Source organism: Ziziphus jujuba, chromosome 4 (assembly GCF_031755915.1).
Source record: "Ziziphus jujuba cultivar Dongzao chromosome 4, ASM3175591v1".
NCBI classification, from domain to species: Eukaryota; Viridiplantae; Streptophyta; class Magnoliopsida; order Rosales; family Rhamnaceae; genus Ziziphus; species Ziziphus jujuba.
The window spans coordinates 10,639,695-10,700,642 of record NC_083382.1 but is presented as its reverse complement, the minus strand read 5'-3'; the positions used below and the strand labels follow the sequence as shown (position 1 = coordinate 10,700,642).

Genomic DNA, 60,948 nt, shown 5'->3' with positions numbered 1-60,948 from the left:
ATAAAATTTCTTTTTAAAAAAGATCTATTATACAAAACTCTACATACTAAAACTCTACTTTCATCAGTTATACTAAACGGATCGTTAGAAAGTAATCACTTTTCTACTAAATTATTTCCAAAATAACAAATTGGAAGATGGATTTTAAATTGGCTCACTTGTACTACTTTCCTCCCTTCTTCTACTTTAATGGGTTCAACTGGCCTTTTTTTTTTTTTGAATTTAATGAATTTGTTAGTCTTTCATTAAGGTAGAATAAATGACTTATCTATTGGCTGACTGTTGAGCAAACTAATAATAATAATAATAAATCTATATATATAGATTGAAAAAATAAATTTGAAAAACATATATGTTAGATAATGAGAAAGTTTGCATAAACTCTTTATCATATCAAATTAGAGCTTTCGTTTGGAGAAATAAGGGTTTTTTAAATTCATCAAAATCCAAAAATTGAATTTCAAATAAAAATCAAATTGAAATTTAAAATTATTTTATCTAAAGTCTACCACATCTATGAATAGGTGGAGAAAAAGAAAAGGAGATTGGAAAAAGAGAACCTATAGTCAAAGACAAAGAAAATAAATAAAAAGTAATAAAAAAATAGAGAGAGAGAGAGAGAGAGAGAGAGAGAGAGTATTATTATTATTATTATTATTATTATTATTATTTGTGTTCTTTTCTTTTCTTGGTACTTAATTTTAAATGTTCCTAAGAAAGTTAATAACCTAAGAGTATTCCCAAAGGACTCTTTAAAATAAAAATATATATTCTCTATAATAAAGAGTATTTTTTAAAATAACCAGTAAAGTTTGAAAATGCTCTCCAACAAACTCTCTATTAAGCTCTTTATTTTTATATTTTCTATAAACATTTATTGTTTTACTTGTAGCCTCTCTCTTTTATATAAATTACTTACATTTTAAATATTATTATAGTGGCATAGGAGAATGTGTTACATTTAATTAAATAAATATAATATTAAAATAAAAAATGGTTTTGGCTCTCTACATTTTTAGAGCCAAACCAACTCTTTATATTAAAAAATCAAAATAAAAAGTTCATTGAAGCTCTTTTTTATATGTTGTCTCTTTAAAATAAAAAAAAATACCACATTTAAAAATTCGTTTAGGGATGCTCTAAGAATTACCTTAGGTTTAGAGTGTTAGTGAATTTATATTTTTTATCAGTATCTTAATTTTAAAGTGTTCCTATAAAGGTCAATGATCTATGAATTATCTTAGATTTATAAATGCTGATGAATGTATGTTCCTTGTTAATATTTTAATCCTAAGGTGTTCCTATAAAGGATAATAATTTAAAAATTACCTTAAGTTTATAGGTTATGGTGGATTTATGAGTTTTATCAATGTCTTAATCCAAGAATGTTCCTGTAAAGGTCAATAACTTAAGAATTACTTTAGGCTTACATAGGTGCTGATGAATTTATTTATTTTCAAAACTATATATTTTTCCATGTCAATATCTTAATTTTAAAGCGTTCCTATAAAATTCAATGATTTAGGAATTATCTTAAGCCTAGATGAATCTTGCTAGGGTACAAAAATAAACTAAATCCAACCTCCAAAAAAATATTCAATTTTTTTTCTAAATTACCAAATAATTGTTAAGACCCTCAAAATATTAATCTTCAAGTATGAAATTATGTGTTCTGGCATCTCACATTCGCGCATAAAAGGAAAAATGCTTTTCACCCAAAAAATAAATAAATAAATAAAATAAAAAGAAAAATGGCAACCAGGAAGGAAAATAATTTAAAAAAAGAAGAAGATATATATATATATATAAACATTCGGACAAAAAGTTAACCGAATAAAAAGGATTGGTAAAAAGAAAAAAAAAATAAAGAGGTTTCTTCTATTTTCTCTATGCTAGCTTGCCCTGAGGTTTCTTCTATTTTCTCTATGCTAGCTTACCAGGGCAAAGCCATGTAAGAGTGATTCTAACCTTAGGTTAGTCGATCCACTTGCAAACCTTTCCAATCAGGACGACCGCATAGTGTTTGCTTTGTTTACGTCCTTAAGCTCTCGACTGCCTTCTCCTCTGGTGGCTTCCCAGATAGGGGGAATGGAAACTGCGGGGGCTACAGAAAATGACCCCGAAGGCTTTCCTCTCCTCGAACTCACGGCTGATCCTGCTGAGGCCATAAGGAAGTCCAGCTTGACACTGGTAGACAAGATCATATCTGACAAAGAAGTCCAAAGACCCACCGTTCAGATGATCACCAGAAGAATTTGGTTCACACAAGACCCAGTTTGGGTAGACCAAGCTAGTCATAATACCTTTCTCTTCTCCTTCAAGCGAGTGGCCGATAGAGATTGAGTATGGAACCGGAGACCCTGGACCATCAATGGCGCCCACCTCGCCCTGAAAGAATGGAACCCCCAAATGTTGGTGCGGGATTTTCAGTTCACTTCTTCTACGTTTTGGGTTCAAATACATGGGTTACCCTTACAATTCTTGAACAAGACAAATGCTCTTAAAATAGGGGGTTTATTCAAAGATGTTTTCTGTTGTGGTTGTATCTCTAAGAAAAGCCTATTGGGTATGCAGTTCTTGAGGATCCAGGTCGAAGTAGACCTCATTAAGCCATTACTCACTGATTTTTTTCAGAAATTTGGTGAACACAAATCTTGGATCCAAATCTGCTATGAGAAATTAGGTGATTTTTGCTACCATTGTAGCTTCTTAGGCCACCTATAGAAATCCTACAAGACTTAGAACTCTACCTCCAGGGAGGACAGCATCTTCGGCGTGTGGCTTAGGGCTGAGGCCGGCTTTTCCACCGTGGTTAGTGCAGGTCGCTATCTGTGTAGAATCGAAAACCCAAGACACGATTATTTTGATAGTTTCTCAAAGGATGACCTAGTATTGGAAGAGAGATGGATGGCCACCACACCCCATGCAGAAGAACTCCGGGATGACGAATAACCCCTTAGGTGGTTAGCAGCGATCCAATTCGTCGCCTTTCTGGCACCGAAAGCAGAGGAGTCTCAAAGGGTTTCACACGCGAAAGGGGATGCAACGGCTTGTGCAAATCGCAAGGATGGCTCGAATTGGTTCCCTAGGGTTAGGGTTCTAGTGGAGGCTGAGTCAGAGTTGTCAGTTCCAGACCGCCGACTTTTTTTAAACCCTAACTTACCACAATAGGCACACGCCATTCCTGTTTCAGAGGCTTTAGCTGTCAAAAGAAACATTGGAACCTCAGAGGGAAAGATAGCAGATCTCGGAGCATGAGAAGAGAGGAGAGGAGTCTATAGCTCCTTTTTGATTTGGAGCGAACCGCACAATTGTTACTAAGGAGAAGAGACTTGTGGGCTTCAAACGAAAAGCTAGACAAACTAGGCCACAAGGCATCTCAAAATGGCCTCTAATTTCCTTTCCCCATTCTTCCCTGACTTCAACCTAGGCCCAAGAGACCCTTGAAAATTGGGCATGCGTGAAAAGATCTGAATGGATCACAAGAGATGGAACTGAGCCTTTAGTAAGCCACTCCGAAACATCCCAAGCTCTAGAAGGCATAACTAGTGAGTTTCAACCTTTATGGGTAGCTTCTTTGATGGATAGTCCGATGAGTTTGTAGATTAGCACATCCATTGCCAAACAGAGCTCAGAGGCAGATCAACCTTTTTTTGACCCAAGTGATTCTACACCCATCGCTGAGGAGGCGGGTCTTACCATTCCCCCCCCCCCCCAAATGAAGCTCTTATCTTGGAACTGTAGAGGCTTGGGAAGACCCTTTGCAGTTTGCAGCTTGAGAGGCTTAATACGGAAGTCTTCCCCCCAGGGACTGTTTCTCATAGAGATGAAGGTTAATTCTATACAAATGAAGAAAATCTCATGTTCCCTAAACTTTTCAAATAGCCATATTGTGGAAGGCCCTAATGGGCGTGGAGGTTTAGCTTTATTTTGGCAGGATGACTATTGCTAGGATATTATTTATAGTTCTGAGTGGTGTATTGGAGTTGAGGTCAAAAGCATTCAGGGCCAACTATGGAACCTCTAGTGTTGCTACTGTCCAGCAGAGCGATCGCTGAGAGGTGGGTTTTGGAAGATTTTGACGGACTGCGTTCTCTCCAATCATAACGTCTGGGCCTGTATAGGTGATTTCAATGACATTGCAACCCCTAGGATGAGAAACGAGGAGGTAGACGAGTTACCAGGAAGTCAAACTTCTTCCTGTGGACGTTCATGCAGGAGGCGGGGGCTTTAGACTTGGGTTTCACTGGTCGTCCTTTCACTTGGTGCAATCGACAAGGAGGCTTAGCGAACATCCGTGAAAGACTCGATAGGGTGATGGTTAGTGCTGATTGGCGCATCCTTTTTGCGCAAGCTAGGGTCCTTCATCTCAGTGCCAACCATTTCGACCACTCCCCTATATTACTGCTCTCCTGCTTAGACCACCATTCCACCCCAAGGCCATTCAGATTCTTAGAAGCTTAGACGAGGGACCCGGGTTGTGAAGAGGTCATCTCTCTGGCCTGGACAGTAGCTGATAGAAACACAAGAAGGGTCTCTCTAACCGCAAAACTCCAAGCCACTGCACAAGCCCTGAAGAAATGGAATAGAGAAAGTTTTGGTTTTTGTCAAGCTAAAATCAAGCTCCTGGAGGATCAACTTTCTGCTTGCAAGGTTTTGAGCCTTCTGACTCTAATCTAGCTTGTGAAAACTCTTTGCAGCTTGAATTAAATGAATGGCTCTACTGGTTGGAGCTCACCTAGTGACAGAAGTCGAGAGAACTTTGGTTACAAGCTGGCGCTCGGAACTCAAAATTCTTTCATGCGTCAACCTTGGCCAATTGGAGGAAAATCTTCATAGCGGCAATGCAAGATGATTTGGGAGGGTGGTTATTTAATCGACAAGATATTGGCAACTTCCTTATAACCAAATTCACCAATCTTTACAGAGATGAGGGGGTAACGAGCTCTCCTCCGCTGGCGGACTTTTTCCAAACTATTGTCACCAGGTTCAAAAACTTTTCTATTTCGGCCCTCCCGACTAAACTTAAGATAATGGAGACTCTCAAAAGTATGAACCCCCATAAAGCGCCAAGGGCTGAAGGGATGCCTGGTCTATTTTTCGAACACTATTGGAATATTGTCGGGGGCGATGTGGTGAAGACAATTCAAGATATCTTTCTATCTGATCGAGTCTTGGCAGCTTTAAATAGAACTACGGTGGTGCTTATTCCCAAAACACTGGCAGCGTTCCTCTTCAATCATCTCCGGCTTATCAGCCTTTGCAATACCATTTACAAGATCTTTGCTAAACTTTTGGCTTCTTGGCTTTGGTCGCTTTTACCGAAGCTTATTTCCCTTAACCAAACGGCTTGTACATCTGGATGTTGGATTGGAGAGAACACCTTATTAGTCAACGAGGTCATTCATTACTTGAGGCGCAAGAAAGGGATTATTGGCTATGTTGGGATTAAGTTTGATCTCCATAAAGCTTATGATAGGGTCAACTAGGGAGTTCTTAATGAGATCTTTGTTCATCTTGGTTTCTCGGCCAGCGCTATCACTCTTTTTAATCAGTGCTATGAGATTGACCGTGCCTCCATTCTCCTCAACGACAGCATTTGCGGCTCGATAAAATGGGAATGTGGCCTCAGGCAGGGTGATTCGATCTCTCCCTATCTTTTTATTATTTTTACAGAACTCCTATCTAGAATGTTTCACAAGCTGGAGAGTGAAGGCAAGATCCATGGAGTCCAACTTGGCAGATCAGGTCCACCCATTTCCCACCTCTTCTTCGCCGATGACCTAGTGGTTTTTTGTAGAGCCAAGAGCAACGAAGTCAGAGAAATAGCCAATTGCATGGCCAGGTTCTGCAGGTGGACGGGACAGCAGGTGAAAATCCCAAAATCGGGTTATTTATTCTCTCGCAATGTGCATGGGAATCTAAAGGCGACCCTCAAAGGTATCCTCAATTTTAAAGGACTTCCTAGTGACTCAAAATATTTAGGCAACCCTTTATTCACTAGCCGCAAAAGGACCAAGGATTTTGAAGATTTGCGATACCGGGTGAAGTCACGACTACATAGCTGGAAAGCTAACCTACTCTCTCAATCAGGAAGACTGGTTTTAGTGAAGTATGTGATCACTAGCATCCCCATCTCCACTATGTTCTCCTGCAAGCTTCCTAAACTTTGGTGTAGGGAGATTGATAAGCTAGCTAGACAATTCCTTTAGAAGGGCAACAATGAAGTCAAGGGTGGCCACACACCAGTATCCTGGTTTAGAGTGTGCAGACCTAAATATCAGGGAGGGCTGGGTATTGGTAGATTGGAAGATGTCAATGTTGCTTTACTTTGTAAACTTGGCTGGCTTCTAGAGACCAATGAGAACCTAGTCTGGGTGCGTGCCTTAAAAGCTAAGTATTTTCCTTCTAGTAATTTTATGCAGGCAATGGGTAAATCTTCCGATTCCTGGCAATGGAAAGGCCTTCTCAGCATACGTTCAGTTCTAGCTAAGGGTATTTGTTATAGAGTTGGAAGTGACAGTCGTATTAACTTATGGCAGGATCCATGGATCCCCAATAACCCTTCTTTCAAGCCTCTGCCTAACCCAGATTTGCCGGGTATCCAACATGGAATGGTCAATTCATTGATCTTGTTTAATGGTACTTGGAACCAACAGTTGCTGGAACGACTTTTTGATAGCGAAACTACCGCGAATATCCTAAAAATTTTTTGGATAGATCATTCCATGGATGACAAGTTAGTCTGAACTGGGACGCATTCTGGTAAATTCCAAGTCAAATCGGTGTATAAGTTCATTACCCCGACCACTGAGGACACCTCGAGTTGGTGGCCTAAGCTATGGACCAGCTGCTTGCATGACCGATTAAAATTCTTCATGCGGAAGTTAGCTTCTAAGGGCTTCCCAACGCGCTCTAAACTTCACTTCCGCCACTGGGGGGTTGACAACCTCAAGTGTCCTCATGGGTACGAGTCCCCTGAAGATGGAAGTCCACTTATTCTTCTCTTGTACAACTGCTAAGGCTCTCTGGTTGGCCTCACCTTGGAATATTAAGTGGGATAACTACCATTTTGACAGTCTGGAGGCCTATTTTACTCCCCTTCTTAGTCCAGCTGGTATGTTGCCTGTTCATCCTGATGATAGCAGTTTTTTTCTCCTGTTCTCTGCCCTTCTTATTGACTCTCTCTGGAAGATTCGAAATAGCATTATTTTTTAAGGAAGAAGACTTCTGCTTGAAGAGGAAGTTCAATTTCTATACAATAGGTTTGCAGAACACAAGCAGATTCTGGCTTTTAATCCCACCACTAGACATAATCTTGCTCCACGGGTAAACCCCTTGGCCTCTTGGAGAAGGCCTGCCCCTGAATTTATTAAAATAAATTGCGATGCTTCAGTTAAGATTGGTCATGCCATCATTGGAGTGGTGATGAGGAACCACGAGGGCAAAGTCATTCAAGCTGAGTCTCTTAAGCTTTTAATTAACCTTCCTGAAGCAGCTGAAGCAGTAGCAATCCTCACAGCAGTCCAATTAGCCATCGACAATGGCTTCGGTAATGTTTATTGTGAGAGTGACGCTCAAACTCTCATTCACAGTCTAAATGACCCCCTCAACGCATCCTATCACTGGTCTATCTTTGGGGTTATCACCAAAATCCTAGACCTTAGGTCTGCTTTCCACTCCATCACGTTTGCTTGGGTCCCAAGGAATTGTAACAAATTAGCTCATTTACTGTCTAGGTGGAGTTATTCAAATTGCCATTTAGGGGGACCCTCCCTTTTGTTTTTCTCAAATTCTTTTGATGAGGTTGTTCGTCAGGATAGCAACGTAACAGTCCAGTCCACTTGCATGCGATATTGTCCGCTTTGGGCCCAGCCCGCACGGTTTTGTCAAAACGCTTCATAATGGTTAGGGGGAATCCTCTTCCAACCCCTACCTACCAGTCCCACTGGCACGGGCCTCCCAGGCCCAATCATGATATTGTCCGCTTTGGAAGTTAGGTGGTGAGCCCAATCCTACCCCTCACGATTTTACTTTTCCTCATGGGAACGCGTCGTAAGGGAAATGTATCCACACTCTCTTTTAAGGCATGCTTCGTTCCCCTTTCCAACCGATGTGGGATCTCACAATCCTTACGAGTAAAAAGTGCGCTAACATTTCTACTTCCCACTTTCACTTGTCGGCAGCTTACGTACCTTGACCTTGATTCCAATTCGGCAACTTCCTTTATCGTGCCAATCCACCAATAATACGAATACCATATAAATTCTATATATAATTAATTTATATAATTGTGCACAATAATTGAATAATAACTATAGCAATAATTAAAATAAATCAAAACCACAATTTCTTTAAATTCCCAAATATTTTCTTTTGGCACCAAAACATATATTAAAAACATTATAAATTGGCAATACAATTCTAGATAGAAATTCTCATAATATCGAACACGTAAACATATTTTTGAAATATTCAATTATGAAATATTCCAACAATTTAATTTAATAATTAATAATTTCAATTTCAATTTCATAAAATTCTTTAAATCAAAATATTTCGTAATATATAAATATTTTGATTCAGTCAATTGGGCATCAAATTTCCACATATAAATCTACTAAATATTTGACACATAAAATATAAATTTCAAATATTCAATTCACATAAAATATTTGCAAATTTAATTTCCGAAATTAATTTGAAGGTGGGTCACTCACTGAGACAAGTTGGTCGAGTTGTTCATAAAGCGTATTATGAGTCTGCACAAAGCATCGATCGCCATGATGTCTAATTGAGATTTGAGCTTTACTTCAAGACTAGGATGAAGGTTAACAAATACACTTGGAGTGAGACTTAATTACTGCATCGTCTTCCACCACAGGCCAATGGACAAGCGAAGTGTAGAATTGATACTTCGGAAGTTATGCTGAGACCGTGCAATATGTAATGTCGAATGAAGTGGGAATAAGCAATTGTTGCTGATAAGGTCCATTGTAATATTAACTACCAAGCGAGTATTGAAATGTCTTCGTTCGAAGCTCTATATAGGGGACAACGCCGAACCCCACTATATTGGAGTGAAGTAGGTGAGAAGAAGCACCATACGACGACCAACCTAAATTGGATGCAAACACCTACGGACAACTATGAATAAGGAAAAGGCCATCCAAGAGAGTTTGAAAGCCGCTCAAGATCGACAAATGAGTTAAGCCGACGTGCATGGAAAAGATCTTGAATTCGAAGTCCAAGATTGAGTTTCTTGAAATTATCTCCATAGGAGAGAGTCGTATGCTTTGGTTGACAGAGAGAGCTAAGTTCTCGTTATCTTGATTTCTACGAGGTTAGCGAAAGAATTAGTGTTGTAACGTACGAGTTAGGGTGTGTAACGTATTTCACGCATCGAAGCTACGAAAAGACATCGAAGACCTGTCATGTAAGGAGTGACCAGTGCAGATTTTAAATCATGAAGAATGCTTATGGGTCAATAAGACTATTTTCTTAAGTCAAAAGTCTCATGGTGAATTAATCTAGTCGAGGAAGCGACGTGGAAGCTCGAGGCACAAATCCGTAATCAATATTCTTATGCGTTTTTGTGATGTATAAAATTTCGAGGATGAAATTTTTGTAAGGGGGGAAGATTGTAACACTCCGTCCCGAAGTACACCGAAAATTTCTTAAATTTGACCAAGGTTGACCTGGTTTGACCGTCATTGACCGAGAAGGGGTCAAATGTTGACTTTTTGCTCCTGATGGAATTTCACATTGACTGAGGTACCGTTAAAAAGTACATGTTGTCACGAGTTCATAGACTAATAGCACGTCGAAAACGGAGCTACGGTTTGAAAGTTATGAGCAAAACAAGTTGAGATCCAAACTGTCCAAGGGGTGCCGGAGTTGACTTTTTGTTTATATAAAGTTGATCTTTAACTCATGCATAGTTGTGAAGTACTCATCGATACGAGTTCATAGACTAACGGTACACTGTGTGACTTAATAAAGGATGCCATGTGTCACACCGGTGTGATGCCACATGTTAACTATGGTTAAATACCATATTATTTTATTATTATTCTATACAATAATATTATTTTAATATTATTTAATTATTTTATTTATTTTATTTCTTTTTCTTTTTTCTTTTTTCTTTTTTTTTTCCTTCCCCCACGTGGGGAAAACACCCCAGCCCCCCTAGAAGCTTTCTTCTTCTTCTTTCTTTTACTTTTCTTTTCCTCCTCTCAGGTCCTTGCCGTTTCTCAAATTCCGGCCACCGGACGGCGGCACGCGCTGGCCAGGGAAGGAGCCCATTCCCCAGCGACGCCACCCTCCAAATTTCCCGGCCAGATGCCACCGGATGCGCCTAGATCGGGCCGGTGAAGTCTGTGGCAGTGGGTTGAGTTTTCCGGCGATTCTTGCCGTTTCCGGCCAACCTAGTCCGATCTCCACCCTGTTTCCCCTATTTTGGGTCCTTTGAGTTCAAATATGGTCTCCAATTATTTAAATTCGAAGTGGTTCGCGAGTTATGAGGAGGTGAAGTTTGGCCGGTACTTCCCGAGCAAATTCTGACCGCCACCGATGGAATTGGGGTCAATGGAGGCCGGTAATGCGATCTTCGTTCCATAAGCTTCGTTTTGGTATTACTCGTAAATTTTAGTTAACGTTTGTGTTAAACCCTCCGGGTACCGGGTATTATTTATCCGAATAATTTATTTGAGTTGTGTAATATTGTTGTTCTAGGAGCACATGTGCGTCGTGGAATTGATCCCATGGAGGATCTTGAGTTAATTGCGTGTTCGAGGTGAGTGATCCACCTTCAAAATTATTTTGGGATGTTAAAATATATATGTTTTGTGTTAATTGGTTATTTGAAAAATATGTTTGATGTGTTGAATATTTAGTAAATTTATACTTGGAATTTTGATGCCAAAATTGAATGGAATTAAATATTTGTACATTATAAAATATTTTGGTTTTAAGGAATTTGAGATTTTGGTAATTATTATCAAATTTCATTGTTGGAATATTTCGTAATGGAATATTTGAAAAATATGTTTATGTGCTCAATATTATGAGAATTTCTATCTAGAATTGTATTGCCAATTTATAATGTTTTTAATATATGTTTTGCTGCCAAAATAATATATTTGGGAATTTAAAGAAATTGTGGTTTTGATTTATTTTAATTATTGCTATGGTTATTATTCAATTATTGTGCACAATTATATGAATTAATTATATATGGAATTTATATGGTATTCATATTATTGATTTAAATTGATTTTTGAGAATTTGAGAAAAATATGGATTTAAATTATTATATTTAAAAATATTTATACATTGAAATATTAATGATTTGACCTTTTGCCAATGAAAAATTTGTATATTCAAATTGATGGATTTGAAATTGGTAGAATTTATGCGATGAATTTATGACGATGATTTATAAAGGAATTGTGGAAAATTTACGGGTTTAATTGGATGGAATAAACCCGATAATATTTATGGAATTTTGAGATTTTGAAAAATATTGATTTATGATCTACAAGTTTTTAGATGCACCATACATGTACTGGTGTTCTTTATGCATGGATATGATTAACGCGCAGGTGGATGTAGTGAGCGCTCAAGTAGGTGTGAGTAGTGCACAGGTGATTATGGGGTTGTCCTGTGATTGTCATCGGATGAGGGTAGGCTGCCCCTCCATGGCTGGGACGCCTGTTAGCAGCGGCACGGTGGGATGCCACGTGATCGTATGCTGGTTTTTCTCTTTAACCACCTGTCTGGCGGTACCTTGGGACGCTGGATACCATTGACGCCACTGGTATATAGCGGGTGCATCAAGTGATTTTCGGAACATGGATTTCAAAATAAATATTTTGAAATTGTGTTTAAATTAAGAATATATTTAATGTTATTTTTATTATTTGTTTCAAATGGACGTTTTAATTTGATTTAAATTTTCCTTTGCTGAATTATTCAATAAATTGATTTATTTTAATTATTTAATTATTTCATGAATTGTTTTAATGTGAGTTTTATTAATATTTCGGTATTAATTGTTATGACATGCATTAATTGTTTAGTAATTGTTATGAGTTATTTTTATTTCAATTTATTTCATTATAAATTTGGATTATTTAAATTTTTATTAAATAAATTATTCCTTGATTTTTGGGGCATAAAATATTGGGTTTTGTGAAAATATTGTAAAAAGGAAAACTTTTTCAACGGAGTGAATGGTGAGGGTTTTGAGAGAAAATATTATTTCCGATTAATTATTATCTATTTATTTATTTATTCTTAATTAATCAAGTGTACTATATTTATTATTACTATTATAATTGTATAGTAGATTGGGTTACTCACTGAGATGATTAGCATCTCATATTTCTAAATTCCGTTCCCCTAGGTACAAGAATTGGGAGATGTTGATCGTTCGGGGCAAGCTCGACGTCTCAGTTCATTGCCGAAAGTCCAAGAAGCATTTTCTCCATTTTTCCTCTCCATCTTGTATTATTTCATCTGTCATTGTATTAAAGTCATATTTATTTGTGTAACGCTCTGTATATGGATTAGACAGATATTTGTTTAATTGCTTGTTGATTCCCTGTTGTTATTTAGGAGTGCTGCATATCTGTAGAAATATATTGTAGAAATATGGGAGGAATAAGGTGGTGTATATAGAAGTGTGTTTTTAGTGCAGAAAATTTGTGGTAAGTCCAACCCTTAGGGGAGGTTCTGTCGGATTTTTCATTGGAAGGTCCGGTAGGTTTCTTTGGAATTAGAGCTTATCTAGGGTTCCGATGAAGAATTTTGGACGGGTCCTGACAAGCAGCCTGGCTGCTACTACCTGACTGTTCGATTTTGATGTATTTTTGCCTCTCTTTTGGTTAATATAACATCCCTCTCAGCCAAAAAAAAAAAAAAAAAAAGATTGGTTAAAAATTGGAAACTAGCGAAGAAGAAGCATTCGGACTTTTATTTCCCTTTTAGTCTACTTTAGCTCCATTATGTAAATGGTTTTCTTTTCCTTCTCCAGGGAATGTTTTCTCCACATTGAAATTAATTATTGCTTAATTAATTTAGGGTAATTGGAGATTAAATGCCCAAAATATCTATTGGATGTCACTGTATAATAAATTTTAAAGAAACACTAATTTAAATTTAAAATTTCAAGTTTAATAATCCAGTTAAATAAATGGATTCTTAAACTACATTAAAAGAAGACCATAGACTTTTGTTAATTAAGAAAAGCCTAAAAGTTAAAGGAACTTTAAAATTGAACTCTATTTCTCTTCTAAATTGATTTATACTGGAAAATCAGCTCAAATTAAATAGTTTACAAATAAAAACGCATAAAAGACTTTATGATATTTAACTTAATCAAATAAGTTGTGGGGTTTTATTAAAAGGACAAAAAATAAATAGAGTCCAAAAAGCCTATAACCTTAGGCCCAAATTAAACAGATTCCAAAAGCCCAGAAGCCGAAATAAAATGGATTTTTTCAACCCAATCAAATTTAGAAGTGATTCTTTTTAATCCAATTAAAATCCAATTTGAAAGGGATTCTTTTTAATCCAATTAAATTTTAATTGAACCTAACTAATTTGGCTTGTAGTTCAAAATGCCACTAATTTGGCTTGTAGTTTAAAATTCTAATTATATAAGTGACCCAAACAAATACTAAATTATTAGTGATGAGTTAATAATCCACTTAGTTTAATGGATCACAATCTAAAAGTTCAATTAAACTTTATAGATTATTAAAAAATGGATTTAATAAATGGATTGTTTTAATTAAATTAAAATGTGTAATAAATTAAATAGACTTTTTTAATTTACCAAGAATAGGATTTTTACCAATCAAAATCCAAGGTTGCCAATTAAATCAATTTTAATATGCAATTAAATCAAATGTCAAATATCTAATCAATTTTAGAAGACTATTAATTATTAATTATATTATAATAGTCTAATAAAATTAAAAGGATTATTAAATAACAATTCAAAAAGAGCTTTTAAAATAATTGTCATATCAAATAAATATCTATTAAAATTCAACAAATAAAAGTAAAATTGTTTTCAAATGATAAACTATGAAATTATTTTTTGGCATACAACTCAATATAAAACAAAAGTTGTCAGATAATAAATTCAGCAAACTAAAAATTATTTACTATCTCCATTAAATTAAGAATGATCAAATAAATGCTATGAAATGTTTGTGAATAATTAAGATTTTGAAGGGTGCCAATCTAGTGAATGTTTCTTTGTTGTTGTAATGCATAACTTTTTTAATCTAAAATATAATAAATTATTTCTTCATTTTTTTTAAATAAAATAACTGAAGCAAATATTTTTGGGTTATAAAATTAATCAAATTTTTAAGTTTTCAAAATTTTTTAAACTACAATATATTTAATTCCGCAAATGATACATGGAGAGTCAAATTCAATACTAGATGCAGTTTAAAATTCAATTCTCATATTAGATCAAAATTTATTCCAAATAATCAACAAAAATATTTTTAAGAACTATAAGTGATTTGATCCTTTTAAAAAGAGTACCTAGGCCGTTTAGTATTTCCATCTGAATGTAGCTGCAAAAATATTTTCTAAACTATTTTTCTAATGTATAATTGAAATCAAAAAGTGTTTCTGGGATTATATTAAATATTATACAATCTTGAATAGATTGAACTATAATTTTGGTAAACTCTAATACCCTTAGTAAAGCATAGATGAAACATTAACTTGTGGATATTAAAATTTTTGAATCACTGAACTCATGGTCATACTCCCTCGTTGTCATTCTAAGCCTATTCACATTCACCTTTTACTTTTTGGGTAATACATTCAACTTCTATTTGGGAAGACTTAGAGAAATCTATTGTACAATTTGATCATAACTCATTAATAATCAAACACTTTGTTACATTTATTTTAATAGGATTTTACATATTTTATATTTCAAATATTCATCATGCATGATAATTCATTGTTAGTTAATGAAATGAGTTGCAAATTCGCTTTTCGTTATTCCCTCACTCCTAATCAAATTAGTAGAGAAATCAGAATGCCCATTGCAACTTTTATATGTAGATTCACAACTTTGTATACAATAGGAGTTACTAATAATATTGCTTTTTCTTATTAGGAATTTAATTAAGAAAATCGTTAGCTAATGAAAACGATAAGTAAATTTGATAAAGTCTTCAATACATTATTATTTTTTTTTTTTTATAAAAATATATGAGATAATCAGTCGATTGGACCGCATCAGAAAACAAAACCCTTTCAAAAATTACAAACCTGATTTTATTTTATTTTCATTTGCAATTTGGTTAGCTTTTGAAGTCTGACTTTAATTTTTCATTTTTAGGAAACAAATGATCCTACCAATGGGACCCAATTTAAAAGTGATCGGAGGGCAGACATCAAAGTTTGTATTTAGTAATGCACAAAAGGCCCAACCGCAGCAGATCAAAACCAGAAATATCTTTCTAGTCACTCGCTCACTATTCCTTAAACCCTTTGGCCTCTGAGTCCCATACGATTTCTTACTAGTCCGCCTCTCTCTCTCTCTCTCTCTCCTCCAAAACCCTCATTGTTTTTTTTCTAAAACCCTAACACCCCAAAAAAAAATTGGGGTTTCTGAGAAATTGGAGTTCCAAGATGATGAGCATCGCTCTGCGGAGATCGCATTCTGTGGTTCCAAGGCAAGCTCTAGCTGCCATCGACACCCTCTTACGCCACCACCACCAGTTCTCAAGCTTCACTGCTTCATCCACCGACCATGAAGTGCTTCGAAGCGCTTGCCATGGTGTTGGTGATATTAGGTCCTTCTCCATCTTCAGGGCACCGCAGCCGGATATTCCATATGGGTTTCAAACGAGGGAATTCCATGCGAAATCTGGGACGTTGAATTATCGAGCATCGGCGGTATTGCAGGCTGAATTCGCTATGCACGAGTACTCTTCGTATGAGGAGCCTGCCAAAGGGAGTGGTGACGATGAAAACCTTGAGATCGCGAGGCTTGGGATTTCGGAAGAGATTGTCTCAGCTTTGGCTAAGAGGGGGATTACTAAACTGTTTCCAATACAGGTAAAAGTGTCTAATTTCTGGTTCAAGATCCTTTTATTTTTTTTTGGTTGCTGGGAAAAAAAAAGTTAATAAATTCATTTTTTTAAGGTATATTTTATATTTGGTTATGAATATATAACTCTGTTTATTGGGTTTCATTTTGTATAGAGAGCTGTGCTGGAACCGGCAATGCAGGGGCGTGATATGATTGGTAGAGCTAGAACTGGAACTGGGAAGACTCTTGCTTTTGGAATTCCCGTTTTGGATAAGATTATTCGGTTTAATGCAAAACACGGGTTTGTCTTCAAATCCCACTTCATTATTATTATTAAAATATTATGATCATTTCGCTGCTCCCTTGTCCTTGAAAAATGGATAATTAATTTGATTTTTCTTTTAATTATGTTCATTTATTCAGGCGTGGAAGGAACCCATTGGCCTTGGTTTTGGCTCCAACTAGAGAACTTGCACGGCAAGTTGAGAAGGAATTCTATGAATCTGCTCCAAGCTTGGATACAATTTGTGTTTATGGGGGTACACCCATATCTCGCCAGATGAGGCAGCTTGACTATGGTGTAGATGTAGCTGTTGGCACGCCTGGTCGGATTATTGATCTTCTCAACAGGGGTGCTCTAAATTTATCAGAAGTTCAGTTTGTTGTTATTGATGAAGCTGATCAGATGCTTCAAGTGGGGTTTCAGGAGGATGTGGAGAGAATCTTAGAGAAATTGCCACAAAAACGTCAGAGCATGATGTTCTCTGCAACAATGCCTTCCTGGATTAGAAAGCTAACACAAAATTATTTAAAAGATCCTTTAAGTATCGATCTTGTGAGTATTCAGTTTCATCTTAACCTGTTTTTTATTTATTCACTCTGTTGCACCAGATTATTGCACTAGAAGTCTAGAAATTTCATTTGAGTCAAGATTGTATTATGTTATGAACCGACAATGACATTGTGGAAGTACTAGCTTAGAAGATCTCCAATGGGGTGCTAAAAGGGGTGCCAATGCAAACATAATAAGATTGGCATTTTAGCTTTGTATCTCCAATGGAGAGTGCCAAATTTATGAATGCTATATTTGGCGTTGCAAATGGCCTTGTTATAAGTCATGCCATATTAAAAAAGTGTACTTAAATACTGACATTTGCTATTTAGCATTTCCATTTTGGTGCTGAGTCAAAATTTGGCATTGGCATCAATACCGCTAATGCTAAAATGTGAATGCCAAATATTGAGAATGACATTAATTATAGCATCTGTGATTAGAGATGCTCTATTTGTTCATCATTTCAAAATGAATTCAATACTTGGTGCACTGAAATTTTAAGTTTCTGGTCTATTTTGTGTTTGGACACCTGCAATAAGTTGTCAAAGACTCGAAGTTGAAAGAGTAGTGGTTTTGAAAGAATATGTAACTGCAGGAGGTAGTAAATTTTCTGCTGTGGTGGCATGTGAACATTTAAGTGTAATGAGAGGAAAAAGTTATATGTGGTGGTATTTTTGTTCTAATTTTGTTCTTTTTGCTTTGCTTCTTCACCCCCAACCCCCAGCACAACCCCCCCCCACGCGGGGGCATTTATATGAAGAAATATAGATGTTAATAAACAATATCAACTCATATATTCTTATGGTTGCAAGCTTATCAACAGCTATTGTGTGTTCTAGGTTGGAGATTCTGACCAGAAATTGGCAGATGGCATTTCTTTGTATTCGATTGCGACAGAGATGTATGGAAAAGCATCAATTGTTGGACCACTAATAACAGTAATTTTCCAGAACTCTATTTATAGTCGATGTCAAGCATAGTGATTTATTTAGTTTAGTTTTTCATTAACCTTTTTGTTTTTTCTCTTTGCATATGTTTTGAGAAATTCTGGAATTATTCCTGGTCTTTTCCTTTTTCAACATTGAGATATTTCTCACTGTAAAACATGTGCTTGCTAGGAACATGCAAAAGGAGGCAAATGCATTGTATTCACTCAAACAAAACGGGATGCTGATAGATTGGCATATGCCATGGCAAGAAACTTTAGATGTGAGGCTTTGCATGGTGATATCTCTCAAGCTCAGAGAGAAAGAACACTTGCAGGCTTCCGAGATGGGAATTTCAATATATTAGTTGCAACTGATGTTGCTTCTCGTGGACTTGACATACCAAATGTTGATCTTGTAAGATTTATCCAACCATTCTTCTTGTTGGTTTGTTGTGACTCATAAATATTTGTTTTTGTCACTCATGTTGATGTTTCTCTCGCTCTAATTCTGTAGGTAATACATTATGAGCTTCCAAACAATTCCGAAATATTTGTTCATCGTTCTGGCCGAACAGGTCGTGCTGGGAAAAAAGGAAGTGCCATTCTTATCTACACACAGGACCAATCCAGAGCTGTTAGGGTTATTGAGCGAGATGTAGGATGCAGATTTACAGAGGTAATCTAAATTGTTTCCATTTGCTTAATCCTGTAATTGTTTATTTGAAGCTGTTCTTAGTTTATGACCTGTCCAGCCTAGATACACCTAGAGTAGATAGATTGAGTGCTTAATGTTGTGTCGAAAATTAAAGCTTAAGAGTGATATGCAAGTTCTTCTTAAAATACTTGGGTCAATATTCTCGTGTGCAGTGAAATGCAAAAAGGTGTTTCATTCGGAAATTCCATTCCCTTTATGATAAAGATTGCAAGGTGTTGCGTGTGTAATGTGGGACTATTTCACTAGACCAGATTAATTGAAGAATTATACTTGGTTGGCACTAGATTTACATGCTTAATGATAATGATTGGAGGATTAATGAATATAGAGGCATTATTATGTGTACCGGTTTGTGGATGCTTTTTATTACCCCTTTTATGAAAAATTGTCTTTCTGGAATTTAATTGTACTTAAGCTATGGGCTGGAATGTTAGGTTACATTTGTAGGCCAGGTTCAAATTGTATTGTCTCCATCACTTTATAAATGTACTTGTGAATGTTGAACAAATGGACGTGTTATGTATACATGGTATTGTTTATAATCCTTGTGGCTAGTGATGTAGGAAAGCAATGCATCTGCATCATCACATACCATACTAAGCTATTTAACATGCCTGCAAGCATGTGGAATTTGTTTGAGTGCACCTATTTGTTTATTTGCTTTTTCTCCAAAGAAATCTTGTGAGACTTATTCTGCTTATTTCACTTCTGCATCATCAGATACCATAAGTGAGCCATCTAACATGCCTGCATGCGTATAGAGTTTGTTTAAGTGCACCTGTTCTTTTATTTGCTTTTTCTCCAAAAAAAATCCTATGAGACTGATCACTGGATTACTTGCTTGTTATCAGCTTCCTCGTATTGCTGTTGAAGGTGGAGACAGAGACATGTTTGGTGATATAGGTGGTGGTGGACGATTTGGCTCATCTGGAGGCATGAGGGATCGTCGAGATAGTTTTGGCCGTTTTGGTGGTCCAGGGGGTGGAGGGTTTGGTCGTCCTGGATTTGGCCGTTCCAATGGTTATGGTGGACCTAGCACAAACTGTGGTGGAAACGTTGGTGGTTCTGGATTTAGTCGTTCTGGTGGTTTTGGGGAGTTTGGGGGTTCAGGGCGTTCAAGCCAAAGCAGCGGTGGTGGTTTTGGAGATTTTGGGGGTTCAGGTCGTTCAAGCCAAAGCGGTGGTGGTTTTGGCGATTCTCGATCCAGTCGTTTTGGTAGCTTTGGCAGCTTTGGTGATGACAAAGACAAAAACAGTGGAAGAAAACCTTTTTGATTTTATTGAATTGTAAGTCTATTTTCCCATTGTACAAGAAGAAAGAGGTTAACATCATGTATTCTTGTTTCTTTTGCTCCCCTTAATTCTTCTTGATGGTTAGTTGGTGTCCGTTAAGTTTCTCCTCCAAGTCACCCATATAAAAAACTTCATATTAGATCCTTTTTTTCTATTATTATTATTATTATTTTCATTTGGTATTCTGCATGTCAAGTTTATGGTTTCAATATTGACGTACGCTGTCTTGGAACGGCAGGCAACTAAAAAGCAACTAAAAAGCACGAGACAGTTTGCTTTGATACTTAGGAATTATGGAGGGCTGTGGCGCCGAGGGATTTTGAACCTGCCAAAAGTCATAACATTTCTAGTTAATTCTAGATGTAAAAGTCTTTTGAGAAATCTTTATGTTGATATTAAATTTATAATATATAATTTGTTCCTGTGTAACCTATCAATTTTAGATATTGAGAAGAAGGTTCTCACATGTAATACAGTTTTTAGTAATTTGTTTTTTTGGCCTCTTTTTGGTTTTATGTTACTGATTCCTCTCCCATTTGTTTGCTGACCCTCTCGATACTTCATGGACTGTGGGTATGGTGGGTGATGTTTTGATTGAAGTATGAGCAAGTTTTAGGAAATCAATTTTGCATTGTATGTAACTTTCTAACGAGCTGGGGATTGCCGATGAAGTTTTTTGGAATCAGTTGCAGAGTTCGTTTAACGTTTATTTGTTAAAATGAGTATTGGGTTGAGAGCCTTGTCTTTGTGTTAATTATGTCATTTTATTTCTTCGAAATTGAATTACGGTATAGATAATTTAGTGATGAATGTAGTTCTTGGGCTAGGTTTAGGATTTATTCTATTGGCCATCTTCGCAGCTTGTGGCCATGAGCAAATCATGTGGTATTATTGCATTTGAAGATTTAATTTTATGACGAATATAATACAGAATACTATCAAAGCTTTAAAGTTGTCTCATTTCAATGGTTTTAGCATGTTCCCAAATTATGCTAGTCTTAAAGATGAAAAACCACTAAATTATGAAACTCAATTAAACTAAAGGAAGAGAGAGATTTGCCCTAAAGGCACAAAATAATTTGAGGTCCAAAACAAATATACATACCCAAACATTTACGGCCATGATGCCGAAACTATATTTTTATCAATATTTATACGTAACCTGTTTTCAGTATTTTAATTATTGTACTCGGTTTTTTATAAATAGATTTCGCTTTCTTATTTGCTAGGATTGTTGACATAGCATTAGAAAACGAAGACAGATAACATATACGTTCATTTTCTTAGGTATAAATAAGAAGGCTGTAAACAAAAAGCTTAATTGTAATAAAAGTTAAGATACATATATATATATATATATATATATATATATATTCAGAATCTTAACTATAAGTTACATATATTTTGACGATATTCAGATTCTTTATCAAGAATTTGACCACAACATTGAGACTGCTGGTATGCGCGTATCTAGAAGACTAGAATTGTTATGCAAACAAAACCTTCAACGTTAATTAAAATGACCTTTCCTTTTCTTCCATATTCCCAATTGCTTCTAATTTAGAATTTAAAACCACTTTTTTATTTTTTTCTTATTTTTTTAATTTTTTAAAATTTTTTATAGCATTTTCAGCGTTGAAAGAGAGAAGAAAAGTCATACTGCCATAGGAAAATAGTACCTCTCAGTGGCTAAAAGAATCTATGTGATTGCAAGTTGTATCTATTCGTACTTAAAGCTTTTTAGCTCAATTATTAATGTTTATTTATATGATATTGGAAGGGGAATCCATTTGTTAATATATATATATATATATTTAAATAAATATATTATATAAATAAATATATTATATATTATGTCATTTTACATTTGGTGAAAAGGAAGATTTTCTAAGTTATTTCAATTGTTAAGTAATTTGGGGAAAAAATATGTTGATGATTTTCAAAGTAACAAAAAGAAAGTCAAATACTGAATGTGAGTGGGTGCGTGGAGATAGAGTTTTTAATTTTTTAAATAAAAATAATAATTGAACAAATTTTGTTTAATTTAATTGACCAAAAAACAAAAAAAAAATCCAATTTAATTGATTTTACTTAAATCCGCAAACAATATTAAATATTCTGTTAATTAAAATGTTAAAAATTGTCTGTTCCAATCATCAACGTTAAACACAGGATTAAATCTTAAATGATAGTCTAGGATTTAACATCACAATTGAAGCCAAAACAGTCTAAAAAGTCCACTTCGAACAGGCATCGAGACAAGCATGTCATTTCTATAGGAAGGGAAAACGAATCTTGTTGTAAGAGAAATTACTATAAAGAATTCTTATTAAGCTATGGAGAGAGTAATACAATGCCTTTTTCTTTTTTCCCCTATGCAAAATCATCAGGAACAAGTAATAGAAACGAACATTTTTTTTTTCTTTTTTTTTTCCCATTTAAATAACCTGCAAAACTGCCAAAAGGTTAAAAAAAACAAAAAAAATGTAAGAAAATGTATAGAGTCTATGAGATTCTGTTGTGCTTATGCATTGAAGAGCTTCCTGAAAGGTCCATCCTTCCGATCTTTCGCAGCTTCGGTGAGAGCAAGGAACCTCTTGAAACCTGTGGTGGCTGCGCCTCGGCCAAGTGCAGCTGCTCTTGCTAATACATCCTCTCGAGAAGCTATGAGTCCAACTGAAGCAAGATTGGGCAGATTGGCCATCACAGGAGCAGCAGGAGCAGTAGGTGCAGCTGGGACTGGTGGTGCGATAGAAGGTTGTGTAATCCCCGGCCCATGCTTGTTGAAGTCATCTAGTATAGTTTGCTGATCAGCTTTTTTAAGACCCTGCAACACGTTCACTAATTATTGAATTTGGTCCAATGCAAAGCTTAGACAAATTTTTCGTTGAGGCAAAATTCTTTCATCTAGACCCTGTTAGAATGTTGCTGAAAATGGCTTGCCTATGTTACAAACTGGGGACCTAGCGGCTGCTGAACAGGCCTCACCGAATCAAAGATATTCTAAACCAGTCTGTCTAATCAAATATGTAACTAATTTAATTGACTACCTAATATACATAAAAAGAATACCAAATTAAAATTTATATTACACCAGAAACAAAGGAGCACAACGATAAAGTAAACGACTTAAAAAATTACCAATCAAACCTACAGCATGCAGATGCAGCATCACAAATGAATGACTTCATAGGATACTGATCAATTGAGAATATGCATTAAATCAAGAATTATATATCTGCACTCATGAAACTAGGGCAGACTTCCCCACTTAGAATCAACAAATGCAGGAAAATAAAAAACTAATGCTTTGCTGAAGGAAATAATTTAAGTTCCTCATCACCAACAGTATCTGGAGCAGCAAAGCTAACCTACTTTCTGTTTATTTAGCTGTTTTTAAGTTCGTTGTGGTGGGCGGAGATAAAGGCTCAAGTAAAGTAGAGTTATTAGACTATGATGTGGAGCCTGTTGGGAAAGACAAATAGTAGTGGATTTAAAATGTTGGATCCCAAGACCTAAAAGGCCTTAAACTTTTGGGTCAAGTTGTGTTTAATATGTATTTTAAGGTAATATCTTGACAAACAATGCATGAGAAACAAAAATGCAACCATAGACAACCTTTAGCTCCAGAATTCGCTGAAATTCCATTGGCGTTCCCTCTGGTAGTAGTGCACGATATGTATCAGCTACAGAATCAATTGGGGACAGTATAACCTGTAGAAATGAAAAAAAGAGAAGAAAAGAGAATAAAAAGTAGAAAGAAACTTTCTTCATAAGAGAATACTATAAGCTGCCATAAACTGTACAAGAATTGAATACCAACCTTCAAAAGTGCTTCGGCTTTGCTCATCTCACGGCTTACATATTTTGAATAACTAGCAGCACCTGACGTCTATTTCAGAAGAACAAATAGGAATTGGATAATAAGTTTAATTTGTTGTAAAAAGGGCATGCTAAAATATGACAAGGAAACTTCTGCATTGTGAGTGTCCATTAACTTACATCGAACTAGGATTTCCCCAAACAAACTATTACCTAAAACGCATAAATGCACTTCATCAATCATAGCAGTGCATCTACAGCTATTGCAGCTAAACCAAATGACGAGGTTTAAACTAATACTATGCCAACAAAGTCAGTGATTACTTTCCAAATTCATAAACCTTCATTTGTAAATAAGTATCACTGCAAAAAAAGCTATGTCTTAAATCAATAATATATGCCAAAAGAAGTAATTAAATCTACCAATTGGTACGATTCATTAATCCACAAGAGCAAAGAGAACTTCAACTATTAAAACAATGTTCTAGCTGCCAATATCATAACTGTGCCTGCCGAGAAGCTGGCTTATTTTTTTTCCATGGAATACAGATCAACACTTTCCATTGAGATGATCTCACAAAACATCTTTTAGGTTAAGTAAGGTTTATAAAATTCTAATGTCGATCAATCTGATATGATAAAAAGCAAAATTGAGAAAAAGAGTGAAAGACAAAAATTAGTCCGGAGCAAGCACAAATTTCTATCATCACGTCCTAGCTTGCTAAAAAGCACTGGGATCTGATGATTTAAGAAAGAGGAACTACGGAAACTATATACAAAACATGGCTCAAGTGCCACCGTGACAATCCTGACACTTATAAAAAACTTTTGCATAGAGTTCCATAATAACCATACTAATTAGTATAAATATATCTTGCTCACCTGTCGACCGAGGGAAGGAATATCTAAAAGAATTGTCTTTACAGCTTGAGTATCCAATAACATCTGAAACAGCATCAAGACATTTATTATATGTAAAATATAATAATCAATCTGCGATATTACTTAAACAATGAACTAAAATTTATCAAAGCATTATCAATATTAAAAAGTAACAAACTATATAAATCATAATGTTTTGACCATTAGATAGTAGCAACATGCTCAGCAACATATTAACTACGATGCTTCATTATTTTTACAACTTTGAAGCATTTCAAGACAAGAAAATGGACCAGTATACTTGTACATTTAGCAAAAACAAATTCAAACTAAAAGTAATGGAAAAAGAAGGAACAAAAGGTCATTAATAAATAGCCGTACTTGTTGGGCTCCAGTTTCAGATATTTGCTTGCATTTGAAGATGTTGGTATAGAAGCGTGGACCAAGTGATGATGCAAGCTGCATAACACAACAGAAATAATTAGCACAGCGAGCTAACTTCTAATTTGAAGGCAGATTTGTTGTGAGAATATACAATATATACTTACTTTGGCATAAAGTTCAGAATTTATACTGGTTCAAAGTTTTAACCAGACAAAATGTCATTGCAGAGTTAAATCCTCAGTTCTGGAATAGCAATACCCCCTGCCCCTCTTTGTATATATTATGTTGGTTCAGAATTTTTTATGGATTTTCTATGAAGATTGTTTCTTATAAAAGGAAAAAAAAAAGTTTTAACCAGACAAAATGTCAATGCAGGGTTGGATCCTCAATTCTGATATGCAAACCCCCCTCCCCGCGGCTCCTCTTATGCATAAATTTAGGCATGTACTTTTTTATTTAAATTCTCAATTGATGTTTGGACGATGCACACATGTATATCTCACCTTGTCAAGAAAGAATTGGAAGTAAACTGGTGAAAGAAGTCTTCCAAGTACAGGAATACTGCTATTAAGAATCATATTTATGCCATTGACATACCTGCAAAAAGTGGATGTGATTATTTGCAAAAAGTGTGAAAAGCACAACCAAAGTTCAATAATGCTACTAGGATAACTTACTCTGATTGGTCACCAACACTTTCAAGTGTACCCCATGGAACACGTGTCATTGCAGCCATTTCAACATCAAATTTCGTTTCAAGACCATGCACTAGGGTTACTAATGCTTTTGTTATTACAGCTGAAAATTCATCCTGCACAAATGCTTGACCACTGTAGAAATTGACAAAAGAAATACCACAGCATAATTTTATTTATAAATATTTAGCTAATACCTGCACTTCTGACATATCCACCCCATCTACTAAATGAGAATCAATTATTTTCGATACACTTTCGGCCAGCTCACCAGACTGTCAAAAGTTAAAATCCAAAATTGATAAGGCTGTTGATAAGTTTAGATATTTGCATTAAGACACTTCGTGGAGAGTTTAAACTACTGTTAGACATCATTAACCACAACACTCAACAGTTCTTTAAAGAAAGCCTATGCTGATGTACTTAAAAGGCATGACTAAGGAAATGATCTAGTACAACATATTCTGAAAAGCAAATAATTAACATCTGCCAGTTTCTTCATGACATGTCCAAGTTATTTGAATTTTCCGTCTTGTTTTATGTCTACTTCATACTACACTCTCAGGTCAAGACCAGACTGTCAAAAGTTAAAATCCAAAATTGATAAAGCTGTTGATCAGTTTAGATATGTGCATTAAGAAATGTTTATGTGATTACAAATAGCAACTAGCAAACACTTTGTGGAGAGTTTAAACTACTGTTACACATCATTAACCACACCACTCAACAGTTCTTTAAAGAATGCCTATGCTGATGTACTTAAAAAGCATGACTAAGGAAACGATATAGTACAGCATATTCTGAAAAGCATATAATTATCATCTGCCAGTTTCATCATGCCATGTCCAAGTTATTTGAATTTTCTGTCTTGCTTTATGTCTACTTCATACTGCACTCTCATGTCAAGACCATACTTCAATGTTATAGAATCAAAGGTAAGCACTAAGACCTATAAGTTCAAAAGGCAAATTGGATAATCATGAACTCATGAAAGTAATCATAAACCTACATATCCTAAATATTGTACCCCCGTCTTATCCTAGCATTATACATATATTTCTGATATTTCTCCAATATTAATATTTATAAGATGCTTGCATGATAGCTGGAAGAAAATAAGTTTCATCCTTATCAGCATCTTCAGAAATTTTTGACGTATTATCAGCATTTCATTGTCATTATAAAAAAATTCAAACCTTGCATTTGTGTGTGCATTACATACAGCATCCAAGTTAACATTTAATAGCCAAACGTAGTTGCCATGCATCCAGAACACTTACTGTCTTATGGCAATATTCGGCGGAATTCACAATATAACATATCACTCTTTCATCTCTATCCGAAGTCTGCTCAAAATTGTCCAAGAGATATAATAGGAAAATTAGCTCATGTTTAAAATGAAAAGCAGCAGAACAACCATAAAATCAAAATGGGTCTGTTTGATACCTTTATCTGCCCATCCATACCCGTTGCTGCTGCAACAATTCCTGTCCCACCCTTAGGTAGTCTTGCAAACAGCTTTGTAGCATATGCTTTGAGAATTCTTTGAAACACCTGATGGTACAAAGTTGAAAAAACTTCTATTCTTTATAAACTATATTATATATATATATATAAATGTACCAACTTATGTTTGACTTGCCATCTCAGGGAGCTATTAATTTATTCATTGCTCCAGATCTTAAGAATTATTTATATATCCATTAGTATTATCTTGGTGAAGATAACAGCAACAAGCACACATGTGCATACGTCCACACATGCATATTATATGATGGCTGTGGTAATCCTTATAGTGCATGCCAAAAGGTTACAAAATGAAAGACTTTAGGAACGCACCTTGAACAGATTAAATAACGTTTGATTCTTTGTCAAAGCACTGCATCGCTTTAAACTTCTCTTGATAATGAGAAACAACTGTAAACAGAAAATTGGCAACAAGAAAGTGCATTGAATGTTAAATCTGGACATTTAACATGAATTTCTATGAATGCATCTGATGGACATTTTGTACAACAAAAGAAGATAATAACAATAAAATTATGTTAAAAAAGGATGGATATAAAACATAATGACTGGAAGAAGAAAGAATGTCTCGTTGCTTACCTGCATGCTGCTAGATAAAACATTGTTTTGACTTCCCTCATCGATATCCCATGTTTCCTCCTGTTATAAACAAAGTTTTTAGAAAGAAAAAGGTTCAAGAAAATTATTGAAAAAAATATATTTAAAAAAAGAAAAAAAAGAAAAAAAAAAGAATTATGAACCTATTCAACCTGTACAAGCTTCTCCAAATTCTCCATCAGTGTTTTCTCTTCTAGTTCTATGTATACTGTCAAGTGTGGTTCAAAGCAAGATGAAATAATTCCACGAAAGTTGAACTGCCAAATCAAACAGTACAAGTATTTCTTAGGACTAATCTTTGTTTTTGTTAGCTAAAGTCCTGAAAAAAGATCAAAGCTATAGTTCCAAGCAAAAATATAAGGAAACAACATGAATATACCATCAAACATGATAAAGCATTAAATCAAATTTCCCGAAACAATTTGGTGATTTTAAATAATCTGTCCAAAAGAAGATATTGTTTCACAATTTTTTGTCCCTGTTTGCAGTTACAAGCACCGCACAATGAAACAAAAATCCTTTAAACTTCCACACTTGATACAAAAGATACATGAACTCAGTAGCACTTTGCTCATTAGGTATATCAGTTGATTCCAGAAGAAAAAGGAAACGGTCATAATTTATGACAGTTTTCGTACTGTAACATGAAAACAACACTACAATGCATGGCATTGACCTCAAGTGGTTTTAATTGAATAAGCCTAATACAGTTACAACTCAAATTATATTCCATAAAGATATACCATTAGCTTCAATTTGTCAAAGAAATACAAAACGTCAAGTGATTAGGTCACAGCCATCATACAAGCATCTGAGTCAAATGTGGAACAAAAATATAGAGATAGAAATATGCAAGGATACAACATAAGAGTATATGAATAGTACCCCAGCTCCAGGCACTGACAACTCTTTATTCCCATCTTTTTCCTGTCAACACAAAATCAAAAGGAACAACAGGTGACTTGATAACATACAATTAGATTATTACTCTGAACAAAAGCATCATCCAAACTAGAAATTTTCAATATGCATACCTCAGGGCCACTTCCCTGATGTACAGCAAGCTTTTTTTCATACTTTTTTCGAATATCTGAAACACTTTGACCGGTATTTTCCCCTCTACCAATTTCTTCAATATCATTTCCAATCTCTCTCCCCTGAGTACCTCCGCCAAATTTCTCTGCCAATTCATCCTCAAATTCTAGAGTTCGTTGCAGTGCCTACAAACAATACATAGCACACTAAGATTGGTAGAACAAGAAAACTGGCAGACCATGTGAAATTTAATATCATTTAGCCGGACTTATGAAGTCCAGGTAAAAGATGTAACAAAAATGGGTACGCTCATCAAATTGAACAAATTTGAAGGCACTATAATCTACACCAAACTCACTACTCTGCACATAAAAATAACTAATAATAGTGTAAAAACAATATATATATATATATATATATATATATATATGGATATGGCTTACCAACAATAGTGTTCCAACATCTGGTTTTTCTTTCATATAAATAAGGATATCCTCTAGTTGTTTCCTGAGAAAAACAAAGCCTCATTAGACACATTCTAAAGTTAAGCAAAACATATTGCTTGAAAGACCTCCACTATCCAGAGGACAGTGCAGGGAGGTGTGCAATAATAGAATCCTATGTTCCAAAGGATGGACTCTTCAACAAAAACTGAAAAGTTAAAGAATTTGATTTGGCAACACACACACACACACACACGCACACGCACACGCACACGCACGCACGCACGCACAATTAGATTATACCTTGTCTTCTTGCAGAATTGAATACAGAGCCGATAAGGCACATGCCACGAAGCAGGAAAGATTTTCCAAATTTCTTCATTTGTTCTTATTCGACGCTTGATCCATGCATATCTTCGTTCAGTTTTATCCAACTTAGCAAGTTCTTCAATAGGAAAACAGTGAGAAATTCAAAATCAAGGAAATTTAAGTACAGAAACTTCAAACACTAAATTTGTATAAAATATGAGAGCTCAGACAGACCAGCTCCTTCAAAGATCTGTTCGTAGGAAGTAAGTTCTCTGCTGCAAAAATTGTTTACCAACTCTTCTCTCACAGATGGCTCCAAAGCGTCAACAACTAAGCAAGCATCGGATAATTGCTGCAGTAGATTAGTTTCTTCAGTCTCCTTTCCAGTACCTAAGCTGATAAAAAATAATAAAGAAGAAATACTTAGGAAGAAAATTCAAAGCTCTCTTTTGTTTATTAAGGAAAGGAAACATATGTTTATTAAAGTATAATGAAATTGCTAATTAAGAGGATGATAAATCCTAAGAAACAGAAAACTACAAATAGAACCCTATTCTATAACTGGAAAACATTCACACAACTCAAGTTTAACATGTAAAATGGTAAACCATAGAACTCCTTACCATTCAAAGTCTTACAGCTATGATTAGGCATAGATAAGGTATATGATATTTGCATCTTCCCCATTGATTAAGAACACAAGCAAGATGCATGAACAACTTACATTCAAGAAAGCACATAAAAGAACAGAATACAAATTAGCATCTCAACATCAAAACTGATGGACAACTGCACTGAAAATTCTACGACAGATGTCACAGAACCTGATGATCCAAGATCAAGGCTCTCTCACATAAGTGGAAACAGCGCATTAATGTTGGTAATGCAAAACATATTAGGGGTGTTAAAGAGCATGTAAAATAATCAAGCACATAACAACTCTAGCTGGAGCAATATGGGGCATTGTAAGAGAGCATCACTTAAAAAATTTATGAACCCAAGGAATAAGACAACTGCATCCACTATCCAATTTACACCAGCTACATCACAGTAACATACACCTAGTTGCTCTACAGAGCTTCAATTGTATGACCAAGAACTCCTCATCCAACACAATAAGCACTAAGCAAGTATAGGTAATAATATGCCCATCCATGTTCAGATGGCTTACAAGCAACATGGGCAAATCTTTTTCTACCCACTAAATCTTTGACAAAATTGAGCAACCAGATATGATTTGTCTAATTTTTAATAAATTATTACCAACTAATTATTAAACAGTACAAGAAAAAGACAGCTAAGTTTGTTAGGAATTCTTGACATAATAACATTTCGCCTTTTTTTTTTTTTTTCCCGGTAATCTTAAACGTATTAAGAAATTATTAAGGTTGTAATATGGTACATACAAAGTAAGCAAATATACAAAGTCTTAAAGTCTAGCACATTGGAGAAAAAGACAATGGTAACACACGAGAAAGGGCCAAAAACCTTTAAATTGTCATCCTAGGCTTATATGCAGTAGTGTCCACTACTACGCAGGCTTTACTATTTCCCTTCTTTTACATGCTCCATAAACCAAACATAACCCACAGATCCATATCTAGATAGCATAGTGCATAAGAAACAGTAAGAACAGAGAAAGACTCTACTATTTCCCTCCTTTTACATGATCCACATAAACCAAACAGCACAAATCCATATCAAGATAGCACAGTGAATAAGAATGAACAAATAATCTTACATTATAAACAAATATAAGAGATACTTGAAAAACGTTTTAAATATAGAACTCATGAACTTTGCAGACATACCTTGAGAAATCAGAGAATACATGTGACTTAAGAATCTGTTTGATATTCTTAAATTTCTCTCTGAGCTCTGTGATTTTTGGAATATCCCTATAAGCTTCAAAATGATTGCATAATTGGTTCACAGCCTGAAATGCATCATGAACCAACAGTTAGAAACATATAGCAATTTTCACAAATCATTATAAATCTGTATTACAAAAAGTCAATGCCTATATGAGTGCATGCATGTGCATGTGTATATAGAATGTATATGTATTCATGAATGGATAGATTAGGTATTTATTCAGTAGATATCTACAAAATGAGTCTTTTTTTTTTTTTTTTTTTTTTTCATTTTCTATAGAAGAAAAACAAAAGACAGAATACATGAAGAGCTGAGGACAAACAAACCTACAGTAAATATGGACTATATTAACTGCAAAACCAGATAACTACAAGTGATTTATCATAAAAATAAAGAGAAGGACTACCTCTAACTGTGCCGCTGCCTCCTTGTACTGCCGTTTTGAAGACATTACTTGAAGCTGCTCAACAGCAGAGACTACAGTAGAATGAAAAAAGGGTAATAAAGTTTTTAGTAGAATTTTCAAAAGGCATGCATATCCAGTCTTTTAATTAGTTTCAAACAATTAAGTTGAAAGTACATCAGAAAGTGAGATCTTTTTAAACAGTTGCAGTCAAAAGTTTCAATGATATAATCCGTAGATTACAGTTTAAAGTTCAGTTTTAGAACTGATTATAAGGCCTGAAGCCAACGTTCCCGACTAAAATTCTGACTTTTGCTCTATCATATTATTGTTCACACAAGAGCCAATTATAAAGACTAAATAGATAAATAATGGCCAATAAGGTAGGACAGAACATAGAATTCAAAGTAACATAACGTGATAAGTGACGCATGCCTAGCCAGATCTTGAATATTTATGAAAACATGTGATGCTTGGTCTCCAAAGCACATGCTTCATATCACCTCAGTGATGACACCCATAATGAAGACTTGTGACTTAACTCAAAGCATCATCTGTACTCTTTGTGAGTACAGCAGAAGACATATGACTTAAAATACATACTAAACCAAGTACCTGCATCACTGTAGTTTCAACAATGAGCCCCATGACCTAACATTCTTTATTTTTTGAGATAAACTTGAGAAATTAGAAATCACTTATTAATCTATTGTACTTTAGTTAGTCTTCACAACACGTTTACAAGTAGAATGAATATAGTTAAGACGTACGTCCTTTCTCATTTCTAAAGCATTTTTTCTTCATTTCACTAATAAATAATCTCTTTATGGTTCTTCAAGGCCAACTTTATTGTTTCCTCTTGGTATAACATACAAATGGGAGTGACAAAGCCTTTCTATATGTATTTTATTTCATGACTCTTATATATAGTATGGTGATGGACTATCACTGAGCTTCTAGTATGGTGGCTCAAACATACCATAATCGCATACAGAACTTTGCACATCAAAAACACTAAAAGAATAAATTATTTCTTTACCCGATACACTTGATTAAAGATTATATACGTTTTTGTTATCTTACAACTCTTACTTCCTCAGAAACAGTTTCTAAAACTTGATTATATCTGGAATCTTCAATATAAAATGATCAACTACCATAAACTAAGGAAAAGAAATATTCATTAACCATAACAGGAGAAAAATATACCTAGCATGTTAAGACGATGAAGAGCAGTAATTGTTGTTGTTATATGCTTTTTGGCAAAGTCCAACTTCTTTATGTCACGGCATATTTCTTGAACCATTGTCTCACTTTGCTCCGCTTTTCTTTTTATTTCCAGGATCTTGTACATGAGTTCCTGCTTTACCGAAAATCAAATGAATAAACAAATGTTAAGATTAAAAAGAGGGTGAAAAATCCCAAGATGAGACCAGAACCATATGCAGAATAGGCTCTCAGATGTTTATAAGTAAAAAAGCAGACCTCAACAGCCCGTGTAGCAGCAGCAAGGTCCTCCTTGGCTTTAGTTCCTGAATTACTCTGGAATTCACAATAGCCAATCCCATCAAAGACAATATAAGTCATCGGAACTAAGCATATGTAACTGCAGTTATAATTTCCATCCCTTCACCCCCTCCACAGTTTGCTAATAATTTAACAGATCTTTGGCAATGCAAGTAGATGGCATAAAGAAAGGCAAAGATAAAGAAAGGCAAAGATCATGACCTGTTGACGAACAGCCGCTAAAATTCCAGCATCCACACGCCGAATCTCATTGTGTATCTTTTGCATAAGGGGCTCAACACCAGATAAAGATGCCTCTGAAATGTTCAACAACATATTTCACAACATACATATTATATCAGTAATCATCTAACAAGATGTTTGTTCAACTTAACTCAATCAACTCCAATGGCTTCTGATCAATTCTAAAATTGCAATTTTACCATTTTCATCACTTTCTTAGCCACTTCAACTAATTATTCATATTGTGAAATGCATATAACATATACATGTATATATATATATATATATAGAGAGAGAGAGAGAGAGAGAGAGAGAGAGGGAGAGAGAGACCTGTGGGGAACATCTGGTTGATGTACTCCAAAGCGCTAGACTTGTCCATTGCTCTTAATTAACTTAGAGAATCACTGAAATTCTGTTTGGGCAAAAAATGGCAGGTGAATACTCAGCGCTTAGAAAGAAAACAAAAAATAATTAATTCAGAACTCCAAAAAAAAAAAAATAATAATTAATTCAGAACTCCAAAAAAAAAAAAAAAAAAAGATACCAAATTGAAAAATCGAACAAAAATTCGAAAATGCAATCAAACTTTAATCCAACAAATTCCTAAATCTTCAAATTCAACTTCGTGGTTGTAGTAATCTAAGCTGAATCAAATTACGAGATCTCTTATAATAAGCACCGATTTTTGTATATCCGCTCAAACGAGAAATTCATAGTACGAATCGAAATGAGATCTAACAAAACTTGAGAGCTTACCAGTCACTGACACGACCCAAAGTCGTGGAAGAGTTTTTTTCTTTCTTCGTCTCCCCTCGCAGCTTGATCCAGTTAGGCTGATAAACGGGTCAAACGACAAAAAAAACCCAAGTCCGAAACCCCTAAATATGAACCGGGTTTCGGAAAACATATTTTCATTGCTTTTTAAAGCAGTTTTCAGTTACTTTATTTTCTATATTTTTATTTAAAGAAACCAATTTTCAGAGAATAAAAAAATGTTTTTTAAAAAAATATTTTTTACCCTGCACTTTATTTCAACTTTAACTTAAAATTTTAATTAATAAAATTTATTCTCATTCAAAAAAAAAAAAAAGGCAATTATATTTAATTAGAACTATTTAAGTAGAATCAACAAATTATATATTATAATATTAATTTAAAATATATTGTTTTATTTTTTATTTTTAATATTAAAAAATTTAAATTTTATTCATTTTACTTTTTGTTCTAATTTAATTTTGTGTCACATAGCACTTTGGTAGGTGATCCACCGAATCAAATCATTTCTATGTGTAATATATAAATTTTTTATTTTTTGATTTTGAAAGCTAAAAACAGTGCAAAAACGTAGGGAACCAGACAATCGGAGCAGTGTACCGTACTATACACAGAAAACAGTCAACCTCGATTAATAAATTAGATTAATTAAATAAATTAATTAGTGAAGAAAAAGTAGTGGAAAGAAGAAAGAAAAAAGGAAAAAAAAAAAAAATGCAAAGGCAAAAAAGCGAATCCTGAAGCACAAAGATCAAGTTGGCGGGTAAATTATATAAAACGCAAAAGAATTTAAAAAAAATTAAATAAATTAAATTCATTCCATCCAAATCCAAACTTTGAGAAAAAACCAAATTTAATGATAGCTTTGAGGCCCGACCAAGCTTTGTGGTTTCCATCATTACCACTCTTTTAACTTTTTTTTGGATTTGAATTTAATTTGATTTTGCTCTGAGATCTATGTGATTCACTGCAAGCTAAAACCTTATTTATCAGCTATACAAAGTTAGGGTTTTTCTGTTGCACTGCTTTTTTTGGTTTTTGAAAAGTTTTACGGATTTTGATGAAGAATTCTGGTTCTGAGCTTCAACCTGCTGAAGAATCCACTTCGGCTTCTACTAATCCACCTACGGTGATTTCATCATTTACTCTCTTGCTGCTGTCGATTTTGAAATTGTTTTTAACCGTTATTTATTTTTTTGCATTGATTTTGGATTTTACTTCGTCTTTTTACTTGTTGCTCTGTTTTAAGACTGTCCGATCTGCTTGGCTGCGGAAAAACGCTAGAAAATGTTCGAGAAAAGGAAAGAAAATAATTAGTTTGAAGTTTTATTTTATTTGTTTTTTGGTCTTTATAGGACTTATTTATTTATTTATTTTTGGATTTTTTCAATTAGGCCCAGTTTAGCTCAAGATGTTAGTACTTAGCTGATGCTAGAGGCGAGAAGCTTGAATAATAATAATTTATTTCCATTTACTTTTCCTAGATTTTAATGCTTGCATGCTTGGCATTAGCATTGTGTTTTCGTTGGGTTTATTATGTGGAAGAACAATAATTGAAAAAAAAAAAAAAATTGGGGAATTTGTTGTTTCGAAGTTGAAGTATAATAGTGGTTAATTCTCCAAATATCCATTCATTCTTGATGGGGAAGTTTATGGAAATGAAGCTAAATTAGTGTTTATTAGCAATTGTGATATTGAAGAACGCTTTCTTTTTCTGGTATATATGAAAGTTTTATAGATAGATATACACCGGCTTCATATACAATCTTGCCATTTTCGTGGCTAGTACAACTAATTGATGAAACTAACATTACTTTTTCGAGATTTTTTATTTGTGTTTTGATGGTTTTGTAGACATGTAATCTGAAGGAAAAAAGTGAAGGGACCTCCTTGATTCCACAGTCTAGACGGCCAAACTTGTCATCTTTGCAAATACCTGCAAGGTCTCTTGAAAATACTTTGTCCACTTTTACAAGGGTCGATATTCCTTCAGTACCAAGTCCGGCTTCTAGAGCTGGACTGCCCCCTAGACCAAATTCAGCCAAGGTCAAATCATCCATGAAAGGTCTGTTTCCGCAAAGAAGCGTTAAGGTGAAAAATTTGGCTCAGGATGCTGAGAAGACCATTCTCATTATACCAGATACACTTCCATCAGATGATTCTGTTGCGAGGCCTTCTACTTCAAGGTCTTTCTCCCTGAATAAGATTTTTTTTTCTTCATCAGCAAAAGCAACAAATTCTTTACCAGTTACACCAATGGCACGTTTGGGCCATGAGGCTATACAAGGAAGACATGTGGAGAGTGATTCTGATTTTTCTGTAAGTGTTCTTTGGTTATTTTTTTGAAAAGAGTTGTATCTTGGGAATTCATATATTTAGTTATTAGATAGTTGGTGTTGTATTTCATGGTACCATTAAAAGGGCAATTTGTTTCAGAAAACTGAAGTTAAGCAGCATATGACCCGCTCATTATCAGTTCCAGTAAATGTTAAAGCCAGAAGTTTAAGACGAATGGATTCTGGAGGCATGATCCGTGTGATTTCAGCAACTCCACGTCCTCCAATTGTTGAAGGTGCCTCACCAGATGATGTGCCAGCAGTTGAAATTGGTAAGTTTGATCATTATGTCTTAAGTGTTTTTTTCATACATCTTTATATATATCAATTTATGTTCAATGCACTTCAAAGGGGGGAAAAAAAAAATGTAATAAAAGGTTATGGGAGTTACGGTCTAAAAAGAAGTAATTGGCAAATTTTGTATTTCCAGGCTTATGCATTTGTCAATTCCTCTCCTTCCCCCAAACAGTGAGCATTATCTTTGGGTTCTAATTAAGTTGTTTATTTGCTAAGATTGGTAACTTTTGTGTACTTAAAATGCTGCTCACAGCTAGTGAAGATGATGGAGAGGATATTCCAGAGGAAGAAGCTGTTTGTAGAATTTGTTTGGTTGAGCTTGGGGAAGGTGGTGATACCCTTAAAATGGAATGCAGCTGCAAAGGAGAGCTGGCACTTGCGCACCAAGAGTGTGCAGTGAAATGGTTTAGCATTAAAGGAAACAAGACCTGCGATGTCTGCAAGCGAGATGTTCAAAATCTACCCGTAACATTGTTGAAAATACACAACCCTCAAACTGTTAGACGGCTACAAACACTCCCACAGCAGAGGGAAGCTCCTCGATACCGGTAAGTCATTTGTTCCAATAGATAACAATTTAATTAAACACCAATTCATCTCTCTCTCTCTCTCTCTCTCTCTCTCTCTCTCTCACTCTCTAAATTATCTTTTAGGATATTTATACATTCAGGTTGTAGACGTGCACACACACACACACACACATGTAAACAGGGGTTAGTATTTCCTGTTGGTTCTACCAATGTAATGCTCTGTGGGGAATTATTTTGATAGTATCAGAACCTTTCTGTTAATCTGCTTCTGTATGGACTGGCTGCTCTCAAAAAAATAACCAACTTGGGATATGTCTGTTTGTCTGTCTTTATGTGTATCTGCATGTAATACTTGCATACATTCGGGTATCACTGGGGGGTTTAAACACTTAATAAATTTCTAACACGGCAAAATATGGCATGGCTTGGTGGTTTTGCGTGTTCAGAAATTTTAAGAATGTATTCCACCTTTGGTAAAATCAAAAACTCACTCAAAGTTTAAAATCCAAACATTTTTGTTATGTTAATAGCCATGGTTTTAGGACTTTAACTTCTATTGATCTTTTATAACTATTTTGAGACTTCTTAGTGCGTTTCTTCTGTAAGCAATGAGTACAGACTGGCACTGACAAAATTCAAATTGTAAAAATGAAACTGATTCCACGTATAATCTTACAAAAGTTCCCCAAAGTTTACCTTAAATTTCACTATGAAATGTATGCTTTGCCTCTGTTTAGATTTACACTTTTTGACTATTATTTCAGAATTTCCATTGCTTTACACTTGGCAGGATCTGGCAGGATGTACCAGTTCTTGTCATGGTCAGCATGCTTGCATATTTCTGTTTTTTGGAGCAACTCCTGGTAACGATCTTTTTGCTTGTTTATGATAAAATTTTATTGTTTGCTTTATGCACTATATTACCTATAGGAGAAAGGTTATCCCCCCTTGAGTTGCAAGAGTTTCATATAATGCATTTTAATCAATTTATATTAGGTCAAACCATGACAACTATATCCATTTGCTAGGCTTTTTATAATTGGCAGTCTCTCTTTGATTGTCTTACTCAAAGCCAACAAACAAGATCTTGGAGGTTTTAATTCAATGTTTACCTTCATCGTCTGCTTTTGGAAAAATTTTAGCAGTTTGACAGTGTACATGTAGTCTCCACATACATGCTGCCATATTGTTTATGCCCTTTTACTGATAATTTATAATTTAACCAAATTATCACTGGCATTCCTGTTTTCAATTTGAACAGGTATCTGATTTGGGGCCTCGTGCACTGGCCATTTCTTTACCTTTTTCATGTGTTCTAGGTCTCCTTTCATCAATGATTGCTTCCACTATGGGTGAGTTCTATTATATTATTGTTTTCTGTTCTGTCCTGGTTAAACCCTCGTTTAATAAATTATTTGTCTTTTCTAATATGTATATTAAATGAAATTGAACTACGGTCCTATTCAATAAGTAATTTTTGATATTCTAGCTTTCTACTTGCTGATCTTATTCACTGGAAGAGAGGTCAAGCTCTCCTTTCAAATGTTTTGCATTGTGTTTCTTTAGAAAGAAGCCATTGTTATTTAATCGACTCTTTTGGGATGTTAATATACACAAAGATAGATCTAGATGATTACTGACACTTGTAAATGGAAGTACATGGACCATGTGTTTGTTAAATTAAAAAACACGACCACTACAGTAATGAGAGTTTCCATGTTAACTTTAGTGGTTAATAATCTAGGTGCCTCATGATCTTCGGTTTCAAGATCTTCTCATTTATCAAATATTACAGCTAGAAGTTAGATGAGGCATTTGATAGTAGGTTGAAATCAGGAAATTCTTGTTTCTGCTTATATCAGAACAATCAGAAAAATGTGAACCACGACATCAGGAAAGTCAGTTGCGATATCCAGCTTGAATTCTGAGAGGTGGATAGATGGAAGAGTACATTCATCTTATAGTCATGAAACTCTGCAACATTTTCATAGTAGACATTTCAATTAAGTATAAATTTTGTCATTTCAACTGCCAACTGGAGATAAGTGGGTGTAGTAGTCATTCCTTGCTTATGAGCACTTTGGGATGCCGACTATAACAAATTTTGTTGTCATCTGCTCTGGTTCAGTCATTGTACAATGTCCTAGAACATTGGTCATACTAGTGCAAAAGCAAAATAGTAAAACAAGAACAGAAAATCTTAGGAACAAGAACAGTACACTGGATCATTTTCCCTAAGAACATGTTAATTTCTGTACACCTGGAAGAATAAAAAAATGGAAAAGGAAATTTCAGCTTTATAGCAGAAATAGGGTAAATGATATTGGTATGCAATGAAATGAGTAAATAAGTTGTTAATGCACGCTACCTTTTGTTATCCCCTCCAGTGCTCTCTTCCCAGCATACACCCCTCCCAACACTGCACTCTCTGGGCCCCCCCCCCCCCCCCCCCCTTCAAAAAAACGAAAAACAGATTTATTTTTCTTCAAAGTGGTGTAGAGCATTTATTTCCTGTTTTATTGTTACTTAAGTGACCTGATGATTTGTTATGTTGGCAGTGAGCAGAAATTACATATGGGCTTATGCTTCATTCCAGTTTGCCATTGTGATCCTGTTCGCTCACATTTTTTATACAGTAGTAAGCACGACCACATCTTATTCCATGGTTTTCTACACCCTGCATGATCATAGTACTTTCTAAATATATTTGGGGATGGTGGATCTGGAGATTATCTTCTAATGTTTATAAAACTTGCAGCTTAATGTAAACCCAATTCTTTCTGTCCTCCTGTCCTCCTTCACTGGCTTTGGGATAGCAATCAGTACAAATTCTCTCCTGGTTGAATATATCAGATGGAAAACCAGCAGGCAACTGCGATCTTCCCGTCAGAATATTAATGGTGCAATGCAGCGACAACAGCTACAACTGCAGCAACACCACCACCACCACAGGCAGCACCAGCACCAGTATCAGCAAGAACAATTAGTAGAAGATATGCAGCAGCAGCAGCAGCATGGGCAAGAGCATTATCAACAACAGCAGCAGCAGCAGCATCAAGTGATTGAAGATCGAAATGTGGGACCCACATATAGTTCTGGGCAGCAAGAAATTATTCAGACCACATAGTCCATCAAGGTAAATTTTGGTTTTATTGAAAGGTAAATATAAAGTTCAATACTCTAAAAACCTTCCAATTTTTGGCTAATGGTTTTTAAGGTCTAGGCATTTTTGAGAATTGTGGTCAAACGGTATCAAACCTGGCTCGTCATTTTAGTGCAGATAAACAGTTGATATCTGAGAGTTATTGTTCCATGGAATCTTCTGCCACGATCAACTAGTTTCTTGACATGAGCGGAATTGAAGAGATTGTTCAGATAAAGAGAAAAGCTGACTAAATAGCAATTCAATTTATTAGTCTTTGTCTTTGATTGATGTACATGTAGAAATGTTTCCGTACAAAGTGATCTTTGTATTCTAGATCATTGAAATAGCCAACTAGTTTACCACCAAAGAACTTAAAAAAAAAAAAAAAAAAAAAAAAAGACAATTAACAGGAAATTTTGAAAATAACGTTATGGTTAAGAGTTTTTTTATTGTATACGTTTGCTTTTCTGAAGATGATTTATTTAGTCAAGTTAAAACCAATAATTTAACTTTCCTTTAAGTAAAATAATATGCATAAATCCGAGAATAATTAGCATCTTGCTCTTTACCCAGTAGACATGATAAGATTTAAGACCCCAAAACAAGTAACTTGGCTTTTGAATGCAGTTAAATTAATTTCAACCTGACAAAAAGAAAAAGAAGTGAAAAAAGGAGAAAGGTTTAGAATATTTAACAAGATTATAAAATGAAGCCAGAACGTATCAACTAGAAGCAGACGCATTAAACCATCACAAAAGACAGAAGTTGAAGGAATGCTAACTGATTCACATTTATAATGAATATAATCCAGCCACAGAGACATATCTATAACAAAATTCATCAGGTCCCTCTGCCTAGGAATAAGTTCAATAGGACATGTTCTTTTTGCATACTCCAAAAGATCCAGAAAATTACAGGCAAGCTCTAGGTGTTCTAAGCTTATCTAGTTTGAAATCAATCAAAAATTTAGGGGTTCCTAAAGAGTCCCACATGTGTGATGAAGATAAGCTACACTCATTTTGAACTTCAAACCCCAAGGAAGTTGCAATAATATTGGAAACCAGGAAAAGAAAAGATACAAAGATGATGGTGATGCAATTACAGAGGTTGGCAGCCAAAAGAGGAGGAGCAAACAAGTTATATGAGCAATCAAGTTTTTAACTCTGGCCTCCAATTTTACATCCAAGGTCACCTGCTAACTGGGTCTTCAGTAGTTCCCCGAGAAATGCACATACGAGTCAATAGTAATTTTAAGCTCTTCCAGTTTATCGGAGCACACTTCTAGCACTTCTAGTATTTGGTTTAGTCAGTGCCTCGAGAAGCCTGTACATCCAGCGATCTAACATTCCTGTTTTGCAGAGATAGTAATCAAACACACAAAAACAAAATAAGAACAATAACAGGGAAAAATCTTAATCCTCCTCTGCAATGATAATGGTGAGTAGAAGCATGCAGGTTCTAGCCTAGTTCTGTAATTTCACAAAATTCCAAATTATACATTCAAGTTCTTTAATTAGTTGGAAACTTGGAGAGCTTTCCTGAAATTCCCATTTATTCTCATAGTAGAATATTTTGAACAGCCATTTTGGACTGAAATTTTTTTTCAGATACTTCACCTTTTCTTGCAGAAAATGTTATTCTTGTTCCCAATTGAAATTCCCCTACCTATGGTTATGCTGATTCTGCCTAAATTAAAAATTGTAAAGAATGAGGTACACAAACCTGTCAAAGCAAAGGTGCCACCTAAAACTGCACAGAGCCTGGTGATGAAATGGAGAAAACTGCGGCGTTCTTCTTTGATGGTCACAGTAATTGGTGATAGGTCATACAAGAAGTACACAGCTTCACATAAAATAAACAGGGCTCATAATTGGAACAGAGAACCCAACTAAAGTAACAAAGTTAAATTAGGTTTATGATAAACCAACCTGGCCATGACCTATCAAAATCTTTCAATGGGGAGTAATATTCTGTGACAGAGAATTGATTAGTTGGCAAAACTTCTTTAGAGATATACCTGTATTCAGTTGGAACAATCTGCATTGCCACAAAAAGAAACACTTACACATCATCAAGGAAACTAAATCATTCATGAAAATCTCTAACAGAACAGCAATCGGAAGAATCAGATAAAAATAAATTTCGGAGAAGAACAAATCTAGGTAGGAATTGATGCCTGGTGGGAGTTATGACCATGTTTTCAGCATGTTTCAATTAAAATATGAAATAAACGAGTATCTGTCTTTCATTTCCCTCAACTCTCAACTCAACGAGCTGAGTTGCTTTAAAGGAGCATTAGTTTTAAGGACATCTTAAGATTCCAACAGAACATTCCAATATCAAGACCTAAACCATAGAATTAAAATTAACCCACAAAAAGCCCATGCATTCAAACCTTTATGTAATATTTGAATATTCCACTTGTGCCACGCAGCATCCGTTCAGTCCCATCAAGTGGGTTGTGAATTCCAGGATATTTGGGGCCGAATGACAAATCATGAATAATGTGACTAACATTCACATGCTTGGCTCCATCAAAAATCTGCAGAGAAACACAAAAGAACAAAAATAAGTATGATATATAGCAAAGATAGAAGAATAACATGAAATTTCTCTAATAAATGCAGTTACAGGCTACATGAAAATACCCAGTCAACATAAACTCAGAGAAGCCACTTCTAACCATGAGAAGTAAGAGAGAAATCAATTTGGCCATGACAAAGTTCAGAAAATGAACTTAGGTTATGAGAATTTGTGTTTGGCAGGAAAGAAAACAAAAGATAAGCAAGTAAAATGCCGAGAAAACAAGCAAGAAACTGAAAGAAAAAAAGAGAAACTATAAAGAAGAATGAGAGGATTTTCAGAGAGAAAAAGACAAAAAAATGATTATTACTTACTTACCAAGCTGTTAGAGAGCTAGTTAAATAGCTCATTACAATATAACCAACTAACCAACTAGAAGAGCAGCTACCAATCTTTTTGATACAAGTGGAGAGATTAAAAACAGATTTAAAACAACTAACTAACTATTTAAAGAAAAGCACGTGCATCTTTACAAGAAGCACATGGCTATTTTAAACAAACTCTAACAGGCCAAAAAAAAAAAAAAAAAAAAGATCCATACACAACTGCATATCGCTTTCATTTTCCTAGTGTCAATTACTTCTGTCCTTTTCTTTTAACTAGGCGAGGGCCAAAGGGGTGATACAATTTTTTATTCATCAGCATCAATAGTTGAAGCTTCAAAGCATTCTGATAAAAAATTCTAAACCCAAAAATATTTATATTCAAAAACTGTATAATTCCATAAAGCAATCAAGGTATTCATTCAGTAATTGAAATTCAAAATCCCCAAAACCATATTTTGTCTAACATCTCGCCTGCAGATTGTACATTTGGGGTGCAATTTCTTATCCGAGGTCAGACACTCCAACTAGTATGTTCCTAGATATATCACGAAATTGCATTACAACAAAAAGGAGGAAGAAGGCAGAATGCGATGAAAAAGAGAAGAGAACAAAAACCTAAGGCAAACTAACCATTTGAGCAACAAAAATGTTTAATCCATGAACTGAAATATGGAAGTTTCCAGCAACTCTTTGGACATCTAAAACACCATAAACCTGCGAGTTAAACAAAAATCCAAGTTCCTCAAACATTAATTTAAAATATCACAAACTAGCTCATTAAAAGATTGAACTCCATAATGTAATACCCGGCATCCTTCCCCACTTGCCAGTGCTTGCTTCACCCTCTTGATCAAATTTTCAGCAGATTCATCTAAGCCTTGTAAATGATTTTCATGGCCTGATTTCTCATCATGATCTTTATCATGTTCTTTACCATGATCTGTCAAGGTTCTCTATTAGATATTTGACATTCTAAAAAATAAAGTAGGATTTTCTAAAATTCATTAGCTGATGACAATACTGATAAAAATTTGTTATCATTATGGGAAGAATAAAAGGGAATAGCAAAAGTAAATTTCAATCAGCACACTAATCATCAGTCATCACTGCCACAGATTTGAACGAAGAACACCTTAATTAATCTAGAATTGTAGTTAAGTGGAACATATAAACATATTCTCAATGAAAATGACTAGACAACCAATGTGTAATCCTGGCGACCAAGAGAGAGAGATAGAAACCCCAAAGTGTAACCCACTTGAGTGCTAAAATGGCTTTTATCAGGTTTAATGCTTGAAATTAGCCAACCAAAATTTGGTTCAGTCAAATATGTATTATCATAACCTACTCCCTGCATATTTTCTTTCATGGGCTTCTCTATCCTGTATTTGTATATTGCAAAAAATTGTTCAGATTGTCCTGCCTCCCAGGCAAAATTGATAATTGCATGAAATTCATATTCAAGAAACATAGCACTAGTCTATGACGCAACAATCTTTCACAGAATGAGCAAAAAGGCGTATCTCTGATTGAGTATAAAGAGAGAGGGGGACAAAAAAGGCATAAATAAACTATAACTACATTTACACCATATATATATATATTTACACATTATATATAAAGAAACAAGATTTATTTCGGCTAAATGGGACAACCCAAGTAAAATTCAAGCAACAAGGACACCATTGATCAAGAGCAAAAATTAAAATGAATAACATTACTAAATTACAATTATAAGAAAATATATATATATATATATAAATATATATATCTATACACACATAAAATATATTTAAAAGGCCTGATAAGCTTCTCTTGAAACAAAACAAAAAGATCAACTTGAATGTTACCATGATCGTGAGTTGCATGTTCTTTTTCCACAAGATCAGATAAATATTCAGTGCCAATTATATGACCATAACTGTTCAGGCGAAGCTGCAAAAACCATAAATTGTTAACATGATAAAAGCAGGATGGGAAACCGAGGAAGAGAGGCACGAAATATAAAATCACTCAGTAGTATTCACAAGACTTTGTGAAGTACTTTAGCAAAAGATGGAACAGTCATACTTGATACAATATACAATATACTGACAGATAGTTGTATATGTTAGGGGTCAATAACTTGATTTTAGCAGGGATTGCTGAATCATTTATAGGGTTTTTACGAAGAAATCCATAAATGACATTCTTCTTGACCTTCAATACATTGCTAAACATATATACTCTTGCTCATAAGAAAATACTTTACTCCATCAAGATATGATGCAAGTTAACATGCATTATTAACAAGGGTAAAATTATAAAGAAAGCTAACTCTTTCATGATTTTTTGGAAAACATTGAGAAAGAAATCAGCAAACAAATAGAAGACATTTAATTATTGATAACTTTTACATTATCTAAGAAACTTGGGGAAGATAAAGTGAAAAATGCCACCATAAAATATCTTTAATTAAACAAAAAAAATCCATCTCTCCCTTTCAATCTGCAAAAGACAGCTTACCAAGTGTACACAACAAGTTGATCTTCTATTTATATGCTAACTAGAAAGAAGGAAAAAATAAAAAATGAGAATTAAAAACTATTTTACCTTCCATATATTGGTATCAAGATCTACTTCATGCTTGCCTGACATATCAATTGCATCTACACTTAAGACTGCAACATAAATAGAGAAACAAGCATTCAGGATCTACGTTATCATAGTAAGATTTAGAATGTGGTGTTGCTACAGAAAAGAGGAAGAAATATGCTAACCATCACATGGTAACGAAGGAAATGTCATATTTATGTGAATTGGAAGAGTCTCTCCACGTTTCAAGTCTACAGACATCTGCTATACATTGCTCAGCATCATATAACTCATATTCTCGTAAAACCTTAACAATTTACAACTATGACTCTGGGGCATCATAGGTGAAAAAGATTAAATAATAGGGGGACTACAATTGTGGACATTTTTCAGAAGGTCAAATAATCTTTACAATTCACAACTCTGACTTTGTTTATCGACTGAAAAAGAGAAAAGGGAGATATGCAGTAGATCTACATGTAAAGCTAACCTGATGGACGGTGTATGTGGTAAGATAGTATCCCAGCTCATGCAGGAACAATGTGGCCATTATGACCAGACCAATAACAGACACTGCAAAATTGAAAAGAACAAGATATTTTATTAAAAGTAAAAAAAGAAAAAGGAAGAAGCTCATGTCAACTATATCGACAACTTAATACACAAGAGAATGAAGATTAAAATTGATCGTACCTGGCAGTACTTTCAAAATTTACAAAGGAATCACTCTATTTCCTCTTTTTGACAACACAACCAAATTTATTTCTTCTTCTCTTTTCCCTTTTTTTTTTTTTTTTTTTTTTGTAATTTTAATTATAATTATTTGATATACATTATATATATTTCCTCATATATAATAAAAATAATATCATTTTCTTTTTCTTTTTCTGTAAGCTCATTGAAGAAGTTCTATTTGCTCACTTAATTTTTCTATAACTTTTTTTGTTTGTCCATCACCATCAAACACAATCAGGATTCAGGAATATACTATACTCCAATTACAAATACAAGATAAATGGACAGCCAAGAGACATGCACGTGATATGGCAGTGAAAGCGAGGTTTTTCAAGAACATAAATAATAAAGAAAGTCAATTTGCTTTTAATTGAAGGCAATAATGTTGCACAATGAACTTTATTATTGCTATTCACTCATTTTCCCCCTAATTCGTTATTTTCACTTTTCCCTATTCTTAATTCCCACCAATGGTATCTCTCCTTATAGAATTTCCTGATTAATTGCACAATTAAATGTCTCATCTTTTTATATTATTCAAAGAAGTTTCCTCTTACACAAAGTATTTACACAGTTCACATAAAGGCACAAAAACGTAAAATTGCACACATATACACAAAGTCCATATATTACGCAAAGAATTGAATTTACCAAAAAAATAATAATAATAATAAATAAAATTGTGATATGTCAAAAAAAAAAAAAAAAAAAAAAACAAAGAGCACAATTACCGAATGCTCCAGATTGTGTTTTCTGCAGCAAGTGCTCTTCGGCACGAGGAAACGCATCAAATTTCTTTAAAGCCTGTTTCACACCCATCTCTACCCAAATAACCTGTCACTTTCACATAATCACGGAACAAAAACGATAAATCAGGCTTCTTTTTTTTTTTTTTTCCTTAAATTTTTCCAAAAACAAAAAATAAAACAATCACGAAGAATGATAAGGATTTAAAACAAATTCTATAATATTTTAACAAGTTTCTATGAATTCCGATCGAAATCAGATGGAGAAAAGTAGAACATATTTGAATGGAAGATTTTCAAAAGGTTAAGCCGCGGTCGAAGATTGGAAAAAAATTCGCGGAGATAGAACGAAATTGAAAATTGAAACAATCAGCGAAGGAAAAATTAGCAAGAAAATGGCAAACAAAATGAGAGAAAAATGATGAAGAGGAACAGAGACCCCAAAAAAAAAAAAAAAAAAAGAGAGTACCGAAAAAGGGAGAGAAGGAAGAAGGAGAATCTGAATGAATCGCCCTCCGACAAATTCCGTGTTTCGAACCCCCTCCAAAGTCGAAATTGCAGGCTCCTTTTTTGCCTTTTTAAATATATATATATATATATTGGACTCCGTTTCTTCGTTTCCACGTGGACGACTTAATCAGGAAACTAACAAAGAAAAAAAAAAAAAATCTGATAAATAACATTTTAACGGAAGTAATCAAGTTTCATTTCCCAAAATATAACAAATACAAATTTTTTTTTTTTATGAAATAAAAAGAGCAAATACAAAATAAAAATTGTTAAAAATTTTATATTAATTTAATCCCTTCCCCCCCCCCCCCCCAAAAAAAAAAAAAAAAAAGGGGATAACAGTTTAAAATATTATTTGTCTAACTACTAATTTTTTTTAAATAAAACAAAAAAATACTTTTTTTTTAATATTACTTTTACTTTTAAATGATTATCCTGCATTTTCCATAATGAATTAAAGTTCTATCTTAAATTTATTGTCTATCGTAATTATCTCGTTAAAATTTCCAAAAGGAAATATATGATACATTTTAGTAATATTATTTTTAGGCACTAAATATTATCTGCAAAAATAAAATATTTTACCTTTTTTTTTTTAGGTATTTAACATTAATACTCTCAATTATTATATTTTTAACATTTTGATCTTAAAACTTTAATTTTTTTTTCTTTTCAAATTTGAAGATCAAAGTGTATAAAAAAAAAGGAACAAAATACAAAAATTTAATAATTAAGGAGCATAGATGCTACTAAAAACTCTCGAATATTATGCATTTGTTTTTCTAAAAACAAAGAACATTTTATAAAGTTTATAATTAGATTTTTAAGGAAATGTATTTGTTTTATTTTTCTGTTTTGGACATAGAGGAAATCTATACCGCTACGAGTAATACAATACGAGGAAATCTGTAACGCTATCAATAATTACTATACAACGAAAGTAGGTGTTGAAGTCTGTCTCTGTGCTCTCTCTCACTTTCTCACAATTTGGATGGGAAAGCCTTTACCGTACTCGTGTGCGCGTTGACTGTTTTACAGCGCGCTTCGAAGCTCAACACAAAAAGGAAAAGACTGAAAATGGCGTTGAAGCTCTTCGCAACGTCGTCGTTTGTAGGAATTGCTGTTTTTGTTACTCTCATCGCCTTCCTCTTCACCTTTTATATTAAACCCCAACCTCAACAGGTTAGAGACTCACTGTATTTTTATTTTTATTTTTAAATCATTATTAATATCTATGTGCAATATTGTAGTAAGCTTGGCTTGATGTGGGTTTTAGTTTTCTGGGATCCCAAGCAAATGGGAAATGTCTAACTCTTTTTCTTTTTTTTTTTCTTCTCTCTCTCTCTCTCTCTCTGAGAGTGGGGCTAGGTTTTCTTTTTTCATTTATTTATTTATTTTTAAATAATGATTTTGATCTTGAATTTGGTGATATTGGGAACTAAAACAGAATTTGCTATTTCAACTTTGAAAGAAATTTTTGGTACAAGAAAAGAATGTTGTTTTTGTGAACAGTCAATGGTGATTCATAAGCTGAATTGACTCTCTGGAGAAATTATTTTATGGAAATTAATTTAAATCAAAATGAAAATAGCAATCAAATATTGAATATGTCTTGGCTGTGTTATGACTATTATAGAATTATAATTTAAAATTGCAATTGCTTGCATTTCATAGAGATTGTTCAGTGCTGAAGAACTGGCTTTGTACAATGGAACTGATGAAGGCCTACCAATCCTCTTAGGAATTCTTGGGTATTCTGTTTTTTTTTTTTTTTATCCCTTTGTCTATGTTCGTGGGTTTACATATATATATATATATATATATATAAAATTGCTATGTAGATATACATGCTCTAATTGATTTATTCCTCTTTCCCACTGCCTTAATAGGTGTATATCACTGAATCTAAAGTACAAATACTCTGTATTTCTGAAACAGATCTGTCTTTGATGTAACAAAAGGAAAATCTCATTATGGCATGGGAGGGGGTTACAACCATTTTTCTGGAAGGTTTGCTCTTTTTGATTCCCTAGTTATATTTGTTACTACAGTATAATTAATGATTCCCAGATTTTCTATAAACAATATGTTTAGCCGACACTTGAACCTTACTCCTTTTATCTACGAAAAGTTTAATTATGAACTTTATGACTAATTCTCTTTTTGAAACATTTATTCATATATTGGTCACTATGGCTTTTGTGAAAAAAATGAAAATAATTTCTTAAATAACATAGTATTATCTTTTACGTTATGTACGATTTCACATTTTACCATTGTGTGCTTCCTTGTTTTACTTCATTGTTGGTTTAGTTTCCTTTCCTATACTAACTGCTGTTTTGCCTTCTTATGCCAATGTAATTCAGAGATGCTTCCCGTGCGTTTGTTTCAGGAAACTTTACAGGTAAAAGTGGTCCATTGTTATTTCTTTCTTGTTAAACCATATTGACACTAGGCTTAAAGTTTAAAATTTACTGAGTAATCTTTGCATTGAAATTTCTAAGTCTTAGTTTCCACTTTTCTTATTTTCTGTAGATGTAATTTGTCTAAAGTTACCAGATAATAATTTTACCGAAATTGCAAAGCTGGAGCTGCCTCAAGCTTCTTGGTAAAATATACTTGAGATCGTTAAAGCCATGCAATAATTTTTGTTGTCTGGAAGCATTTGTAGGATGATATGTCCAATAAAACATGGCCTTGAGTTTTCTTGGTCTATGCATTTTCTTTGCTTTTTTAAATTTTAGGCTTACAAATAGGATAAATCTATCAATTGAAGTTGTGTAGGAAACATGGTGAGAAGTCTCTTCGATGGTCTAATCTACTGTCCATGGTGAAGGGGGAATTTCATTTACAGAATTTTGACCTTTAGGTACAATGCTAAGAGACTTTGTTGGTTAGGATGTTGGCAACTTCTTAGATGCTAACTTAACAAGTGTCATTTATGCCCAAGGGAAAGGTGAATAAATTTCTTTCAACTTACCTGTCAATTAATTTGCTTGTCTTACTTTATAACCACAATCCACTGCTTTACTTGTGCCTCTCTTTGCAATTAGAATTTAGAATGAGGACACTATATTAGTGATTAATCTGAGAAAAATTCTTGCAGCCCAAAAAAGATTTTCATCTTCAAACTTTTACATCTGTCGTGATTGTTTGGTTCACTCTTAACACAGGAGATGGCCTCACTGACTCATTGCAGGGATTATCCAGCACCGAGGTAATGATTTTTGGCTTTTTGTCACAAGCTCTAATAAAATATCTTTTTCATTCATTAACTTGTTGACAATGGTGAAATGGAAAACAGTTTTACTTTTTGTGTTCATTTGCAATAATTGATGGGCAATGGTGCTGAACTGTACTTGCTGTCTGCTTTCAGGTTAAGAGTGTTGTTGAATGGAGAGATTTCTACTTTCGGACCTACACGTGAGCTTCACTGAGCTATCCTTTTGTTTTCCCTCCTTCTGTTGGATGCATAATTAGTGGAATTTTGAAAGCTTTAATCAGTTTGGAATTCTGTGATTGTATTTACAAGAAGCTCCTGCTGATAGCCAACTGCACTTTTGTCTGGAAGGATGTAGCCAGTGGTGTTCTTTAATTTTTTTCAATCGTATAAGAGCATTTTTAATCCTCTTTTATATGATATTTTTACACTCGTAGAGTTAAGTTTACCATGCAGTTATTACTTTTGTTGAATGTTTACAATCCTTAGTAACTACTGTCTCGTCTCCTAATTGTCAGATTTGTTGGTAAACTTTTGGGTCGCTACTATGATAGCGATGGAAATCCCACAAAATACTTGAAAGGAGCTGAAGCAAAGGCAAGAAGAGGTTCACAGCTTTTGGAGAAACAGAAGAGTGAAGAAGCTAAGCAACCTAGTTGCAATTCAAGATGGAGCCAGGATGATGGTGGAGAGGTATTTCTATATGTAAATTTTGTGCTGTTATATCATATGTTCAATTTCCACCTGTTCGCAATGTTTGGTTAGTAATGGATTTGTATCCATCTTGTCACATGAAATGGAGACAAGATTTGAAAATTTTCCACATAGCGTAGGATGATAATGGCTATCTGCACACTTTAACGTGGCCAGCTTCTCAGATTTGGATTGTTTTGGTTAGGTCTGGTGTGATGATGGCTTCCCGAGGTTAGTTCAGAGGCCTCTAGAAATTGCATTGACTGGAAAGATGAGCAAGAGATGTGCCTGTTTTAGACAAGATCAACTTGACCAGCCAGGGTTGGAAGTCTACGAAGGATGTGATTACCTTGCCAAGACTTGCCGAGTATAGAAAAGATCTTGTTAAATTCTCGACACATTCATTCACATTGGGGGAAAAAAATAAAGAAAAAAGATTTCGGATGAAGATGAAGATAGAAACATGATGCAATATGTCTAGTTTAAAAACTGCCCTCTATTCTGCATTGGATGATTTTTGTAATTACCCATTTGTATTTATCTTCTATAATTTTAACATATATGATATTTTAGCGGGATAATTTGTTTAACCTTGGTTTATGGCAATATGATTGGTTACAATTATTTAGGGCGCCAATTCGTTTACCAAGTTTTAGGATACCAACCGATTTGATGTTGTTTTACTGGCTTGCTTGGGTTTATTTATCAATTAATGTATTTAATTAATGTATTTAGTTTATGTTAATTTTTCAATCGTTTACTTAGTTCTATATCAGTTGGTATATAAAGTGTTAGGTAAAAGAGTTGGTATAATAGTAGTAGTAAGAACCATTTCCAATCCTATATAAAAGTGCTCCATGCTTAGCAGCATTTGGAATCTTTTCCATACTAATAAAGATTTATTTGCTTACAAATTTAAATAGTATTTTAAGAATTTTTTTTTTTTAAATATTCAACCAAATCTGGTAAATTGGTTTTATTATATTGTGTTGCTGACCCGTAAAATCAGTCAATGACTTGTGTTTACCGGGGGGGGGGGGGGGGGGGGCGCAAAAAGGGGTTCAACTACAAGTCAAGAAATTGGATAATTAGAAAAAAATAATAATAATAATAAAAAAACCCCGTTTAAAGTTACAGTTATGGAAATGATTCTTTTGCATTGGATTAGATATAATTAGACGTGGTTTTCATACAAAAGACCTAGTCAGACCATCTGCAGCAGCTGCAAGCCCTTAAAAAGTCAGCATCACCGGCTCTTGGAGAAATGAAGGATCTTGACCCTTATTATATTTTCTAGGAAAGATCATGCATATAATTAAATACAAAGGCTTCTATGCCAATTTTAAGTTTCAATGAGCACAACCATAGAGTGAAGAAATGAATACTAGCTAGTTCCAGGAAGTGGATGGAGATCTCTTGAAACTATGATTAATTCATACTTGAATTCTCCTCTCTAATTATGTAAAAAGCATCTTCTAGTATCATGTTCTCCTAACTAAACAATTATTGCTCTCTTTTATGCTTTTTGTTGTTTCCTTAATTATTACTATTATTATTATTGTTATTGTATTATAGAACAGACAAGTTCTGGTCAATGATAAAAGGGGTTGATATATGGAAGTGAGCTTCCAGCTCTATTGACATCAAACGGCTTTACTTAAACCAGTGATTGACGGAGGATGAGAAGTATAGCTAATGCTTAGCAATTTTGAATAACTCTAATTGCAAAAGCACACGAATTATTACATTAAAAAGGTGTTAAGTTACCACTAATATCAAAAGCTTATCACCGATCTCAGAAGCTTAATAATCAATTTGTTTTCAGTTCCATTCCCAAGTAGGGTATAGCCCTTTGTCAACTTTGCCACCATGACTAAAAAAATGTGTTCCATCGTCTCTATAAATGGTTAGTGCCATATAAAATTTTGTATTTCTTGATCAGCTGTACTTGAGGAAATTTGCAGTTAACTTTCCATTGTAAATACGAAAATTACGGCATGCAGAAAGTAAAAGAACAGGGACGACTTCATTGCAAGTTGAGCTAAGTCAAGATGTTCTGAAAAGCACTACAAGTCACATTCTCACGCTTACTTGTGGAAGCATTTGGAGTTGAAATATTTTAGCAACTTAACAAAAACCAAGTTGATGATATCCTTGAAAGGATGAAAACACCTCAGCAAATGTTTTTTTTATTTTTTTATTTTTTTATTTTTATTTTTATTTATTTTTATTTTTTTTAATAATTAATATTGTTTTCTTCATCTTCATAGATTTCAAAGCAATCGACTATAATGCTGAAATATTTTAAAATCATTATACAATGCTTTCTGTTGTAGTAGTTCAGAAAAAGATATGATTTATAAGATGACGGTATTCTTCCTTGCTTATCTTGAATCGAAAAGTGAAATAGACTGAAAAGGATGATGGAGATGTTAAAGTACATCCTCTTTGCATATTTTGATGATATAGCCTTCAAAGCTCTAGTTCATGCCCAAGCTTAATCTGGTTTGAGACTAATATATAGAGAATTTCATTGATTAATATCAATATTGATTTGCATGAAATTGTATAGAATTTACTTCAATGTCTTTTTCTTTTGTCAGGTTTCATCAAAGTTGATTGTGGGAAAGCAGAGAAAGCTAGCTACACTGACAACACAATAGTTTTAAACTACATTTCAGATTCAATCTTCATCCAACTTGTGTCAGCAAAAGTATATCATTGCAGTACAATACTGATAACACCTTGAACAGTAGCTTGGGAATGCTAGAAGTTTCCCTGATGGAACCCAAAACTGCTACACGCTTAAGCCTGCACAAGGCAAATTAGGTAACAGATATCTTATCAGAGCAAGTTTCATGTATGGAAATTAAACGATTCCAAAGAAGACTTTACTGGTATTTGATCTGTATCTTGGAGCTAGTAAATGGGATTCAGTGAAATTGGAAAATATATCTAGCATCACAGTCATGGAGATCATGCATATCCCCATCTCAGAATATGTATTTGTATGTCTCATACTACGGAACACCTTTCATATAAGCATTAAAGCTTAGACTCTTGAGAAATTCTACATCCTCTAAATCATTAGTACTCTACCGCCGATTGGATATGGGTTCAGAAACCAATAAACCAGTTGATGAAATTTATTTTGTGGAATTTTTGGGGGGTGACAAACCGATCTGATCTGTTTTTGACCCGGTTCGGTTTTAGGTTTATTTCGTACTGTATGTTTATGCTTTTGGGGTTTTGTTGGTTGTATGGAGTTTAGTGGTCACTTTATTTGCTCAACTTTTGTACCAATTTTTCGAAAAAGGTTTTGCTTCTCGCTGCACATGGTTTTTTTCGGTCAATGATTTTCCACATAAATCTCTATGTGTTTTGTTTCTACTCTCGTTCTTCTATTACTATTGTTTTTGTCATATTTTCATAACATCGACCCATATATCTAAGACAATAAATATGCACCCTTTGGTTCAAATCATTAATTGGTTCTTACTCTAAATTTAACCATGCCTAAGTCTCAACACCACAAAATGCTTGCTTAAAACCAATTTCAAACTATTTTTCTCACCTATCTATTAAACAGGGGGGCATCAATCCTTTCTCTTTATTTTTCTATCTCCAATCCCATCCCACCACTTAAAATATGACATATTATTTAAAATCCCAACTCATTTTCCTGTTAGCTCTTTTTTCTAACTCTGCTTCATTTCTATTTCAACCTTGTCTACATCATCAATTTCAACAAGCTTTTTTCAATTTTTGACTTTTTTTATTTTTTTTGGATCCACCATATTAAATGAAAGAAATTTTACACATTTTTTTTTTTTTTAATATCCAAGTCCTCCATCCGCCATCTTTCTTGCACACCCAGATTTTAACAATCAAGACTCAAATAGAGCCAATATTCAATAATTGCATATTGCTTTTTCTAAAGCATTTAGGTATAAAAGCTTGACTAATTTTTGTGATATTGAGGTTTGTTTTTAAAATACTGTTTATCCTAAAAACTTATACTAACAGGAAATGAGCATGATAATATATATCAAACTTATTTTTAATACACATCCTCATTTGTAAACCCATTTGAAGGGAGAAGAAATTAAATTCTATCTTCAAACCATTTCACATATCTATTAAATAGGGAGCCTGGATTCTCTGTCTCCATTTTCCTATCTCCAATCTTGTCCCACCACTTAAAATATGAGACATAATTTAAAATTCCAACTCATTTTTCTATTAGCTCTTTTTTATAACTCCGCTTTATTCTTGTTTCACCCTTGTCCACATCATCAATTTCAACAAGCTTTTCTCAATTTTTGGCTTTTTTTTTTTTTTTGGATCCACCATATTAAATGAAAAAAAATTTGTACACTTTTTTTGATATCCAAACCCTACCACTGCTTTCTTTCTTGCACACCCTAGATTTTTAACAATCAAGACTCAAACAAAGCCGATATTCAATAGTTGTGTGTTGTTTTTTATAAAGCATTTAGGTGTAAAAGCTTGACTAATCTTTGTGGTGTTGAATTTTGTTAAAACACCATCTATCCTAAAAGCTTAAGTTACAAGGAAATTGGCCCAACAATGTATATCAGGCTTCTTTTCGATACACATACTCATATTTAAGCCCATTAAGAGGGGGAAGAAATTGGGCTTTACACGTGCCAAACAATGTAAATGTCATGACCGGTTCAAGATCCCTCACTAGAACCCTAGATAAGCCCTGATCCTAGGGAAACCCTACGAGATCCTTCAATGGAAAATCTGACAAACCCTCCCTTTAAGATTGGACTTATCACAAATTTCCTGCATTGAAAACACACTTCTATATATACCATCTTATTCATCCTATCTTACTACAATTTAATTTCACAAATTTGCAGCACTTCAAAAGAATAATAGAAAATCAGTGCATAGTTAATAAATAAATGTCCAATACAGTATACAGAGCTTTACCAAGATACAGTTAAATATGAAATTTAATACAACAAAAGATAAAATGAATAATACAAGGTAGGGAGCAAAAGAAGGGAAAGCTTCGTGAACTTTCAGCAATGAACAAAGACGTCGAGTTCGCCTCTGGACGATCAACGCCTACTACCCTGGATCTAGGGGAATGAAATTTAAAAATATGAGATGCTAATTATATTAGTGAGTGACCCTAACTACGACACACTTATAATAATAATAATAATAATAATAATACGATAAAATGAACTTGATTAATTAATAATAATAAATAATCAAATAAATAATAAGTAGTTGAAATATTGTTTTCTTTCAAAACCCTCACAGTTCACTCAGTTGGAAAAGTTTTCCTTTTTAAAACATTTTCACAAAACCCAATAATTGTATCCCAAAAATCAAGGAATAATGAATTAAATAAATTATAAATAAAATATATTAAATTAAAGATCTAGAATATATAATAAGAAACAAGAATAATTTTAATAATAATTATTAAATTGTACACAAAATGTTATAAATAATTTACGTTAAAAATAATCAAGGAAATATTAAATTAAATGGAATGCAATAATTTAGAATGCACATAAAATATAAATATTAATGTAAAACTCAAAAGTTTGCATTGGAAACACTTTAAAAACCAACTATTAAATTTAGAATAAGATATCATTACATAAAATAAATAAAATCATAAATAAACTTGGATTGAAGGAATTTGGCATAAAACAAAAATAAACTTAAATATAAATTATAAAATTTGGTAGTTAAATCCATGGAATAATCAAAGAAACCTTTTAATTAATTTTAAACTTCAACTTGAAATAGATTATGAAATATAAATAAAATTCATGTTAAAATCTCAAATTAAAACAAATAATAAAAACATGGTAAAATACATTTAAACAATCAATCTAAAATAAGTAGAATAAATCATTTAATTAATAAAGGAAATACTTATATCAAATTAATCATCTATTTGAAATAAAGGGTAAAAATATAAAAGAATTTATTTTAAAACACCAAATCCATTTAAATAGTAAAAATCAAGGTAAAATGCATTTTAGAAATATTGCTTTAAAATAATTGACATAAAATATGAATAAACACATTTTAGAGAAATACTAATTGGAAATAGGTGATAAAACAAATTAAATATATTTAATTTAAATACGATTTTAAAACTTTGGAATTTGAAATTTATATCTGAAAAATACTTGACGTACCACACTATATATTAGTGATGCCCTACGATACCCAGTGTCCTGAGCATCGTCTGGCGGGAGGTTAAAAAGAGAAACTTGTATACGGTCGCTTCGGCGTCCCGACAGCGCTGCTGCTTAAACCGTCATCCCGGCCATGGAGGGGAGCGGCTATGGCCAATATCAAACTTGCCTGCCCTTGGTTCGATGGCAACTCACGGGAGACATTACAATCTGCACACTTATCCACATATACAGTACAGAACACCAGTACTATATGAGTGCTTCTAAAATCAATTACTATATTAATTATTAAAATACCAAGTTTTCCAAAATTCATCGTGGGAATTATACTACTTTTCCAATTCACAATCCCACATTTTTCTTTAATATCACCAGCATAATCCATCGATAATATATAATTTTTGCCATATTATAAAATCCACCAGATAATATTTCAAGTGCATAAATATATATTTTGAAAGCATCATAACTTAAATTAATATTTTTCTTGAAATCTTTAAAATCAAATCATACCAAAAATAATATTAAAGCCACATGAAATTCATATATTCTTAAAATCATGTAAATGCATTTATTATGTATCATAAAATCAACATCAAACTCAACAATAATTAATTAAAAATCTTAAACCATAATTCCTTTAAAATCCCAAATATATTTTTAGCAACAACACATATATTAAAACCATCATAAATCGGCATTGTAAACTTAAATAGAAATTTTTTCAAATATTAAACATATATTAAAATTCACATGAAAGCATTTCTAATTACACAATATTCCAGTAATAAAATTTAATAATTATTAACAAAATCCCATAGCCATAAAATTCTTGAAATCAAAATATTTCTCGATGGTGACCGGTGCGTGTGGCCTTCTGGCGGTCGGAAATGGAGAAACCAAGGTGGGGCTGAGAGGGAGGAGGAGAGAAGGAAGAAGAAGAAGAAGGAAGAAGAAGGAAGAAAAAGCCCGTGGGGGAGAAAAAAATGGAAAAAGAAAAAGAAAAGAAAAGATATAAATAAATAAATACATAGAAAATAATATTAAAATAATAATATAATATAAAATAATGTAGTATTTAATTATGGCTGACATGTGGCATTTTCTTTTTGTGACACATGGCATATTTCATAATGTTACACGTGGCACAAACTGTTCATATGTTTAAAAATAATATTAAAATAATACGGTATTTGAAAAATTTTGCAGGTCTATAACTTTTTACTGAAATATCCAAATCAGGCATGCTACTAGTCTATGGACTCGTATCAATAAGTACTTCACAACCGTACATGAGTCAAAGCTCATTTCTACAACAATAAAAAGTCAACTCAGCATCCTCGGACAATTTGGACCTCAACTTGTTTTACCCATAACTTTCAAACTGTAACTCCGTTTTCATCGTGCTACTAGTCTACGAACTCGGGTCGATACGTACTTTGCGACGGTGTCTTGGTCAACCTAGAATTCGTGCCGAGTCAAAAAGTCAAAGTTTGACCCTTCTCGGTCAACATGGTCAAACCCGATCAAACCTGGTCAACTTTGGTCAACTTGAGAAATTTTCGATGTATTTTAGGATGGGGTGTTACATAAACATCATCAATTTCAACAAGTTTTTCTCAATTTTTGGCTTTTTTTTTTTATCCACCATATTAAATGAAAGAAATCTTATATATATATATATATATATATATATATTTTTTTTTAAATATCCAAACCCGACCTCTGCCTTCTTTCTTGCACACCAGAGGTTTTGACAACTAAGACTCAAACGGAGCTGATATTCAATAATTGTGTATTGCTTTTTCTAGAGCATTTAGGTACAAAAAGCTTGACTAATCTTTGTGGTGTTGAAGTTTGTTAAAACACCTTTTATCCCAAAAGCCTAAGCTAATAGAAGATTGGTCCAATAATGTATAGTAAGCTTATTTTCAATACACCCCCTAGTGTAAGCCCATTAAAAAGGAGAAGAAATTAGGATTTACACATGCCAAACAATGCAAACATCATCAATTTCAACAAGCATTTCTTAATTTTTGGCTTTTTTTTTTTGTTTTTTGTTTTTTGTTTTTTGTTTTTTGTTTTTTGGGATCCACCATATTAAATGAAACAATTTTACACATTTTTTTTAAAAAAAATATCCAGACCCTACCTCTACCTTCTTTCTTGTATACAAAGATTTTGACAATTAAGACTCAAACAAAGCCGATATTCAATAATTGTATGTTGCTTTTTTTAAAGCATTTTGGTACAAAAGCTTGAGTAATCTTTGTGGTGTTGAAGTTCATTAAAACAACGTCTATCTCAAAAGCTTAAGCTACTAGAAAATTGGCCCAATAATGTATATGAAGTTTATTTTGAATACACCACATCATGTGTAAGCCCATTAAAAGAGAGAAAAAATTGGGTTTTACACATGTCAAATAATGCAACATCATCAATTTCAACAAGCTTTTCTCAATTTTTTCCTTTTTTTTTTTTTTTTTGGATCCACCATATTAAATGAAAGAAATCTTACACATTTTTAAAAAAAAAAAAAATCCAAACCCTACTTTTACCTTTTTCTTGCACACCACAAATTTTAACAATAAAAACTTAAACGGAGCTGATATTCAATAATTGCGTATTGCTTTTTCTAAGGCATTTAGGTACAAAAGCTTGACTAATCTTCATAGTGTTAAAGTTTGTTAAAACACTGTTTATCCTGAAAGCT

The 60,948-nt window shown here is 33.9% G+C and overlaps 6 protein-coding genes across 16 annotated transcripts; 4 read left to right on the top strand and 2 right to left on the bottom strand.

Annotated features, from left to right (window-relative positions):
- The first annotated feature begins 4,844 nt into the window (after positions 1 to 4,844).
- On the top strand, positions 4,845 to 5,489 carry LOC132803527 (uncharacterized). Its single transcript, XM_060816731.1, has one exon. It carries the CDS (start codon positions 4,845 to 4,847, stop codon positions 5,487 to 5,489), a length of 645 nt encoding a protein of 214 aa, XP_060672714.1.
- A 10,048-nt stretch (positions 5,490 to 15,537) lies between these two features.
- On the top strand, positions 15,538 to 20,351 carry LOC107416831 (DEAD-box ATP-dependent RNA helicase 53, mitochondrial). 2 transcript variants are annotated; one of them, XM_016025373.4, is made up of 8 exons: positions 15,538 to 16,104; positions 16,252 to 16,379; positions 16,502 to 16,913; positions 17,753 to 17,851; positions 18,032 to 18,256; positions 18,356 to 18,517; positions 19,408 to 19,842; positions 20,087 to 20,351. In XM_016025373.4, the coding sequence occupies exons 1-7, from the start codon at positions 15,676 to 15,678 to the stop codon at positions 19,828 to 19,830; spliced, it is 1,878 nt and encodes a 625-aa protein (XP_015880859.2). In that variant the 5' UTR covers positions 15,538 to 15,675; the 3' UTR covers positions 19,831 to 19,842; positions 20,087 to 20,351. The 2 variants fall into 2 exon arrangements, with proteins under 2 accessions (XP_015880859.2, XP_060672493.1); XM_060816510.1 differs by lacking the exon at positions 20,087 to 20,351 and having other exon boundaries at positions 19,408 to 20,023.
- A 1,792-nt stretch (positions 20,352 to 22,143) lies between these two features.
- On the bottom strand, positions 22,144 to 34,487 carry LOC107416830 (vacuolar protein sorting-associated protein 53 A). Of its 2 annotated transcripts, none has more exons than XM_048471661.2 (25): positions 34,326 to 34,487; positions 33,900 to 33,981; positions 33,549 to 33,643; positions 33,306 to 33,362; positions 33,030 to 33,180; positions 31,824 to 31,894; positions 31,354 to 31,478; positions 29,777 to 29,937; positions 29,537 to 29,678; positions 29,234 to 29,297; positions 28,790 to 28,975; positions 28,641 to 28,682; positions 27,908 to 28,012; positions 27,738 to 27,797; positions 27,471 to 27,548; positions 27,078 to 27,185; positions 26,912 to 26,977; positions 25,829 to 25,906; positions 25,614 to 25,747; positions 25,440 to 25,533; positions 24,934 to 25,011; positions 24,553 to 24,615; positions 23,672 to 23,740; positions 23,467 to 23,562; positions 22,144 to 22,675 (listed from the first exon to the last, which is right to left on the bottom strand). In XM_048471661.2, exons 2-25 carry the CDS (start codon positions 33,946 to 33,948, stop codon positions 22,373 to 22,375), a joined length of 2,475 nt encoding a protein of 824 aa, XP_048327618.1. In that variant the 5' UTR covers positions 33,949 to 33,981; positions 34,326 to 34,487; the 3' UTR covers positions 22,144 to 22,372. The 2 variants fall into 2 exon arrangements, 1 of the variants encoding a protein (XP_048327618.1); XR_007240255.2 differs by lacking the exon at positions 22,144 to 22,675 and adding an exon at positions 23,851 to 23,883 and having other exon boundaries at positions 23,461 to 23,562.
- A 502-nt stretch (positions 34,488 to 34,989) lies between these two features.
- Positions 34,990 to 41,123, top strand: LOC107416842 (uncharacterized). Of its 7 annotated transcripts, none has more exons than XM_048471450.2 (9): positions 34,990 to 35,106; positions 36,198 to 36,662; positions 36,780 to 36,951; positions 37,230 to 37,524; positions 38,297 to 38,369; positions 38,768 to 38,858; positions 40,065 to 40,144; positions 40,265 to 40,642; positions 40,787 to 41,123. In XM_048471450.2, the coding sequence occupies exons 2-8, from the start codon at positions 36,402 to 36,404 to the stop codon at positions 40,631 to 40,633; spliced, it is 1,341 nt and encodes a 446-aa protein (XP_048327407.2). In that variant the 5' UTR covers positions 34,990 to 35,106; positions 36,198 to 36,401; the 3' UTR covers positions 40,634 to 40,642; positions 40,787 to 41,123. The 7 variants fall into 7 exon arrangements, with proteins under 7 accessions (XP_048327407.2, XP_048327406.2, XP_015880879.2 ...); XM_048471449.2 differs by having other exon boundaries at positions 35,008 to 35,472; positions 40,730 to 41,123; XM_016025393.4 differs by having other exon boundaries at positions 35,008 to 35,472; positions 40,724 to 41,123.
- A 293-nt stretch (positions 41,124 to 41,416) lies between these two features.
- On the bottom strand, positions 41,417 to 48,241 carry LOC107416787 (uncharacterized). 3 transcript variants are annotated; one of them, XM_048471452.2, is made up of 12 exons: positions 48,085 to 48,241; positions 47,601 to 47,709; positions 46,625 to 46,707; positions 46,320 to 46,398; positions 46,153 to 46,220; positions 45,411 to 45,495; positions 44,367 to 44,500; positions 44,191 to 44,274; positions 43,047 to 43,193; positions 42,580 to 42,688; positions 42,374 to 42,493; positions 41,417 to 41,999 (listed from the first exon to the last, which is right to left on the bottom strand). In XM_048471452.2, exons 2-12 carry the CDS (start codon positions 47,686 to 47,688, stop codon positions 41,917 to 41,919), a joined length of 1,080 nt encoding a protein of 359 aa, XP_048327409.2. In that variant the 5' UTR covers positions 47,689 to 47,709; positions 48,085 to 48,241; the 3' UTR covers positions 41,417 to 41,916. The 3 variants fall into 3 exon arrangements, with proteins under 3 accessions (XP_048327409.2, XP_048327408.2, XP_048327410.2); XM_048471451.2 differs by having other exon boundaries at positions 47,601 to 47,703; XM_048471453.2 differs by having other exon boundaries at positions 46,320 to 46,395; positions 47,601 to 47,703.
- Positions 48,242 to 49,003: 762 nt separating this feature from the next.
- On the top strand, positions 49,004 to 52,675 carry LOC107416812 (membrane-associated progesterone-binding protein 4). Its single transcript, XM_048472846.2, has 8 exons — positions 49,004 to 49,307; positions 49,800 to 49,876; positions 50,064 to 50,135; positions 50,492 to 50,529; positions 51,299 to 51,342; positions 51,502 to 51,548; positions 51,864 to 52,038; positions 52,244 to 52,675. The coding sequence occupies exons 1-8, from the start codon at positions 49,203 to 49,205 to the stop codon at positions 52,409 to 52,411; spliced, it is 726 nt and encodes a 241-aa protein (XP_048328803.2). The 5' UTR covers positions 49,004 to 49,202; the 3' UTR covers positions 52,412 to 52,675.
- The last annotated feature ends 8,273 nt before the right edge of the window (positions 52,676 to 60,948 follow it).

Coding starts and splice junctions, on each gene's coding strand:
- LOC107416831 (XM_016025373.4), top strand. CDS start 15,676: ATGATGAGCATCGCTCTGCGGAGATCGCATTCTGTGGTTCCAAGGCAA. Junction 16,914..17,752: donor ATCCTTTAAGTATCGATCTT/GTGAGTATTCAG, acceptor TGTGTGTTCTAG/GTTGGAGATTCTGACCAGAA. Junction 18,257..18,355: donor ACATACCAAATGTTGATCTT/GTAAGATTTATC, acceptor CTAATTCTGTAG/GTAATACATTATGAGCTTCC.
- LOC107416842 (XM_048471449.2), top strand. CDS start 35,404: ATGAAGAATTCTGGTTCTGAGCTTCAACCTGCTGAAGAATCCACTTCG. Junction 36,952..37,229: donor TGTGCCAGCAGTTGAAATTG/GTAAGTTTGATC, acceptor TGCTGCTCACAG/CTAGTGAAGATGATGGAGAG. Junction 38,370..38,767: donor GTTTTTTGGAGCAACTCCTG/GTAACGATCTTT, acceptor CAATTTGAACAG/GTATCTGATTTGGGGCCTCG.
- LOC107416787 (XM_048471452.2), bottom strand. CDS start 47,688: ATGGGTGTGAAACAGGCTTTAAAGAAATTTGATGCGTTTCCTCGTGCC. Junction 46,221..46,319: donor TCCTTCGTTACCATGTGATG/GTTAGCATATTT, acceptor TTTATGTTGCAG/TCTTAAGTGTAGATGCAATT. Junction 42,000..42,373: donor TGGCACCTTTGCTTTGACAG/GTTTGTGTACCT, acceptor TCTGCAAAACAG/GAATGTTAGATCGCTGGATG.
- LOC107416830 (XM_048471661.2), bottom strand. CDS start 33,948: ATGGACAAGTCTAGCGCTTTGGAGTACATCAACCAGATGTTCCCCACA. Junction 28,683..28,789: donor ATCAGGGAAGTGGCCCTGAG/GTATGCATATTG, acceptor TTGTGTTGACAG/GAAAAAGATGGGAATAAAGA. Junction 27,186..27,470: donor CGTTATTTAATCTGTTCAAG/GTGCGTTCCTAA, acceptor TTGTACCATCAG/GTGTTTCAAAGAATTCTCAA.
- LOC107416812 (XM_048472846.2), top strand. CDS start 49,203: ATGGCGTTGAAGCTCTTCGCAACGTCGTCGTTTGTAGGAATTGCTGTT. Junction 49,877..50,063: donor ATCCTCTTAGGAATTCTTGG/GTATTCTGTTTT, acceptor TTTCTGAAACAG/ATCTGTCTTTGATGTAACAA. Junction 50,530..51,298: donor TGTTTCAGGAAACTTTACAG/GTAAAAGTGGTC, acceptor CTCTTAACACAG/GAGATGGCCTCACTGACTCA.
- LOC132803527 (XM_060816731.1), top strand. CDS start 4,845: ATGCAAGATGATTTGGGAGGGTGGTTATTTAATCGACAAGATATTGGC.